We start from the raw sequence: 72089 nt of genomic DNA on the forward strand, positions 1-72089 counted from the left end.
TGAATGGTTTCAAGAAAACCAAAAACTTAGAGGAAGGCGAGTTCTGTTTCAAATGGGGTGATGGGAGCCTGGTGGCTGTGGGATCCGTGACGCTGTCTTTTGAAGATCGCACTTTAAACTTGAATAATGTTTATTTTGTTCCTACCTTTGGGAAGAACTTAATATCCGTTGCTCGTCTTCTTGAGCAAGATTATTGTTTAAAGTTCATTAAGAATGGAATTCGTATTTCGTTTCCTGATAATTCTTTTGTCACTGATGTATGTATGAAGAATGCTCTTTTCTACATCTATCCCACTCAACCTTCTCGTTTAGACACCGAAATTGATAATGATCTAATTAGGGAGCCAAAGAGGATCAAACTTTCTGAATCCTTCGATCTAACAAAATCAACATACCTCTGGCACTTGAGACTTGGTCATATCAGTCTAGATAGGATTAAGAGACTTGTGAGGGACGGTCCACTCCAAGACTCTGCAATAGGTTCACTACCTACTTGTGAATCCTGCATAGAAGGAAAATAGACTAAGCGACCTTTCTCCGATAAGGGTCGAAGAGCCACTGAGTTGCTGGAACTAGTACATTCTGATGTATGTGGTCCGCTCAACCAACAGGCACGTGGAGGATACGAATACTTCGTTACCTTCACCGATGATTACTCACGATATGGGTTTGTCTATTTGCTCAAACACAAATCCGAGACCTTTAACGTATTTAAGGTCTTTAGGGCTTTAGTGGAAAAGCAAACTGGCAAAGTGATCAAAACCCTTCGATCTGATCGAGGTGGTGAGTATATGTCTGGAGAGTTCGATGACTTTCTTAAAGAAGAGGGTATCGCTTCTCAGCTTACCGCACCAGGCACACCTCAACAAAACGGAGTGTCAGAGAGAAGGAACCGAACTCTAATGCAGATGGTTAGATCAATGATGAGTTACTCATCACTCCTTCCTTCCTTTTGGGGATATGCCCTCGAAACAGCCGCTTACATTCTGAACCAAGTTCCGTCCAAAACGGTTCCTGGTACTCCTTATGAACGATGGACTAGCCGCAAAGTGAATCTTGGCGGCATCCGAATTTGGGGTTGCCCTGCACACGTGCTGAGGCAAAAGACTAGCAAGTTGGCTAGTAGGTCAGAATTGTGCCTGTTTGTAGGATATCCGAAGGAAACCAAAGGTTTTACTTTCTATAGTCCCGAGGACGATAAGACTTTCGTTAGCACGAATGCTCGTTTCCTTGAGGAGGACTTTGTGAAATATGCAAAACCTAGAAGCAAAATCGTGCTTGAAGAAAAGTTGGGTGAGGAAGCTTCTACCTCATCTGTAAGAACTGTTCTTACCCCAACTGAAACACAACCTAACTCATCAGAATCTCGTCAAGTAGTACTTAGACGTAGTGGGAGGGCTACTCAAAAGCCTGACAGGTACATGTCTTATGGAGACTCTCTTGTAGCCGTCTCTGACATGGATGATCCTGTTTCCTATAGCCAAGCGATGGCTTGTTCTGAATCAAACCTTTGGCTTGACGCCATGAAAGTTGAAATGCACTCGATGTATGTCAACAATGTCTGGAAACTTGTAGACCTTCCTGAAGGGATTAAACCCGTAGGGTGTAAGTGGATATACAAGAAGAAAAGGGGTCCTGATGGGAACGTCGAGACGTTCAAAGCACGACTTGTCGCAAAGGGTTATACCCAACAAGAAGGGATTGACTATGAAGAAACCTTCTGGCCAGTCGCAATGCTTAAATCCATCTGTATACTCCTATCCATAGCTGCAGCTCTCGACTATGAGATCTGGCAAATGGATGTCAAGACAGCCTTTCTGAATGGCAATCTTGACGAGCGCATTTACATGGCTCAACCAGACGGTTTCGTGGACAAAGGACAAGAGACCAAGGTTTGTAAGTTGCTTAAATCCATTTATGGACTAAAGCAAGCATCTAGGTCATGGAATATTAGATTCGATGAAACTGTAAAGAGCTTTGGCTTTGAACAGTCAATAGATGAGCCTTGTGTTTACAAGTTAATACACGAAGGCAAAGTTGTGTTTCTGGTACTATATGTCGATGATATAATACTCATTGGTAATGACGTGGGTAAGTTATCTGAGGTTAAGGTCTGGCTGGCAAAGCAATTCGATATGAAGGATCTAGGAGAAGCCGCGTACATTCTGGGGATCCAAATATTTCGAGATAGGAAAAACCGGACCCTGTCGCTCTCTCAAGCATCTTATATTGATAAGGTAATGGATCGCTTCTCGATGCAAGACTCCAAGAAGGGCCAAACACCCTTTAGGCATGGAGTTTCACTCTCTAAGGACCAGTCTCCCAAGACTGCACAAGAGATTGAAGACATGAGGAAAATTCCTTACGCCTCTGCCGTAGGAAGCCTTATGTATGCTATGCTTTGCACTAGACCTGACATCTGTTTCGCCTTTGGCGTAGTTATCCGTTTCCAATCCAACCCTGGACCCGAGCACTGGATTGCTGTTAAGCATGTTCTTAAGTATCTTCGAAGAACTAGGAACTTGATGCTTACATACTCAGGTACTGACCTGACTATGACGGGATATACTGACTCCGATTTTCAAGCGGATAAGGATTCCAGGAAATCCACTTCGGGATCTGTGTTCATCCTTAATGGTGGAGCTGTTGTGTGGAGAAGTATTAAGCAATCTTGCATTGCTGACTCCACAATGGAAGCAGAATATGTGGCTGCTTGTGAAGCATCCAAAGAGGCTGTATGGCTTTGAAAATTCCTTAAGTATTTGGAAGTTGTTCCAAACGTCGACGAGCCCATGACCCTTTATTGTGATAATAGTGGGGCTGTTGCTGACTTAAAGGAACCTCGAAGCCATAAGCGCTCTAAGCATATTGAGAGGAAATACCATTTGATTCGAGAGATCGCGCAACGCGGAGACGTGAAGGTGAAGTAGATCTCTGGCAGATCTATTCACCAAGGCCCTAGCAAACATGGTCTTCGACCAACTTCGAGAGGGATTAGGCATGTAGGACTACTCACATCTTCTTTGAGTCAAGTGGGAGTTTGTTGTCAATGGTGCCCACAAGAAGAGTAGTAGTGTCTATTTATGTACATTTGATGTCATATAGTCTTACGAAGACTCTTGCTTGTAATTGCCTATTCATTTAATAATAAAGTTGAAACGTTCATTCATTCTTTCTTTGTTTGAAGCTTTATGATAAAACCTTAGTCTTTTAGTCCATAAACAAACTTAACAACTTACGAAGAGACAAATGTAGATTTTCATGAACAAACTCTTCGTAGTTTGCTTAAAACGATATATTCGCAATCTTAGGGTCAAAGGACTATTGACCTCAGTACGATTGTTAGAAGAATCTATGATGTCTGGTTATGAGGCATTGAGAGTTGGAGACTCTATAGTTCTTCTAGGTATCTTCCGAAGGTACTGAATTGACCAGTGCACTTCTAGAGACAAGATAAGAACAAACCATTTAACCTCTTATGTCTCGAAGTCACTATGTATGAATTGCATCATGCTTACCTTAATCCTAAAACGAGATATGTCATTTCACACCTTAGTATTCTCATTTGAGAAAGTCAGAGTTCGGACTCACTATGTGATTCCGAACAGGGCCTATTGGTGAAGTACTAAGTTGTGAGTATGTCATGAGTAACTTTGTGAAGTTCTCATAGATATGGAATTCATGTACAAGATTGCTGAAATGCAATGCATGTCACCTCATGCTTTGTTCCTTGGAGTGTGAATAAATGAACTGGCCAGTGTCCAAATTGAGTCCTGACTCTTTTGGATGAAACAATGTGACTAGTTAGCTCCTCGTCAATACATTGTTTCTAACTTATTCACAAGCGACAAAGGAGTTGAGGAAATAACAGCTAGAAGGGTAAAATGGTAATTTAGTAAATCCCGACTAGTTGATGACATTCATGAAGGGTAAACATAGATAATATTTAGTGGATCCGCTCATTATAATTAGGTCGAATTCTTGAGTAGAAAATAAATTCATTTGAACCGAGAGATTTTCAGTGTCAGCTCTTTGGTGGAGTCAGTTGGCATTAAGCTAAACTTGGAAAAGATTTGTGAACTTTTGAGTCCAAGTGTTTAGCTCAAGCTTTGTTCATTTGGGTCCATGAGGTCACTGTCACGAATCACATCGATAGGAATAGTTAAACTGGAAGCTAAGTCAAAACAAGAACGAAAATAGTTAAAAGGGTATTTTTGTCTTTTGAGACAAAGGATGAAATGAATGTCAATAAATTTTTTGACAAGTTCATTTGATGACTTAATGTCACTCGGCCATGACTTGATCATTGGGCCTCGTGAATTAATTTCATTTCATAAGAATTTTATTGAAAATTCTAAATGGGCCTTTTCTTATGTTGTCATGAACAAGTGAAGAAAATTCTAGAAGCCTTTTCTAGACTTAATGGGCGCCCAAATACCCAAGAGAAAGAGAGTTCCTTTTGTGCATTAATGTATGAAGATACTTGCCAAAAGAAAAAGAGGAAACAAATTTCCTCTAAGAGGCATAAGGGATTTCGGCCAAACAAGCTTAGAGAGAGCAAGGAATAAAAGAGGGAACAAATCCAAGGTGTCATTAAGGCACATGTTGGCCGTGTGACTTGGATGGGAATGGGCAATAAATATTGCTCATAAAGGCTTGGAAAATAAGAGGAAACTACTTCTTTCCAAGGCCAACCCTTCTCCTATAAATAGGACCCTCATTCCTCTCATTCTATTAATCCAAGTTTAAGAGATTTGAGAGACTCTCTCTCTAGAACTTGTGGCCGAAACTCCTCTCTCTCTCTCTAGTTTATTTTCGATTATTCTTGTTTTGGCACCTAGGTCCTCACTCGACCTAGTGTTTAGCTCTGCGACTTCAAAACTTGTTCTTAAGTCGTAGTGTTTAAAAGTGCCCACTCACTGATTCCTTTTATTTCGAGTGATTTAGTGATAGAAACTATCGTGGTTGCTCGAGGTGCCGAGGAAAGAAAGAGAGACGTGCTGCGAGGGGAGACGAGCGTTGCAAACTTTCCAAAAGCTTCTTCAAGGTTCAAGCTTCAAGAAAGGTTAGTAAACTCATAGCTCATATTGATTTTTAATTACATGTACTTGCTTCTTTGTCTAGGTTAGTAAAAACTGTTTTTACTTGAAAAGAAATTTTTTAAAATTCCGCCGCTTCCCGAAGCGTTTAATCTTTTTCTTAAACCCTAGATCAATTCCAACAGTGTGAACTACAAAGGGGAAACAGAGGGGGTGCCTTTGTTTACCTCTCCGACGATCAACATTAGTAGGATTTAGGTGGATATAGAGGGTTTAGGTGTTTAGAGGCCGAGACTTGAGAGAAACGAGCGAGGTACGAGTTCGACAGCGTTTCAGTACTCAAAATTGGATTACCTGGACCGAGGGAGGGACCCTCGTATTTTTAGGCGACCAAGGGACGTTTTGAAAGTCCCTTGGCCGAGTGAGGCTGAGTCGGCCATCGGCCGAGTGAGGCTTGGTCGGCCGATGGCCGAGTGAAGTTAGGCCGCCGAGTGAGATTCACTCGGCCATTGGCCGAGTGAACGCTAGATGAGGTTCACTCGGCCATTGGCCGAGTGAATGCCAGACGCCGAGTGAACGCTGGATGAGGTTCACTCGGCCATTGGCCGAGTGAATGCCGGACGCCGAGTGAGATTCACTCGGCCATGGGCTAAGTGAACGCTGGATGAGGTTGACTCGGCCATTGGCCGAATGAATGCCGGACGCCGAGCAAAATGCCTAGGCCGAGAGAGGACTCACTCGGCCATTGGCCGAGTTAGCCGGTGGGCCGGCAGGGAACTCACTCGGCCATTGGCCGAGTGAACTTGGTGGGCCGGCTTAGGGTTCACTCGGCCATTGGCCGAGTGAGCATGATGGGCCGGCTGTGGGCTCACTCAGCCGTTGCCCGAGTGAATTGCTTGGGTCGGCCAATGGCCGAGTGAACTTGGCCGGCCATCGGCCGGGTGAGCTCGTCCGGCCGCCCGAAATGTCGATCCCATCATCGGACCTCGTCGGGCCGATAACATTAGCCCCCCAAGTTTGGCACCGGGCGTAGCTTGTGTGGTAAACTCAAGTAAATCCCGACCTTCGTCGCCTTGTTGGGCCGCCTCGTCGCTAAGTGGTAAGCTTCCTTCTCTTTAATATTATTTTATTATTTTTCGACGTCATAACTCGCTCGCACGTGCTCATGGATCCCACCAACCACCTGTCGGGGTGTGGGTCCGTTGATGACCACCTTTCTCTCCTCCTTGGGAACCAAAACGTGGATCTGGAAGACTTTGGACGCAATTTTCATCTCCTTCGACAACCTATAACGCCCCGTCCTCGTTCGTCCCGAGCAAGAACATGATAGACATGGCGGGGGTGACTTTTCTTCCATAGAAGCTTGGTTGGCCGACGGTGATGAGGACACCCGCGTCGGAGACGGCCCAAGCCGCCAGGGGGACGCCGACTCGGTGGCGCCGGGCGTCGGGGACAGCCGAGCCGACCAGCACGGGGCCGGCCTAGCTGATGGACACGCCGGGGAGGCGGCGCGTGCAGGCGGAGCCGCCCAGGAGGCTGCCGAGGAGCCAACCAGCACCGGGGGGGGCTATTTCCGGCGAAACTGGAGGCGAGGGAGACGGGCCGGCCATCGGCGGCGTCCTGCAGGCCGTCGCCGACGTCGGGGGAGCCGCGCCCGGCTGGGGCGGCGCCGTCTAGGCCGAGCCCAACCCCGGAGGAGCGCCCGCTGGGCCTTGCGCGACTAACCTGGCCGGGGCCCACGTTAGAGACGCAGAGGGGGCCGACGCTGGCGCAGAGGGGGCCGCGCCAGACCGGGGCGGCGCTGGTGCCGGGGAGGCCGGCGCTGGCGCGGAGGGGGCCGCGCCCAACCGGGGCGGTGCTGATGCTGGGGAAGCCGACGGCGCCGGAGGCCCGGGAGGCCTGGGCCTGGTCGCCCATGAGCGCGCGCGCGCTGGTGTAGGTTCGCCGGAGGCGGGCGACGCCGCTGGGCGGGGCGCCAGCACCGGAGACGAAGGGTGCCGGTCGGGCGACGCCGGCCCGGGGGCGGCGGCCGAGGCTCTGATCATCCTAGCCCTAGGGGCTGGCGGGCTAGGGCTGCGCACGGGGAGCCCATCCGGTCGCGGTCCGAGCCGCGCTGCTGGGCCGGACTCGCGCGTCATCGGGCCGGGCGCGAGCCTAGGTAGCCCTGGGGAACCGAGCGTGCGGGGAGGTGCCGCACCTGGGCTGGGCGAAGGTGGGGCCGGCCCAATGGCTGTGCTGCAGGTGGTCGGTGGCCATGGGAGCCCAAGTGGACCAGCCCCAGCTAGGTGGGGGAGCGCCGCCGGCGACGACCGGCGCTGCAGATGGGGGCGCCGGTGTAGGAGACGAGGTGCGCCGGCCGCCCATTGCCAGAGAGGAAGAGGCGGCCAACCTGGTTCCCTTGCAACCCTAGGGCCCGTTGGGCCGGGCCTAGGTGGAGGAGGCCTGGCTCTCCTCGGGTTGGATCACACGTTCGGGCCGGACACACAACCCGAGGGCCTTATAGCCGACCCATCATTCCACGGGCTTGGGCCGGCCGTTGGCGAGATTGACCCCCGGGCTCGAGCGTCCGATGCACGTCACGGGCCTACGACTGGGCCGGACGCGCTGATAGGGTCGCCTCCCGCGGTCAACACACGGGAAATGGGCACTAATGGGTCGAGTGCGCATACCACGGCTCGAGCGACCCATTCTAGTGAACATCACGAGGGACTCCCTGGGCCGAGGGCCACTCCCAACACCGAGGGCTCGGGCGAGACGTCGAGTCGCCGTGCCCTGTCGACCGGCCCAATCAGCTTGATCGCGCAGGAAGAGGAACGTGCCTCGTCATTCCCTATCGGGGAAACAGCGATTCGAGACGGCTTCAACTGCTTCGGTGTTGACTTCCCGAGTTCTCTATCGTTCGCCAGCTTCAGGGGTTTGAGAAAGCGGTTGCGCATTCCACCAGACGTATCGCTATTGCGACCGTTGCCCGATGATCTTCCGCCGTTGACGAGGCGAGTCTCCACGGGGGGCTGCGATTGCCTTTCCAGTCTGTGATCCAGGATCTCCTAGCCCGACTCAACGTCCATGCAGCCCAGATGTCTCCATCCTTCTACCGCATGGTAGCCGCCTGCCAGATGATGCTGCACCTCGCGAAGGGTCGGGCTGTGACGGCCGACGACATTAGGAACCTTATGGCCGTCTTTGACGTCACCGGGAAACCTGGTTTCTACAAGGTCCAACATCGGAAGCGGTTTCCCATTCTCTTCTCACTAAGCTGACTTCAAAACATCGTTACCCCTGGGTGTGGGTATCCGAGTCCGCCTTCGGGACAGCACCCCTCACCTTCGGTCCTATAGCCGACTTCTCTGCCGACTACGACATCGAGAGCTCCGAGCTCGCACTCGTGGTCGGAGCGGTACCAGATTCGAGGTGACAGGGGTGGCTTTTCGAATCTCCAGATCTAATGGCGAGGATCCTCAGCGTTCCGGACCCGGAGCGGAGGCCGTGGAGGATCCCGAGTCCGAGGCGGGGGGTTCGTCTGCTCCCCTACTCGACGTGGGGGGTACTAACCAAATATATGCTCCCGTGCTAGTGTTGCTTTTCGCTATCTGTGCTTATTGTTCTAACCGACTGACACCCTTTCCTTCTTCTTTGCAGATACCATGGTACGTTGGTCGCGCGCGAGAGTGCCGAGGGTAGTTCCTGCCGTTGAAGCCGAGGCCGCCGCTCGTTCTCGAGTTGAGGCTCGTCGCGGGGGATCGCCGATGCGGGCGAGGAACGAGGCGAACTCCTCAAACAAGCGACCATCTTCGACGGCCCTTCCTGGCTCGTCCTTCGACCACAAGCGCGTTCATACGTCGGCGGCGTCAGACGGCATGGATTCGATGCTCCTAGCGGAGGCGGCAGAGCTGCGAGGCCAATGCTCCCAAGGAATTCTTGAGACCCCTCCAGGGGACTTCAAGAGTCTGCTGACAACAAGTGACCTCGATCATTTCCAAAATGGAGTTCGCAACGCCCGAAAGGTATGGCCCGTCCGTTCGATCTGTGCATGACACTCGTACTTGTTATGATAATGCATGCACCATCATCCTTTGCAGATGCTCGCGTGTCAAGAACGGAGCGAACGCATCCTCCGGGATTTACTTCGTAGAATACAGATCATGAAGAGAGACATGGAGAGCGCGGCGGCCGACCACAGTGCCGCACTAGTGGGGGTTCGAACAGCCCAAGAGTTTCAGGCGCTCGAGGAAGAGTCGAGGCGGACCCGCGAGGAGTTGGCGGCCGAGAGATCACAGTGCATGGCGGCACAGACGTCTCTGGAGAAGGCGGAGCAAGCCGCCGACACTTTCTTGGGGAAGACGAAGAAACTTCAGTCGGCGCTGTCGAGCTGGGATGAGGAGTTGAAGATCGTTCATGCTCGACTGTCGACGAGCGAGATTTCTCGGGTCAAGACCGAGAGGGAGAGGGATTCTTTGCTGGCGGAGGTGCAGACCCTCACTGAGGAGAAAGAAGATGTCGTGCGATCCAAGACAGACCTGGAGGACGATTGGGACTTGGCGTTGGAGGCAGCTCGTTACGAAGCGGCCATACGAGTCCGAGACGCGACCGCGAGGGAGAACGCGTCTCGAGGGACAACCTTTTCATTTTTTAATGCCATGTTCCCTCCTTTAGATGACGAGCCACAGGTGAACGACCAGCGCCCCCAAGCCCCTGCGGAGGCCGCCCAATCGACGAACCGTCCACTTGGAGAAGAGGCTACCGACAGGTCGGGCGCCCCTCACCTCGAGGATGATGAGGAACAGTTCGACTTCGGCTCGGAGTAGCCATCTTTTGTTCTTATCTTTTGTGCACTTGTTTAGCGCTTGCGTCGTGTTTTCTTACAGATTTTCGTTATGTTTTTCTTTCGTTTGACGTTTGTCGTACTCTCGTACTTGATTCGACATTGTTTGCTTCAGTTAAAGCTTCATCATCTATTGTGCGTCTTATTTTCTCTACTTGCTATGCTTAGCGTAATCGATTTGCGCAATCCAATTAGTGCGCGTCTTACGAACTCGGCTTACTAGCGTAACCGGTTTGCACGGCTTAGTGCCGCACCTAGCGGCGAGGTTTTCCAGGGACGCTGGCTAGACCAGTTTCGTTGAGAGGGTGCAAACACTCGTCATTCATTCGTGACTCGCAGCCTATCGGCGTGTCTGAGCTGAACGACTATCGTGCCCAATTGCCGGCGCGTACGCTACCTATCGGCGTGCGTGTCGTGCACCGGAACGGGTTTGAGGTGAGCGCGATTCCCAGCGAGTGTGGTACTTGTTGGTACGCACATCGCGTAATGGGTGGGCTGCCAAGATCAACGATCCGGTGCGCGGATGTGATCAACCGACGCCGTAATGCGAGGCGTGGAATCGCGCGGGAGCGCCGCGCGGGATAAATGCAGAGTCGGAGGTCCGGAGCGCGGATCCAACTTGTCGACATTTCGCTACCTCTCGGTGCGTGAAACATCGGTTCGTGCATGCAAGGTCGGAGGTCCGGTGCGCGGATCCCACTTGCCGACACTTCGTTACCTCTCGGTGCGCGAAGTGTCGATTGGTGCGAGTGCGTCGCACGAGGGATGTGTAGGATCGGAGGTCCGGTGTGCGGATCCGATTTGTTGATGTTTTGCTACCTATCGGTGCGTTGAAACACGGAATCGTGCGAGTCCGTCGCGCGAAAAATGTAAATGTTCCTGTTATCCTCATTAGCCCCCCGAGTTTCTTGAGTACTCGTAGAGGAGACTAGAAATTATAACGCAATTGGGTAAAAGTTTCGAAGTGAGATGTAATTCAGTCATTATGTGGAAATAGTTAAACATTACATTCCCAGGCCATTGGCCGTACTTGAAATTGAAAATTGTTCGTTGCTAAAATTGAAAAGAAGACGAAAATAAATGAACGTAGGGGAAGCAGCGCCTCTATTGGTATTATTGTCGCAGGTGCTCCGCGTTCCACGGATGCGTGAACACGAGTCCTTCTAGGTTCTCGAGTTCGTACGTGCCGTTGTGGATGGCTCGGCGCACACGGTATGGGCCTTCCCAGGTGGGGCCCAGAACTCCCGCACCTTGCACCTTGGTGTTTTGGAACACCCTTCTGACGACGAGGCTTCCATCGGCGAACTTTCGCAGCTTGATCTTGGAGTTGTAGTACTTCTCGACCTTCCTCTTTTGCGCGGCAAGGCGGTTGAGTGCGTCCGCCCTCTTCTCACCTATGAGGTCTAGCTCGAGCCTGATTGCATCGTCGTTGGTGGCCTCTTCATACTCCTCGATGCGTAGGGTTGGTAGCTTGGTCTCGACAGGTACCACGGCCTCGACGCCGAACGCGAGAGTGAAAGGGGTTTTGCCGGTCGCGTTTCATGCGGTGGCTCGGTACGCCCATAAGACCATGGGAAGCTCGTCGGCCCAAGCCCCTTTTCTTTCTTCCAGCTTCTTCTTCAGGTTCTCTTTTATCGTCTTGTTGACTGCCTCGACTTGACCGTTGGCTTGTGGATGGTGGGGAGACGAGAAAGTCTTGCTAATGCCCAAATGCTCACACATGTCTCAGAGGCGTGCGTTGTCGAATTGCTTTCCGTTGTCGGTCACAATCGACGCGGGGATCCCGAAGCGGCAGACAATGTTCTTCCAGATGAAGCTCGTCGTGTTCGCCTCAGTGATCTTTGCCAGCGGTTCGGCCTCTACCCACTTCGTGAAATAGTCAATTGCCACGATCGCATACTTGTATTGCCTCGGGGCCATAGGTAGCTCTCCGATGATATCGATTCCCCACTTCACGAAGGGTCGCGGTACGATGATCGGGCATAGCGGTGCCGACGCTTGGCGCGGGATGTGGGCGAACCTTTGGCATTTGTCGCACTTTTTGGCCCACTCGTGGGAGTCCTTTTTCAAGGTTGGTCAAAAATATCCGAGCCTTAGGAGCTTCAGTGCCAAAGATTGTCCGGCGGCATGGTTTCTGCACACCCCCTCATGCACCTCGTGGAGCGCTTTCTTCGCCTCGACTTCGGTCAAGCAACGGAGAAGAGGCATGCAGTAGTCTCTCTTGAACAAGATATCTTCCCTCATTGTGTATTTCGGCGCCAAGCTTCTCAGCTTTTTGGCCTCTTCTTTGTCTTCAGGGACGGTTCCTCGCTTAAGAAATTCCACGAGCGGCGTCATCCATGAGGGGGGCGGAGTCCCTTCAACTAACCCTACGTCGCCTCTTGATATGTAAGGTCGGGTCAATACTTCAATCGGGCCGCTGCCCTTGTTCTCCTTGTCTTCCTTGTCTTCTTCGACAACTCGATGTGGTCGTTCTCCTTGTCTTCCTTGTCTTCCTTGTTCTCACCATCTTTGTCTCCCTCATCAGTTGAGGGTGCACTTGTAAACTCGGCTATGAAGTTGGCAAGGGCTTGGCCTTTGATGGCGGTTCTCGGTTGGAACTCGACCCCGTACTCGTCCAACTCCTAGGACCATATGGCCATTCGAGAGGAGGTCCCTTTTTGAAGGGCCTTCTCGATGGGATGTCCCGTGCGTACCACGATGGGGTGCGCTTGGAAGTAGGGTCCGAGTTTTCCCGCGCTCATGACGAGGGCGAGGGACAACCTCTCGATTTCCGGGTATCGGGTCTTGGCGTCGAGGAGCGCCTTGCTGACGTAATAGACAGGCCATTGCACCTTGTCTTCTTCGCGTATGAGAACCGCGCTCACGGCCCTGTCGGAAAGCGCGAGGTAGATGTACAAGGTTTCGCCATTCTTTGGTTTTGCGAGGAACAGGGGGGAGGTGAAATAAGCTTTCATTTCGCGGAACGCTTCCTCGTACTCCTCCGTCCATACGAAACCGTCGGCCTTTTTCAGTGCCTTGAAAAACGGTTGGCACCTATCGGTGGCTTTGGAAACGAATCGCGTCAGGGCGGCGATCCTTCCCGTCAAACTCTTAACTTCTTTCACTTTTTGCGGCGACCTCATCTCTAAGATCGCCCTAATCTTCTCAGGGTTAGCCTCGATCCCGCGGCGGCTAACCATGTAGCCCAAGAATTTTCCGGACTCAACCCCAAAGGCGCACTTGTTGGGGTTTAGCTTAATCTTGTAGCGTCGCAGGATCGTTAACATCTCTCTTAGGTCTCGAACGTGGTCGTGGGCCGTGAGGCTTTTGACGAGCATATCGTCCACGTAGACCTCCATAGTTTTGCCAATTTGATTGGCGAACATTCGGTTCACCAACCTTTGATACGTCGCTCCCGCGTTTTTGAGGCCAAAGGGCATGACCTTGTAATAGTAGAGTCCGCGGTTCGTAACAAAGGTGGTCTTGATCTGATCCGGCTCGTGCATGCGGATCTGATTGTAGCCCGAGTAAGCGTCCATGAAACTCAACAACTCGTGGCCCGCCGTGGTGTCCACGAGTTGCTCGATCCTCGGGAGAGGGAAGCTATCCTTCGGGCAGGCTTTGTTGAGATCTTTGTAGTCGATACAGATCCGCCACTTCCCGTTTGGTTTCTTGACCATCACCACATTGGACACCCACTTGGGGAGCTCCGCCTCCCTGATGAAGTCGGCGGCGAGAAGTTTGTCAACCTCTTCACCAATGGCTTGGTACCTCTCTCCGCTGAACATCCGTCGCGGTTGGTCAGGCTTGGCATCGTCCAACACGACGGGAACGAGGTCGTCCGGTGTCTCCACCTTTCGACGCTCGACATCGTCCCTTTGGTCCAGTTCTCCGAAGGTGCCTCCTTCCTCTAACTTGCACGGGAACTTGTCCCCGAGCTGGAAGATGGTGCTAACCATCATTCCTTTCCACTTTCCGTCCACGCCTTGGATGTAGCACATCCTTGCTATTGATTGGTCTCCCATCATTATGGCGATCCCCTTCTCGGTCGGGAACTTCATCATCAGATGGTAAGTGAACGTAATGGCCTTCAACCGATTGAGGGTAGGGCGGCCAATTATGATGTTGTAAGCAGAGGGTTGGTGCACGACCAGGAACGACACGATGTGGGTGACCTCGAGCCCCCCCGGTGTCCCGAAGGTGACCGGGAGGTCGATGGTTCCCTCCGTCATGACCCTCTCCCCGGAGAAGCCGAAGAGTGGAGTCGAGATCGGGGTCGGTCTCATCCCGGATAGCTTAATCCTGTCCAGCGCCGACTTGAAGATTATATCGGCGGATCTTCCATTGTCGATTAGGATTCTCTGGACGAGGTTGTTGGCGACCGGGGCCGAGACGACTATTGCGTCGTTATGTGGGTGGAGGACTCGCGCCGCCTCTTGGCCAGTGAAGAACATAGACTCGAATGGGGCCGGAGGAGGAGCCTCGTACGTATGGTTGATGTAGTGCGCTATTTCTGTTGGAATTGATCTAGGGTTTAAGAAAAAGATTAAACGCTTCGAGAAGCGGCGGAATTTTAAAAATATTTCTTTTCAAGTAAAAACAGTTTTTACTAACCTAGACAAAGAAGCAAGTACATGTAATTAAAAATCAATATGAGCTAAGAGTTTACTAACCTTTATTGAAGCTTGAACTTTGAAGAAGCTTTTGGAAAGTTTGAAACGCTCGTCTCCCCTTGCAGCACGTCTCTCTTCCTTTCCTCGGCACCTCGAGCAACCACGAAAGTTTCTATCACTAAATCACTTGAAATAAAGGAATTAGTGAGTGGGCACTTTTAAACACTACGACTTAAGAACAAGTCTTGAAGTCGCAGAGCTAAACACTAGGTCGAGTGAGGACCTAGGTGCCAAGACAAGAAAAAATCGAAAATAAACTAGAGAGAGAGAGAGGATTTTCGGCCACAAGTTCTAGAGAGAGAGTCTCTCAAATCTCTTAAACTTGGATGAATGAAATGTGAGGAAATGAGGCTCCTATTTATAGGAGAGCTCTCACCTTCAATAAGGTAGTTTCCTCTTCTATAGAATATCACATATTCATGAGCCAATTTCCTCTTATTCCCTTTGAGACACTCGGCCAACACAAGGCTTCTAGAAGCCTTGATTTGTTTCCTATTTTGTTCAAGGCTTGCCTTTTCTCTCAACATGGCCGATTCCCTTATGCATGCATATGCAAATTTGTTTCCTCTTTTTCTTTTGGCAAGTATCTAAATACATTTATGCACAAAATAAACTCTCCTATTTCTCTATAGGGTAGGCGCCCAACATGTCTGTAGAAGGAGCTTCTAGAAGCTTCTTCATTTATTCATGAGAACATGAAAAAGGCCCATTAAGAATTTTCAATAAAACTCTTATGAAATGAAATTAATTCACGAGGCCCAATGATCAAGTCATGGCCGAGTGACATTAAGTCATCAAATGAACTTGTCAAAAAATTTATTGACATTCATTTCATCCTTTGTCTCAAAAGACAAAAATACCCTTTTAACTATTTTCGTTCTTGTTTTGACTTAGCTTCCAGTTTAACTATTCCTATCGATGTGATTCGTGACAGTGACCTCATGGACCCAAATGAACAAAGCTTGAGCTAAAAACTTGGACTCAAAAGTTTACAAACCTTTTCGAAGTTTAGCTTAATGCCAACTGACTCCACTAAAGAGTTGACACTGAAAATCTCTCGGTTCAAATGAATTTATTTTCTACTCAAGAATTCGACCTAATTATGATGAGCGGATCCACTGAATATTATCTATGTTTACCCTTCATGAATGTCATCAGCTAGTCGGGATTTACTAAATTACCATTTTACCCTTCTAGCTGTTATTTCCTCAACTCCTTTGTCGCTTGTGAATAAGTTAGAAACAATGTATTGACGAGGAGCTAACAAGTCACATTGTTTCATCCAAAAGAGTCAGGACTCAATTTGGACACTGGCCAGTTCATTTATTCACACTCCAAGGAACAAACCATGAGGTGACATACATTGCATTTCAGCAATCTTGTACATGAATTCCATATCTATGAGAACTTCACAAAGTTACTCATGACATACTCACAACTTAGTACTTCACCAATAGGCCCTGTTCGGAATCACATAGTGAGTCCGAACTCTGACTTTCTCAAATGAGAATACTAAGCTGTGAAATGGCATGTCTCATTTCAGGATTAAGGTAAGCATGATGCAATTCATACATAGTGACTTCGAGACATAAGAGGTTAAATGGTTTGTTCTTATCTTGTCTCTAGAAGTGAACTTGTCAATTCACTACCTTCGGAAGATACCTAGAAGAACTATAGAGTCTCCAACTCTCAATGCCTCATAACCAGACATCATAGATTCTTCTAACAATCGTACTGAGGTCAATAGTCCTTTGACCCTAAGATTGTGAATATATCGTTTTAAGCAAACTACGAAGAGTTTGTTCATGCAAATCTACATTTGTCTCTTCGTAAGTTGTTTAGTTTGTTTATGGACTAAAAGACTAAGGTTTTATCATAAAGCCTTAAACAAAGAAAGAATGAATGAACGTTTCAACTTTATCAATGAATGAATAGGGAATTACAAGCAAGAGTCTTCATGAGACTTTAATACATCAAATGTACAAAATAAAGATTACAACTCTTCTTGTGGGCACCATTGACAACAAACTCCCACTTGACTCAAAGAAGATGTGTGTAGTCTTTCATGCCTAATCCCTCACGATGTTGGTCGAAGACCTTGTTCGCTAGGGCCTTGGTGAATGGATCTGCGAGGTTGTCCACCGTTGAGATCTTCTTCACTTCCACTTCTCCGCGCTGCACGATCTCTCGAATCAAATGTTATTTCCTCTCAATATGCTTAGAGCACTTATGGCTTCTAGGTTCCTTTGAGTTAGCGACAGCCCCACTATTATCACAATAGAGGGTCATGGTCTCGTCGACGTTTGGAACAACTTCCAAATACTTAAGGAATTTTCTAAGCCATACAGCCTCTTTCGATGCTTCACAAGCAGCCACATATTCTGCTTCCATTGTGGAGTCAGCAATGCAAGATTGCTTAATACTTCTCCACACAACAGCTCCACCATTAAGGATGAACACAGATCCCGAAGTGGATTTCCTGGAATCCTTATCCGCTTGAAAATCGGAGTCGGTATATCCCGTCATAGTCATGTCAGTACCTGAGTATGTAAGCATCAAGTTCCTAGTTCTTCGAATATACTTAAGAACATGCTTAACAGCAATCCAGTGCTCGGGTCCAGGGTTGGATTGGAAACGGCTAACTACGCCAACGGCGAAACATATATCAGGTCTAGTGCAAAGCATGGCATACATGAGGCTTCCTACGGCAGAGGCGTAAGGAATTTTCCTCATGTCTTCAATCTCTTGTGCAGTCTTGGGAGACTGGTCCTTAGAGAGTGAAACTCCATGCCTAAAGGGTGTTTGGCCCTTCTTGGAGTCTTGCATCGAGAGAGCGACATGGTCCAGTTTTTCCTATCTCGAAAGATTTGGATCCCCAGAATGTACGCGGCTTCTACTAGATCCTTCATATCGAATTACTTTGCCAGCCAGACCTTAACCTCAGATAACTTACCCACGTCATTACCAATGAGTAGTATATCATCGACATATAGTACCAGAAACACAACTTTGCCTTCGTGTATTAACTTGTAAACACAAGGCTCATCTATTAACTGTTCAAAGCCGAAGCTCTTCACAGTTTCATCGAATCTAATATTCCATGACCTAGATGCTAGCTTTAGTCCATAAATGGATTTAAGCAACTCACAAACCTTGGTCTCTTGACCTTTATCCACTAAACCGTCTGGTTGAGCCATGTAAATGCGCTCGTCAAGATTGCCATTCAGAAAGGCTGTCTTGACATCCATTTGCCAGATCTCATAGTCGAGAGCTGCAGCTATGGATAGGAGTATGCGGATGGATTTAAGCATCGAGACTGGCGAGAAGGTTTCTTCATAGTCAATCCCTTCTTGTTGGGTATAACCCTTCGCCACAAGTTGTGCTTTGAACGTCTCAACGTTCCCATCAGGACCCCTTTTCTTCTTGTATATCCACTTACACCGTACGGGTTTAATCCCTTCAGGAAGGTCTACAAGTTTCCAGACATTGTTGACGTACATCGAGTGCATTTCAACTTTCATGGCATCAAGCCAAAGGGTTGACTCAGAAAAAGCCATCGCTTGGCTATAGGAAACAGGATCATCCATGTCAGAGACGGCTACAAGAGAGTCTCCATAAGACATGTACCTGTCAGGCTTTTGAGTAGCCCTCCCACTACGTCTAAGTACTACTTGACAAGATTCTGATGAGTTAGGTTGTGTTTCTGTTGGGGTAAGAACAGTTCTTACAGATGAGGTAGAAGCTTCCTCACCCAACTTTTCTTCAAGCACAATTTTGCTTCTAGGTTTTGCATCCTTCATAAAGTCCTCCTAAAGGAAACGAGCATTCGTGCTAACGAAAGTCTTATCGTCCTCGGGACTATAGAAAGTAAAATCTTTGGTTTCCATTGGATTTCCCACAAACAGGCACAATTCTGACCTACTAGCCAACTTGCTAGTCTTTTGCCTCAGCACGTGTGCAGGGCAACCCCAAATTCGGATGCGGCCAAGATTCACTTTACAGCTAGTCCATCGTTCATAAGGATTACCAGGAACCGTTTTGGACGGAACTTGGTTCAGAATGTAAGCGGCTGTTTGGAGGGCATATTCCCAAAAGGAAAGCGGGAGTGATGAGTAACTCATCATTGATCTAACCATCTCCATAAGAGTTCGTTTTCTTCTCTCTGACACTCCATTTTGTTGACGTGTGCCAGGTGCGGTAAGCTGAGAAGCGATACCTTCTTCTTTAAGAAAGTCATCGAACTCTCCAGACATATACTCACCACTTCGATCGGATCGAAGGGTTTTGATCACTTTGCCAGTTTGCTTTTCCACTAAAGCCCTAAAGACCTTAAATACGTTAAAGGTCTCGGATTTGTGTTTGAGCAAATAGACAAACCCATATCGTGAGTAATCATCGGTGAAGGTAACGAAGTATTCGTATCCCCCACGTGCCTGTTGGCTGAGCGGACCACATACATTTGAATGTATCAGTTCCAGCAACTCTGTGGCTCTTCGACCCTTATCAGAGAAAGGTGGCTTAGTCATTTTTCCTTCTATGCAGGATTCACAAGTAGGTAGTGAACCTATTGCAGAGGCTTGGAGTGGACCGTCCCTCACAAGTCTCTTAATCCTATCTAGACTGATTTGACCAAGTCTTAAGTGCCATACGTATGTTGATTTTGTTAGATCGGAGGATTCAGAAAGTTTGATCCTCTTTGGCTCCCTAATTAGATCATTATCTATTTCGGTGTCTAAAAGAGAAGGTTTAGTGGGATAGATGTGAGCATTCTTCATACATGCATCAGTGACAAAAGAATTATCAGGAAACGAAATACGAATTCCATTCTTAATGAACTTTAATCAATAATCTTGCTCCAGAAGACGAGCAACGCATATTAAGTTCTTCCCAAAGGTAGGAACAAAATAAACATTATTCAAGTTTAAAGTGCGGTCTTCAAAAGACAGCGTCACGGATCCCACAGCCTTCGCGGACACCAGGCTCCCATCACCCCATTTGAAACAGAACTCGCCTTTCTCTAAGCTTTTGGTTTTCTTGAAACCATTTAAGGAACAACAAATATGGTTAGTAGCAGCGGAGTCAAGAATCCACGTTGATACATTATCAGCTACTAAGCATGCTTCGGTAACTAGTACAATACTATGTTCCTTTGCTTTGAGATTTGCAGGACAGTTCTTTTTATCGGCTTTGTGAGGTCTCTTCTCAGTTCCAGAGGCGGAGGCTTTGTGCTCAGTAGCATGTGCCTCTCCTTGATTCCTCTTTCTCTTAGTGAGACCTACAGCAGTGTGAAGTTCCTCCATAAGCTTGGTAACAGTGTACTCTAGCTTGTTAATGGAGTAGTTCATCTTGGAGGTATCAAGAGATGCGGGGAGAGTTTCTAAGATCACATCTATGACATTCTTCCCATCAATCTCAGATCCTAGGATTTCCATTTTACTCAGATAACTAATGATCAATATCATAAGGTCTCCAATAGGAGTCCTAGCCTTCATGCGACAGTTCATAAATTGTCGGACTGCTTTTGGCCTTGCTTGACGCCTTTGCCCTCCAAACATCTCATGGAGATTGTAGAACATTTCGGCGGCAGTCTCGATGTCGCGATGTTGCTCTTTCAGCATATTGTTCATAGATGCCAAGATATAGCACCTCACAATCTCATCGGATCGAAGCCAGGCCGCTACGGCGTCATTATCCTCTTGAGTTGAATCATCATTCGTCAGAGGAGGACACGGGGTGGTGAGTACCCATTTGTGCTTGTTAATGGTAGGTGTTATGTCGAGGTTATGTTTCGAATCTACGTAGTTTTCGTTTTCGAGTTTGTTCAAGGAAAGAATGAACGAGAGAAGGTTGAGAGACATGTTGCTTATATAAGTTGAAACAAGTTTATGATTAGTCTTTGGTTTAGGATTTAAGTTTTATTAAGACTTTTATAAAATCTAAAGGTGTTATAAACCAAACGATAATTTACTCCCTCAAGAGAAGGCCGCAAAAAATCTCCTTTTATAAGTAAATGGCACATCATTAATGCTAAGCCAAGATGTCAATACATCTATTTTGACTAACCACCTTGTAAATTGGTTTGATCACTCACATCCTTTCACAGGGCCTCGAGGGAGGATTACTAGGGATTGAGTATAAGTGTGCAACCAACCACTTAGTCCAAAAGATCAACTTTGAAAAACAATCCCCCAAGGGGAGGCCTTGCCATCATCGTCTCACTCTCGGACGTAGCTCATTGAGCAATGATCGAAGCAATAACGCCTTGGAGTACTCCCATTTAAGTGAGGGTCGCAAGAGCGGCTCTTAGTCCCACGTTAATTGCTTCTTTCATTAGTGTTGGGGATCGTGGGTTACAAACAACGAATATAACCCTCCCACTTAGTTTTTGGAGTTGGTTCATCGACTCTTATAAGTTCGGAAACAAATTTCCTAGTTAGAGAGCGACAGAGCGGACAACTAGAAGAGAATCCTAGATCGACATGTTCAGAGCAGTATTAGTGCATAAAGGCACAAGGTACATACTCGATCTTTTCCTATTTTCTATTTCGGGAAAGTGCGTGAGGGAAGTGTGAACTTCAACTCACTCGAACACTTGAAAGTTTGAGATTACACATCTTTTTATTTTTCGGCTTGTCTACAAGGAGACCTCCCACTCAAAATTTCAAGAGCATATAGATTTTGAACATATGTGATATAGATATAGTTTTGAAAACATTTTGAAAACTTATTTGATTTGGATGACAAAATATTTTCAAGTTTGAAAGTGAAAACGGTTTTTCAAAATTCAAACTAGTTTTGTAAAAATTCAATTTCAATTAAACTTTCAAAAATCAAAACATTTTAATCTTACACATCATGTTTATAATCATATGAAAAACATTTTTTCTCAAGAAAGTTTTCTCATTAGAGTTCTATAACTCATGGTAGTAGGGTTTGAAAATCCGGATTTCTAAAAAACTGGAGTTTCAGACAGCCGCGCACCTCGGAGTAAAATCGCCATATCTGGCGGCTCCTATGTCATTTTGAGCCGAAACCGGTGGCATTGGACAGAGGACAGATAGAGCTTTAATTTGATTCAAGAATCATTAAATTTCGATTTTGGAGCAGAGAGTTATGCCACTTTTAATGCGGGTTTACTCTAGCTCGAAGAAAAAAGAAATAAATTAAAGCTTGGTCCTATTTAGGGGCGAAAAAGAATCAAGTGTAACGGAACGTTTTAAGATGTTGTTTAAAGCCTTTATTTGTGTTTTATTAGCAGGGTAATAACATAGAATAAAATAAATAACAACAAGCATAAAACGAGTGATTTAGTGATAGAAACTTTCGTGGTTGCTCGAGTTGCCGAGGAAGGAAGAGAGACGTGCTGCGAAGGGAGACGAACGTTGCAACTTTTCCAAAAGCTTCTCAACGTTCAAGCTTCCAAAAGGTTAGTAATCTTTAATGCTCATAATAGTTTTTATTTACATGTTCTTGCTCTTTTTCTAGGTTAGTAAAAACGTTTTACTTGTTAAAAGAAAATTTTTAAAATTCCGCCGCTTACCGAAGCGTTAAACTTTTTCTTAAACCCTAGATCAATTCCAACAAATGGTATCAGAGCTATGGTCAAAGATATGCATGTACATGTATTTAAAAATATGAGCTTGAAAATCGTTTTCGAAAGTTTACTAATTTTGTGACAAGTTAGATTTGTTATCTTAGATTTTTTTTTAATTTATTGCTCTTGTCTTTAAATTAGATTTCGAGAGGACGAACGGCGGCTTGGCCGGACCATTGTGCCCGGCGCGGCAACAAGCGCGGTCACACTCCTGAGGACGCGCCCCCTCGGTTTCGAGAGGCGGCCGGACACGGCCCTTCGCCGGGGAGAAAGCGGCCTTGGGGGACGATGTGGCCGACAGCCGAAGCGCCCGCCGGACAATCCGGCAAAGAGCGGCCTCGCCCCGCTAGACGCCGAGTGCGGACCTTAGAGAGCGCCTGACGGCGCAGAGAAACTCCCGAGGGGAGGATCTCCGCCAAAGGCTCAACTCTCGGAGGGACGCGCTCCCCGCCACAACTCTTGGCCGACCTCAGGCCAATGTCGGGGACCAAGCGTCCAACGAGCGCCAACAGGCGACTCCCGCGGTCCCGGCGGTCAACCAAACTAACGGGCTTGACATGGTCACGATGATTCAAAGCCTCCAGAATCAAATCATAGAAATGAGGGAATCGGGGAGGCAAAGGCCTTATGGAGGTATTGAGGAGTCATACTCTCCCTTCGCCGCTCAAATCCTCGCGCAACCTTGCGTGGGGAACTTCAAACTGCCGTCCATTCCCCTCTACGATGGGCGGATGAACCCCATGTTGGAATCGATCTAGGGTTTGAGAAAATAATTAACGCTTCGTTAAGCGGCGGAATTTTAAAAATTTTCTTTTACAAGTAAAACAGTTTTTACTAACCTAGACAAGTGCAAGTACATGTAATTAAACACCAATATGAGTTATGAAGTTCACCAACCTTTCTTGAAGCTTGAACCTTGTAGACGCTTTTGGAAAGTTGCAACGCTCATCTCCCCTCGCAGCACGTCTCTCTTTCTTTCCTCGGCACCTCGAGCAACCACGAAAGTTTCTATCACTAAATCACTCGAAAAGAAGGAATCAGTGAGTGGGCACTTTTAAACACTACGACTTAAGAACGAGTCTCGAAGTCGCAGAGCTAAACACTAGGTCGAGTGAGGACCTAGGTGCCAAGACAAGAAATAATCGAAAATAAACTAGAGAGAGAGAGAGAGGATTTTCGGCCAAAGTTCTAGAGAGAGAGTCTCTCAAATCTCTTAAACTTCGATGAATGAATTGTGAGAAAAAGGGGCTCCTATTTATAGGAGAGGTCTCACCTTCTATAAGGTAGTTTCCTCTTCTATAGAATATCACATATTCATGAGCCAATTACCTCTTTTCCCACTTGAGATGCTCGGCCAAGGATGCCTTCTAGAAGGCTTGGATTTGTTTCCATTTTTGTTCCTTGCCTTGCCTTGTTCTCTCTTGGCCGATTACCCTAAAGCATCCTCATGCAAATTTGTTTCCTCTTTTTCTTTTGGCAAGTATCTTGATACATTTATGCACAAAATATTCTCTCTTGGTTGGGTATGTTGGGCGCCTATGTCCTTCAAGAATGGGCTTCTAGAAGCTTTTCCATTTGTTCATGACAACATGAAAAAGGCCCAATAAGAATATTCAATAAAATTCTTATGAAATGAAATTAATTCACAAGGCCCAATGATCAAGTCATGGCCGAGTGAAACATGTCATAAAATGACCTTGTCAAAAATTTATTGACATTCATTTCATCGTTTGTCTCAAAAGACAAAAATACCCTTTTCACTATTTTCGTTCTTGTTTTGACTTAGCTTCCAGTTTAACTATTCCTATCGATGTGATTCGTGACAGTGACCTCATGGACCCAAATGAACAAAGCTTTAGCTAAACACTTGGACTCAAAAGTTCACAAACCTTTTCCAAGTTTAGCTTAATGCCAACTGACTCCACTAAAGAGCTGACACTGAAAATCTCTCGGTTCAAATGAATTTATTTTCTACTCAAGAATTCACCTAATTATAATGAGCGGATCCACTGAATATTATCTATGCTACCCTTCATGAATGTCATCAGCTAGTCGGGATTTACTAAATTACCATTTTACCCTTCTAGCTGTTATTTCCTCAACTCCTTTGTCGCTTGTGAATAAGTTAGAAACAATGTATTGACGAGGAGCTAACAAGTCACATTGTTTCATCCAAAAGAGTCAGGACTCAATTTGGACACTGGCCAGTTCATTTATTCACACTCCAAGGAACACAGCATGAGGTGACATACACTGCATTTCAGCAATCTTGTACATGAATTCCATATCTATGAGAACTTCACAAAGTTACTCATGACAGACTCACAACTTAGTACTTCACCAATAGGCCTTGTTCGGAATCACATAGTGAGTCCGAACTTTGACTTTCTCAAATGAGAATACTAAGGTGTGAAATGGCATGTCTCATTTCAGGATTAAGGTAAGCATGATGCAATTCATACATAGTGACTTCGAGACATAAGAGGTTAAATGGTTTGTTCTTATATTGTCTCTAGAAGTGCACTGGTCAATTCAGTACCTTCGGAAGATACCTAGAAGAACTATAGAGTCCCCAACTCTCAATGCCTCATAACCAGACATCATAGATTCTTCTAACAATCATACTGAGGTCAATAGTCCTTTGACCCTAAGATTGCGAATATATCGTTTTAAGCAAACTACGAAGAGTTTGTTCATGCAAATCTACATTTGTCTCTTCATAAGTTGTTAAGTTTGTTTATGGACTAAAAGACTAAGGTTTTATCATAAAGCTTCAAACAAAGAAAGAATGAATGAACGTTTCAACTTTATTAATATTGAATAAGCAATTACAAGCAAGAGTCTTCGTAAGACTATATGACATCAAATGTACATAAATAGATACTACTACTCTTCTTGTGGGCACCATTGACAACAAACTCCCACTTGACTCAAAGAAGATGTGAGTAGTCCTACATGCCTAATCCCTCTCGAAGTTGGTCGAAGACCATGTTCGCTAGGGCCTTGGTGAATGGATCTGCCAGAGATCTACTTCACCTCCACGTCTCCGCGTTGCGCGATCTCTCGAATCAAATGGTATTTCCTCTCAATATGTTTAGAGTGCTTATGGCTTCGAGGTTCCTTTGAGTTAGCGACAGCCCTACTATTATCACAATAAAGGGTCATGGGCTCGTCGACGTTTGGAACAACTTCCAAATACTTAAGGAACTTTCTAAGCCATACAGCCTCTTTGGATGCTTCACAAGCAGCCACATATTCTGCTTCCATTGTGGAGTCAGCAATGCAAGATTGCTTAATACTTCTCCACACAACAGCTCCACCATTAAGGATGAACACAGATCCCGAAGTGGATTTCCTGGAATCCTTATCCGCTAGAAAATCGGAGTCGGTATATCCCGTCATAGTCAGGTCAGTACCTGAGTATGTAAGCATCAAGTTCCTAGTTCTTCGAAGATACTTAAGAACATGCTTAATAGCAATCCAGTGCTCGGGTCCAGGGTTGGATTGGAAACGACTAACTACGCCAACGGCGAAACATATATCAGGTCTTGTGCAAAGAATAGCATACATGAGGCTTCCTACGGCAGAGGCGTAAGGAATTTTCCTCATGTCTTCAATCTCTTATGCAGTCTTGGGAGACTGGTCCTTAGAGAGTGAAACTCCATGCCTAAAGGGTGTTGACCCCTCTTGCAGTCTTGCATCGATAAGCGATCCATCACCTTATCAATATAAGATGCTTGAGAGAGCGACAGGGTCCGGTTTTTCCTATCTCGAAAGATTTGGATTCCTAGAATGTACGCGGCTTCTCCTAGATCCTTCATATCGAATTGCTTTGCCAGCCAGACCTTAACCTCAGATAACTTACCCACGTCATTACCAATGAGTAGTATATCATCGACATATAGTACCAGAAACACAACTTTGCCTTCGTGTATTAACTTGTAAACACAAGGCTCATCTATTGACTGTTCAAAGCCGAAGCTCTTTACAGTTTCATCGAATCTAATATTCCATGACCTAGATGCTTGCTTTAGTCCATAAATGGATTTAAGCAACTCACAAACCTTGGTCTCTTGACCTTTATCCACGAAACCGTCTGGTTGAGCCATGTAAATGCGCTCGTCAAGATTGCCATTCAGAAAGGCTGTCTTGACATCCATTTGCCAGATCTCATAGTCGAGAGCAGCAGCTATGGATAGGAGTATGCGGATGGATTTAAGCATTGCGACTGGCGAGAAGGTTTCTTCATAGTCAATCCCTTCTTGTTGGGTATAACCCTTTGCCACAAGTCGTGCTTTGAACGTCTCGACGTTTCCATCAGGACCCCTTTTCTTCTTGTATATCCACTTACACCCTTCGGGTTTAATCCCTTCAGGAAGGTCTACAAGTTTCCAGACTTTGTTGACATACATCGAGTGCATTTCAACTTTCATGGCGTCAAGCCAAAGGTTTGGTTCAGAACAAGCCATCGCTTGGCTATAGGAAACAGGGTCATCCATGTCGGAGACGGCTACAAGAGAGTCTCCATAAGACATGTACCTGTCAGGCTTTTGAGTAGCCCTCCCACTACGTCTAAGTACTACTTGACGAGATTCTGATTAGTTAGGTTGTGTTTCAGTTGGGGTAAGAACAGTTCTTACAGATGAGGTAGAAGCTTCCTCACCCAACTTTTCTTCAAGCACAATTTTGCTTCTAGGTTTCGCATCCTTCATAAAGTCCTCCTCAAGGAAACGAGCATTCGTGCTAACGAAAGTTTTATCGTCCTCGGGACTATAGAAAGTAAAACCTTTGGTTTCCTTCGGATATCCTACAAACAGGCACAATTCTAACCTACTAGCCAACTTGCTAGTCTTTTGCCTCAGCACGTGTGCAGGGCAACCCCAAATTCGGATTCGGCCAAGATTCACTTTACGGCCAGTCCATCGTTCATAAGGAGTACCAGGAACCGTTTTGGACGGAACTTGGTTCAGAATGTAGGCGGCTGTTTCGAGGGCATATCCCCAAAAGGAAAGCGGGAGTGATGAGTAACTCATCATTGATCTAACCATCTCCATAAGAGTTCGTTTTCTTCTCTCTGACACTCCGTTTTGTTGAGGTGTGCCAGGTGCGGTAAGCTGAGAAGCGATACCTTCTTCTTTAAGAAAGTCATCGAACTCTCCAGACATATACTCACCACCTCGATCAGATCGAAAGGTTTTGATCACTTTGCCAGTTTGCTTTTCCACTAAAGCCCTAAAGACCTTAAATACGTTAAAGGTCTCGGATTTGTGTTTAAGCAAATAGACAAACCCATATCTTGAGTAATCATCAGTGAAGGTAACGAAGTATTCGTATCCTCCACGTGCCTGTTGGTTGAGCGGACCACATACATCAGAATGTATTAGTTCCAGCAACTCAGTGGCTCTTCGACCCTTATCGGAGAAAGGTCGCTTAGTCATTTTTCCTTCTATGCAGGATTCACAAGTAGGTAGTGAACCTATTGTAGAGGCTTGGAGTGGACCATCCCTCACAAGTCTCTTAATCCTATCTAGACTGATATGACCAAGTCTTAAGTGCCAGAGGTATGTTGATTTTGTTAGATCGGAGGATTCAGAAAGTTTGATCCTCTTTGGCTCCCTAATTAGATCGTTATCTATTTCGGTGTCTAAAAGAGAAGGTTGAGTTGGATAGATGTAGAAAAGAGCATTCTTCACACATGCATCAGTGACAAAAGAATTATCAGGAAACGAAATACGAATTCCATTCTTAATGAACTTTAAACAATAATCTTGCTCAAGAAGACGAGCAACGGATATTAAGTTCTTCCCAAAGGTAGGAACAAAATAAACATTATTCAAGTTTAAAGTGCGGTCTTCAAAAGACAGCGTCACGGATCCCACAGCCTTCGCGGACACCAGGCTCCCATCACCCCATTTGAAACAGAACTCGCCTTCCTCTAAGCTTTTGGTTTTCTTGAAACCATTGAAGGAACAACAAATATGGTTAGTAGCAGCGGAGTCAATAATCCACGATGATACATTATCAGCTACTATGCATGCTTCGGTAACTAGTACAATACTATGTTCCTTTGCTTTGAGATAGGCGGGACAGTTCTTTTTATCGGCCTTGTAAGGTCTCTTTACAGTTCCAGAGGTGGAGGCTTTTTGCTCAGTAGCATGTGCCTCTCCTTGATTCCTCTTTCTCTTAGTGAGACCTACAGCAGTGTGAAGTTCCTCCATAAGCTTGGTAACAGTGTACTCTAGCTTGTTAATGGAATAGTTCATCATGGAGGTATCAAGAGATGCGGGGAGAGTTTCTAAGATCACATCTATGACATTCTTCCCATCAATCTCAGATCCTAGAATTTCCATTTTACTCAGATGACTAATGATCAATATCATAAAGTCTCCAACAGGAGTCCTAGCCTTCATGCGACAGTTCATAAACTGTCGGACTGCTTGTTGCCTTGTTTCACGCCTTTGCCATCCAAACATCTCAAGGAGATTGTAGAGCATGTCAGCGGCAGTCTCGATGTCACGATGTTGCTCTTTCAGCATATTGTTCATAGATGCCAAGATATAGCACCTCACAATCTCATCGGATCGAAGCCAGGCCGCTAAGGCGTCATTGTCCTCTTGAGTTGAATCATCATTCGTCAGAGGAGGACACGGGGTGGTGAGTACCCATTTGTGCTTGTTAACGGTAGGTATTATGTCGAGGTTACGTTTCGAATCTACGTAGTTTTCGTTTTCGAGTTTGTTCGAGGAAAGAATGAAAGAGAGAGAGTTGGGAGACATATTGCCTATATAAGTTGAAACAAGTTTATGATTAGTCTATGGTTTAGGATTTAAGTTTCATTAAGACTTTTGTAAAATCCAAAGGTGTTATAAACCAAACGATAATTTACTCCCTCAAGAGAAGGCCGCAAAAAATCTCCATTTATAAGTAAATGACACATCATTAACGCTAAGCCAAGATGTCAATACATCTATTTTGACTAGCCACCTTGTAAATTGGTTTGATCACTCACATCCTTTCGCAGAGCCTCAAGGGAGGATACTAGGGATTGAGCCTAAGCGTGCAACCAACCACTTAGTCCAAAAGATCAGCTTTGAAAAACAATCCCCCAAGGGGAGGCCTTGCCATCATTGCATCACTCTCGGACGTAGCTCATTGAGCAATGATCGAAGCAATAACGCCTTGGAGTACTCACATTTAAGTGAGGGTCGCAAGAGCGGCTCTTAGTCCCACGTTATTGCATCTTTCACTAGTGTTGGGGATCGCGGGTTACAAACAACGAATATAACCCTCCCACTTAGTTTTTGGAGTTGGTTCATCGACTCTTATAAGTTCGGAAACAAATTTCCTAGTTAGAGAGCGACAGAGCGGACAACTAGAAGAGAATCCTAGATCGACATGTTCAGAGCAGTATTAGTGCATAAAGGCACAAGGTACATACTCGATCTTTTCCTATTTTCTATTTCGGGAAAGTGCGTGAGGGAAGTGTGAACGTCAACTCACTCGAACACTTGAAAGTTTGAGATTACACATCTTTTTATTTTTCGGCTTGTCTACAAGGAGACCTCCCACTCAAAATTTCAAGAGCATATAGATTTTGAACATATGTGATATAGATATAGTTTTGAAAACATTTTGAAAACTTATTTGATTTGGATGACAAAATATTTTCAAGTTTGAAAGTGAAAACGGTTTTTCAAAATTCAAACTAGTCTTGTAAAAATTCAATTTCAATTAAACTTTCAAAAATCAAAACATTTTAATCTTACACATCATGTTTATAATCATATGAAAAACATTTTTTCTCAAGAAAGTTTTCTCATTAGAGTTCTATAACTCATGGTAGTGGGGTTTGAAAATCCGGATTTCTAAAAAACTGGAGTTTCAGACAGCCGCGCACCTCGGAGTAAAATCGCCATATCTGGCGGCTCCTATGTCCTTTTGAGCCGAAACTGGTGGCATTGGACAGAGGACAGATAGAGCTTTAATTTGATTTAAGAATCATTAAATTTCGATTTTGGAGCAGAGAGTTATGCCACTTTTAATGCGGGTTTACTCTAGCTCGAAGAAAAAAGAAATAAATTAAAGCTTGGTCCTATTTAGGGGCGAAAAAGAATCAAGTGTAACGGAACGTTTTAAGATGTTGTTTAAAGCCTTTATTTGTGTTTTATTAGCAGGGTAATAACATAGAATAAAATAAATAACAACAAGCATAAAACGAATACGGTAAATAAAAGAAACTAGAAAGACAAAGTAACTAGTCACAAAATTTACCGAAATTTCTCAAACCTTTAAAACACGTTTTTCAATATAAAAAATTAAAAACTTTTAGAACTGATTCTAATGTGTTTTAAAAACATCCCAAACTCATAGAAAATCAACATGCATTTTAATTTAAAGACATGAGCAATAAATTAAAAAAAAATCTAAGATAACAATTCTAACTTGTCACAAAATTAGTAAACTTTCGAAAACGATTTTCAAGCTCATAATTTTAAAAACATGTACATGCTAATCTTTGACCATGGCTCTGATACCATTTGTTGGAATCGATCTAGGGTTTGAGAAAATAATTAACGCTTCGTTAAGCGGCGGAATTTTAAAAATTTTCTTTTACAAGTAAAACAGGTTTTACTAACCTAGACAAGTGCAAGTACATGTAATTAAAAACCAATATGAGTTATGAAGTTCACCAACCTTTCTTGAAGCTTGAACCTTGTAGAAGCTTTTGGAAAGTTGCAACGCTCGTCTCCCCTCGCAGCACGTCTATCTTTCTTTCCTCGGCACCTCGAGCAACCACGAAAGTTTCTATCACTAAATCACTCGAAAAGAAGGAATCAGTGAGTGGGCACTTTTAAACACTACGACTTAAGAACGAGTCTCGAAGTCGCAGAGCTAAACACTAGGTCGAGTGAGGACCTAGGTGCCAAGACAAGAAATAATCGAAAATAAACTAGAGAGAGAGAGAGAGGATTTTCGGCCAAAGTTCTAGAGAGAGAGTCTCTCAAATCTCTTAAACTTGGATGAATGAATTGTGAGAAAAAGGGGCTCCTATTTATAGGAGAGGTCTCACCTTCTATAAGGTAGTTTCCTCTTCTATAGAATATCACATATTCATAAGCCAATTACCTCTTTTCCCACTTGAGATGCTCGGCCAAGGATGCCTTCTAGAAGGCTTGGATTTGTTTCCATTTTTGTTCCTTGCCTTGCTTTGTTCTCTCTTGGCCGATTACCCTAAAGCATCCTCATGCAAATTTGTTTCCTCTTTTTCTTTTGGCAAGTATCTTGATACATTTATGCACAAAATATTATCTCTTGGTTGGGTATGTTGGGCGCCTATGTCCTTCTAGAATGGGCTTCTAGAAGCTTTTCCATTTGTCCATGACAACATGAAAAAGGCCCAATAAGAATTTTCAATAAAATTCTTATGAAATGAAATTAATTCACAAGGCCCAATGATCAAGTCATGGCCGAGTGAAACATGTCATAAAATGACCTTGTCAAAAATTTATTGACATTCATTTCATCGTTTGTCTCAAAAGACAAAAATACCCTTTTCACTATTTTCGTTCTTGTTTTGACTTAGCTTCCAGTTTAACTATTCCTATCGATGTGATTCGTGACAATGACCTCATGGACCCAAATGAACAAAGCTTTAGCTAAACACTTGGACTCAAAAGTTCACAAACCTTTTCCAAGTTTAGCTTAATGCCAACTGACTCCACTAAAGAGCTGACACTGAAAATCTCTCGGTTCAAATGAATTTATTTTCTACTCAAGAATTCACCTAATTATAATGAGCGGATCCACTGAATATTATCTATGCTACCCTTCATGAATGTCATCAGCTAGTCGGGATTTACTAAATTACCATTTTACCCTTCTAGCTGTTATTTCCTCAACTCCTTTGTCGCTTGTGAATAAGTTAGAAACAATGTATTGATGAGGAGCTAACAAGTCACATTGTTTCATCCAAAAGAGTCAGGACTCAATTTGGACACTGGCCAGTTCATTTATTCACACTCCAAGGAACAAAGCATGAGGTGACATACATTGCATTTCAGCAATCTTGTACATGAATTCCATATCTATGAGAACTTCACAAAGTTACTCATGACAGACTCACAACTTAGTACTTCACCAATACGCCTTGTTCGGAATCACATAGTGAGTCCGAACTTTGACTTTCTCAAATGAGAATACGAAGGTGTGAAATGGCATGTCTCATTTCAGGATTAAGGTAAGCATGATGCAATTCATACATAGTGACTTCGAGACATAAGAGGTTAAATGGTTTGTTCTTATATTGTCTCTAGAAGTGCACTGGTCAATTCAGTACCTTCGGAAGATACCTAGAAGAACTATAGAGTCCCCAACTCTCAATGCCTCATAACCAGACATCATAGATTCTTCTAACAATCATACTGAGGTCAATAGTCCTTTGACCCTAAGATTGCGAATATATCGTTTTAAGCAAACTACGAAGAGTTTGTTCATGCAAATCTACATTTGTCTCTTCATAAGTTGTTAAGTTTGTTTATGGACTAAAAGACTAAGGTTTTATCATAAAGCTTCAAACAAAGAAAGAATGAATGAACGTTTCAACTTTATTAATAATGAATAAGCAATTACAAGCAAGAGTCTTCGTAAGACTATATGACATCAAATGTACATAAATAGATACTACTACTCTTCTTGTGGGCACCATTGACAACACCCCAACTTCCACATCCAACACTACGAGACCTAGATGACAATGCAAGGACAGTCGGACGTGACCCTCTGCCAGGCCTTCAGCCTAACCCTTACGGGGTCGGGCTTTGAGTGGTTCCGAAGCTTGAGACCGGGAAGCATCCCGTTCTTTCGGGCCTTGCGATAGGCTTTCCTATCACGATTCGCCACTCTTGTGGCCCAAAAAAAATCAAAGACCCACCTCCTCTCCATCCGTCAAGGGATAGACGAGACGTTCAGACAATACCTCGCTCGCTTCACCGAGGAATCTCACAAGGTCGAGGGGTTCGCCGACAAGGATGCCATCACGGCAATCACTGAGGTAGTTTGCACGAGCGACTTCCTCAAGTCTATTGTTGGAAAAGTCCCGCGAGACATGGCGGAGCTAATGTCGAGAGCCCGCACCTACATGGCGATCGAGGACTACCTCGACGGCCGAGATGGCCGGAAGTCAGGGGGGCAGAATAGTCGCCGCCGCGACGATCAAGACGAAGATCGTCCCGACCCTTGAAAGATGAGGAACAAGGGAGACCAGGCCCCTAACGGTCACTCCCTCGCTGGGCCCAGACCCCCGCACGTCGATAGCTTCCGAAAGTTTTCGGCGTTTACCCCTCTGCACACTTCACGAGAGCGGATCCTAGCCTTGCACCGCGACGAACTAGGAAGCCCCGCTCTACTCACAAAGGATCTCACGAAGCGGAACCGAGGCAGGTTCTGTGAATTCCACCAAGACCATGGGCACCTGACGTCCGAGTGTTACCAGCTCAAGCGCCAGATCGAAGCCCTCATTCAGGATGGGAGGTTAAAAGAATACGTCCTTAGAATGATCGGGACAGCCCGCGGCAAGAAAGAAAAGGTCCGGCCACGGTAACAGTTTCGGACCAGGCAGCAACCAAAGAACCATGGCGCTCGCAGCTGCACGTCGTGGGCTCGATCATGGGCGGCCCGGAGTTCGGAGACTCGAGCATGCAAAGGAAGAAGTACGTGTGAGGAGTCTCCCAAGGGAAGATAGCGCACTACATCAACCACACGTACGAGGCTCCTCCCCCGGCCCCATTCGAGTCCATGTTGGCGGTGCGAGTTCTCCACCCGCACCACGACGCGATACTCGTCTCGGCCCCGGTCGCCAACAACCTCGTTTGGAGAATCCTAATCGACAATGGAAGCTCCGCCGATATAATCTTCAACTCGGAGTTTGACAGGATGAAGCTATCCGGGATGAGGCCGACCCCGATCTCGACCCCACTCTTCGGCTTCTCCGGGGAGGGGGTCATAACGGAGGAAACCATAGACCTCCCGGTCACCTTCGGGACACCGGGGGGGCTCGAGGTCACCCACATTGTGTCATTCCTGGTCGTGGATCAGCCCTCAGCATACAATATCATCATCGGCCGCCCGACCCTCAATCGGTTGAAGGCCATTACGTCAACCTACCACTTGATGATGAAGTTCCCGACTGATAAGGGAATTGCCGTAATGTTGGGAGACCAATCGATGGCAAGGATGTGCTACATCCTAGGCGTGGACGGGAAAGGAAAGGGAAAGATGGTCAACACCATCTTCCAGCTCGGAGACAAGGTCGAGCCGCGACTACCAGTAGAAGCTTGCTCCCATTTTCTTTATGCCTGATTGTTGTCGTTTTATTTCCGGTTTTAAGGCAATTTCAAATTTCAAATAAGGCCAATGGCCGGGGAATGTAATTTTTGACTATTTTGACATGGTAATCAGATTACATTTCGCATCGAAACCTTTATCCTGTTGCATTATAATTTCTAGTCTCCTCTACGAGTACACAAGAAACTCGGGGGGCTAACGGGGAGCAATGTTAGATCAAAACAACTCAAAAACAAAACAAAAAACAAAAAACAAGAGTGTAACGAGGCCTCAAGTGGCCGATGGTTAGGCCGGAGGTCCCAAAGAGAAACAATATCCGCCCATGAGTCGACTAACCAGTCCTCGTCTCGACTTCGCGCATAACTCCTTGAGTCGACTTCACTCCTCGAGTCGAGTTCCTGAGTCCACGAGTCGACTAACTGCTCCTCGTGCCGACTCTACATCACTCCTCGAGTTGAGTTCACTCCTCGAGTTGAGTTCCGAGTCCACGAGTCGACTAACCACTCCTCATGCCCACTCCACATCACTCCTCGAGTTGAGTTCACTCCTCGAGTTGAGTTCACTCCTCGAGTTGAGTTCCGAGTCCACGAGTCGACTAACCACTCCTCGTGCCGACTCCACATGACTTCTCGAGTTGAGTTCACTCCTCGAGTCGAGTACCAGGTCCACGAGTCGACTAACTGCTCCTCGTGTCAACTCTACAATTGAGTTCATTCCTCGAGTCGAATACCGAGTCCACGAGTGGGCTGATAAGCCCTCGTGCCGACTCTTCACGACTCCTCGAGTTGAGATCACTCCTCGAGTCGGATACCGAGTCCACGAGTCGACTAACCACTCCTTGTGCCGACTCCACATGACTCCTCGAGTTGAGCTCGCTCCTCGAGACGAGTTCCGAGTCCACGAGTCGACTGATAAGTCCTCGTGCTGACTCTGCACATGACTCTTCGAGTTGAGGTCAATCCTCGAGATGAGTCTCGAGCCCGCGAGTCGACTTACGAGTCCTCGTGTTAGACCTGCACGACCTCTTGGCTCACGAATCAACGATAGACTCACAAGTCTCGATGACAACTCTCCACGCTCTCCTAGAAGCGACAGGAAAAATCATCCCTAACGATGTGCTTAAGTCGCCCCTAACGGCGCACCGAAATTCGCTCTACGACGCTCTCATGAGAGAAAGAATGGGCCTATTGAGTCCCCAAAACGTAACACGCGCGCCATGGCATCACGGTCACAAGGGCACAAGACTCGACCCCAGAGACTCAACCCGAAAAACGCGACAAGTGCACTAGGTTGCCACACTCGTCGGGGGATCAAGTCTGCACCTAACCCCACCTATCACGCGACATGAGCGCCCAAGGGTGCCACGCTCATAAGATGGCATGGTCATGCAAATGTGGCACCACGCTCGCCGCCCAGCTCGTGTGCGCCAATGGGCAACGAGTCACAAATGGGTTCCAAAGGCCTATGCCCGCCGGACGTAACTAGTCTAGCCAGCGTCCAGGGAAAGCATGGTCGCACAAATGTGGCACCACGCTCGCCGCCTAGCTCGCTCACCAATGGGCAACGAGTCACAAATGGGTTTCAAAGGCCTGCGCCCGCCGGACGTAACTGGTCTAGCCAGCGTCCACGGAAAGCATGGTCGCACAAATGTGGCACCAAGCTTGCCGCCCAGCTCGTGCGCCAATGGGCAACGAGTCGCGAATGGGTTTCAAAGGCCTGCGCCTGCCGGACGTAACTGGTCTAGCCAGCGTCCACGGAAAACCCAATCACACAAATGTGACGCCAAGGCCCCCTGAGGCCCAACTCGTGAAAATCGATCACGCCTTCATTGGTGGGTCGAGAAAATAAGCCGCGCACAATAAAGCCGTGCAAATCGATCACGCCTTCACTAGTAGGTCGAGAAAATAAGCCGCCCACAATGAAGTCGTGCAAATCGATCACGCCTTCATTGGTGGGTCGAGAAAATAAGCCGCGCACAATAAAGCCATGTGAATTGATCACACCTTCATTGGTAGGTCGAGAAAATAAGCCACGCACCATCAAGATGCACAAATCGATTACGCCCTCATCAGCAAATCGAGAAAATGAGACTCCCACCGAGAAAACCGTGTGAGTAGACTACGATAGTATGTCGAGAACATAAGACACGCGAAACGAAAGACATCGAAAGCCCTCCCTCACAACGCACAAAGGCCGTCCTTCGTGACGCACAAAAGCCATCCTTCATGACGCACAAAAGCCGTCCCTCGCGACGCATAAAAGCCATCCCTCGCGACGCATCAAAAGCCCTTTTGTGGCACACTCGCAAACCCGAGAGCGTTCATCCCACGTCCGCACGTTAGCGTAAGTACTGAGTTTCCACTAGACCGAAAACTCGGGGGGCTAATGTTATCGGCCCGTCTCGGACCGACGAGGACAAAGGAGTCCCTTCGACCCGCGCGACCGGCGGGAGGCCTCGGACGGCGAAATCCTTGCCTCGGCCGTTGGCCGACCCAAACCAATGGCCGGCCCAAGGCTCAACCAACCCATGGCCGGCCCAAGGCTCAGCCGGCCATGGCCGGCCCAAGGCCCAGCCAACCCATGGCCGGCCCAAGGTTCAGCCAGCCAATGGCCGGCCCAAGGGTCAGGCTCAGCCGGCCATGGCCGACCCAAGGGCCAGCCGGCCAGGCAGGTTCACTCGGCCAATGGCCGAGTGAAACCTTCAACCGGCCAGGCTGTTCACTCGGCCAATGGCCGAGTGAAATCATCAGCCGGCCAGGCTGTTCACTCGGCGAATGGCCGAGTGAAACCTTCAGCCGGCCAGGCTGTTCACTCGGCCAATGGCCGAGTGAAATCTTCAGCCGGCCAGGCTGTTCACTCGGTAAATGGCCGAGTGAAATCTTCAGCCGGCCAGGTGGCCGAGTGAAACTTTCAGCCGGCGAGGCTGTTCACTCGGCCAATGGCCGAGCGAAACTTTCAGCCGGCGAGGCTGTTCACTCGGCTAATGGCCGAGTGAAATCTTTAGCCGGCCAGGCTGTTCACTCGGCCATTGGCCGAGTCAGCTCCACATGTTCAGTCGGCCGTTGGCCGGCCCAAGCTTTCAGTCGGCCAATGGCCGACCCAAAATGTTCACTCGGCCAAGGGGTTCCCCAAACACCCCTTGGCCGCCTATAAATACAAGGGTCCCTCCCTTGACCCAGGTAATCCGAATTTGAGTACTGAAACGCTGTCGAACTCGTACCTCGCTCGTTTCTCTCAAGTCTCGGCCTCTAAACACCTAAACCCTCTACAATCTACCTCAACCCTACTAATGTTGAGCGTCGGAGAGGTAAATAGAGGCAACCCCTCTGTTTCCCCTTTGTAGTTCACGCACTCTTTGCTGAGACAAGGTGAGCTTCATCTACATCTAAGGGACGACTTGGGATACAGCGTCCGACACGCTCGAGTCAAAGTGAGACCACTTGGTCTGGCCTTGGGTCTAACCACTTTGGGCTCCTAAATAGTTGTCCGAAAAACAGCGACAACAACGGGCACGGTTCCCAATCTGTCTTCATCGATGCGAGATCCAAGGCGAGCAAGTGCATCAGCCTCCGAATTCTGTTCTCTCGGGATTTGGTGGATCTCGAACCAAGAGAAAGCATCGAGTTTAGAGTTTGTCATAGCCAGGTATGCAACCATGTTAGGTTCCTTGGCAGTGTAATCCCCTTTAACCTGGTTCACGATCAACTGCGAGTCGCAGTGTATTCACAGGTTATGAGAGCCAAGCTTCTGAGCTAGCTCTATCCCCACAACAACGCCTCATATTCGGCTTCATTGTTGGAGGCCTGGAAGCCGTAGTGGAGGGCGTATCGTAACTTCTCCCCCGTCGGGGTTAATCAAGACTATTCCGGTGCCAGCCCCCCGAGCATTAGATGCTCCGTCCACGTACAACTCCCAGATGGGACCCGTCGGGTTAACCTTTCTTTTCTGAGTTAGTGCGTCCTCGTTTAAGTCATTTTTTGTACTTCCCATATCGGGAGTATAGGAGAATTCTGCCACAAAGTCGGCTAAGGCCTGCCCCTTTATAGCCGTTATTGGGTGGAACTCAATCCCGTACTCGCTCAATTCTTGGGACCAGATTGCCATGCGAGTCAACGTTCCCTTTTGAAGAGCTTTACCGATCGGGTGCTCGGTTCGCACCGCGATTGGGTGAGCTTGGAAATACGGTCGTAGCTTCTTAGTTGCCGTTACGAGAGCCAGAGAAACTTTCTCTATCTCGGTGTAGCGCGTTTTTGCGTCGAGTAAGGCTTTGCTCACGTAGTAGACCGGCCATTGGACCTTGTCTTCTTCGCGGACAAGAACATCACTTACAGCTCTTTCAGAGACGGCGAGATATACGTATAGCATCTCGCCCTCTCTTAGTTTAGAGAGGAATGGTGGGGACCCAAAATAAGCCTTCATTTCCTGGAAGGCATTTTCACATTCGTCCGTCCACTCAAAGCCATTCGTCTTCTTTAGAGCTTTGAAGAACGGTTGACACTTGTCGGTGGCTTTAGACACGAAGCGTGTCAGAGCGGCTACCCGAACGGTCAGGCTCTGAACCTCTTTGACTCGTCTTGGAGACTTCATTTGAAGGAGTGCCCTGATTTTTTCGGGGTTTGCCTCTATCCCTCATAGGCCAACGATGTATCCGAGGAATTTCCCGGATTCAACCCCGAACACGCATTTGTTGGGATTGAGTTTCATTTTGTATCGGTGGAGGATCGTGAACATCTCCCTTAGGTCGCGTACGTGATTGGTTGCCAGTAGGCTTTTGACGAGCATGTCGTCCACGTATACTTCCATTGTCTTGCCGATTTGATCTGCGAAGATCCGATTTACCAAGCGCTGATACGTTGCTCCCGCGTTCTTAAGGCCGAAAGGCATGACCTTATAACAGTAGAGACCTCGATCGGTGACAAAGGTTGTCTTAATGTGATCGGGCTCGTGCATTCGAATTTGGTTGTAGCCCAAATAGGCGTCAATGAAGCTGAGAAGTTCATGGCCGGCCGTGGCGTCCACTAGTTGTTCGATACGCGGGAGTGGAAAGCAGTCCTTAGGGCAGGCTTTGTTAAGATCTTTGTAGTCTATACAAATTCGCCACTTCCCATTAGGCTTTTTCACCATTACCACGTTGGCGACCCACTTGGGGTACTTACCCTCTCGGATGAAGTTTGCGGCGAGGAGTTTCTCGACCTCTTCATTTATGGCCAGGTATCATTCTGGGTTGAACGTTCATCTAGCCTGCACCTTTTCGGCGACCTTTGGGTCGTCGTTCAATCGGTGAACTATAACTTCGGGATCAATTCCAGGCATGTCCGCATGAGTCCATGCGAAAACATCCTTGAACTCTCGGAGAAAGGCAGTGAGCTGAGTTTTGATGGCGAGTGGAAGCCAGATGCCGACCTTTACAACCTGATCAGGCTTATATTCGTCCAGGACAATCGGCACAAGATCATCAGAGGTTTCCACTTTGAGTCTTTCGATTTCATCCTGGGGGTCAAGTTCTCCGAACTTCCTTGCGTCCCTTTGGTCGCATGGGTAATCGTCTCCCAGTTGGAAGATTGTGTTGACCATTTTTCCCGCGGTTTTACCATCAACTCCTTGCACGTAGCATATTCTGGCTTGGGATTGGTCTCAGGCCATAATGTCAATTCCCTCTTCGGCGGGGAATTTCACCAGTAGGTGATACGTGGAAATGATTGCCCTTAGCCGGTTCAACGTGGGTCGCCCAATGATTAAGTTATAGGGTGACTCATGATCGACAACTAGGAATGGGACCATGTGAACGGCCTCAATGGCTCCAGGGGTCCCGAAGGTGACCGGCAAATCGATGATGCCCTCGGTCATAACCTCTTGAGTCGGGCGCAGCCCCCCGAGCTTCATGCGCTCTAGGGTGGACTTGAAAATTATGTCGGCAGCGCTACCGTTGTCGATGAGAACCCTTTTCACCAAGTTATTGGCCACTTGGGCTTTGAGCACAATTGCGTCATTGTGTGGATGCACAACTCGGTTGACCTCTTCATTGGTGAAATACATCATCTCGTGAGGCACAGACGGAGGTTCTTCATACGTAAAGTTGACGTGCACAGCAGCGTCTTCCTGAGCCACGACCCTTAGGAATTTCTTCCGTTGTCGGGTTGAATCTCCATCTTGTGGACCTCCCAATATGGTGGTCACGACATGGAGCTGTGGATTGGCGTTGGCAGTAGCCGCGGTTCGGTCGGCAAGAGCGGGTGTTCCTCCTCCTTGACCAGACTGCGGTCTGTTCGTGGTGTTCCCGCAGCGCTAATCATGCGTAACACGAACTCTTTCAGCTCACCCCGTTGGATCAAAGCCTCTATTTGCCTTTTAAGGTTGTAGCATTCCGAGGTCAAATGACCGTATTCTCGATGGAACTCACAATATCTTGATCGATCTCGAGTTATGAGATCCTTTTTCATTGGAGCCGGGGTTGTGAACTTGTCACGTGCCAGAGCCAGAATCCGTTCCGGCGCCGTGTTCAACGGTGTGAACGACGAGTACCCTTTGAAGTTTTCCGCAAGTCGCGGCTTCTGAGGTACATGGGGTTGGTTATTGGAAACCTGATTTCCCTTGTTTCGTCTTTTACGAGGTTCGCCTTGCTCGTGCCTAGGTTCTTCTCGATGACGAGAGCCTTGATTGTTGCTCTTACGACCGTCGAGGTAATCTTCGACTCCCATGAAGGTCTTAGCCCGAGTCATCAACTCGGCCATGGTAGAAGGGACACGGCCGATGACTGACTTGAGGAAGTCACTTGTGCGCAAGCCTTCTATGATAGCGGCAATCACGTCACCGTCGTCAAAGCGGTCGACCTTGTTTGACTCTTCAGTGAATCGGGCGAGGTATCGTCTAAGAGATTCGCCACTCTCTTGCCTGATTGACCACAGGTACATCTTGGTCTTCTTTTGGACCATAGACGTAGCGAACCGTGCTAGGAACATGTCCTTCAGGTCTTTGAACGAGTGGATGCTTCCTGGCCTTAAGTTCTTGAACCACTCAAAGCCGGGTCCGACAAGGGTCAAACTAAAAGCTTGGCACATGGCGCCAGGAGAGACACCCTGCATTGTCATCCAGGTTTCATAGTGCTCGATGTGGTAAGCAGGATCTACTTTTCCATCATAGGGAGTGAGGTTCGGGAGTTTGAAATTCCCCATGCAAACCTCGGCCAATATCTGAGCCGTTAAGGGCGAGGAGTTCTCCTCAACGACTCCATAGGTGCTTCCACCTATTACGTATTCTCGGAGATCTCGTACCTCATTCCGAAGATTGTGGATCATAGTGACCACATCGAGACCGGTCGTTGGAGTAACCCCCTGTTCGGGAGTAGTCACCTGTCGCCTTTCGTTAGACCCCTGACATGTGCGGTGGTTCCCGTTAGTTGGGGCTGCCAGTGGGATGTTGGGTCTCGAGCTTAGTAGCTCTCTCAGATCATTGCCACGCCCAATGCGTTGTGCACTGAGGTGGTCCCTAAGGTCAGGGCTGGTCGTACGGGGGCGCAGGCTTCGTCTGCGACGTCGCGCTCTCTGCTTACCCTGTCTCTCCGCAACATTCTCCCTTTGACCTAGTCGGTCGAGGGCCGAACGTCGTGAATTTCCCTCTTGAGAAGCAGCCGGCGCGTCGCCTGTTCGGGGTAGGGGATTCGAAGGACCGGTTTCAAACACGGCGGGGAGTCCCCCATCCTTCGTGAGAGAACTCTCGATATCCTCCGAATTGCCCGTTCCCTCGTAATCAGGGTCACGGTCGCGGCTTTCCTCGTTGAGGTTCTCAAGATCCCCATTGGGGATTATTGTGTCATGCGCAGGTTGTTTCGCAGCCAGTCGGCTGTGGTACCTTGCGTTCTTTGCCTTCAGTCGGCGGACATTCTCCTCCAACTTCATGATGCGGTTGTCCCTGCTATACGGAGATGGAGATGGTGAATGGGTCGAGCTCTCTTCATGGAGTGACTCCTCGTCACCATGCGCTCGGGAGCGCAAGAAGTATTTTTTGGTCCCAGTGACGTTATCGGGGTTGTTAACGCCCTCAGAACGTACGGTTGGTTGACTACTCATCTTTTCTCAAGTTCGAGAAAGTTGAGTTTACAGAAGAAAAGAAGAAGATGAACAGAAGGGATTTCAGGCTAAACAAGTCGGAAAGTCCCCTCCTTCTAGCGCCAAAATGTCGTCGCACGAAAATGAACAACTATTGAATACCTCGGGCGGTTCGATCCAAGGCCGGACCAAGTGATCGCACCCTGGCCAAAAGTGTGAACTCGAAAGTCTTGAGCTAGGTTTTCTCCGGTTAACCCGCCTCTCGGAAGAGGAAAGGGGTGAGGAGGAGTGGTGACCGTGCCTTGGGTGTCGGCTGCCTACGTACCCGTGTGTGGGATCAGGTCAGAATGTAGTTCAGGTGTGTAAGATGTAGTATGAGGCGTGGAGCCTTGGCGGAGAAGCGTGCTCAATGAAGGAGATGAGGCGCGGAGGAGTCCTCGGCGGCGTCTCAGAACTTCGGAGATCGCGTGCGCGTCTGGCGTGTTAGACGCGCAGGGGGACTCTAGTCGAGAACCCCTAGGACGTGCTTGAGCACCGGGAGGCGTTCGGTCAGAGGGAGCGACGTCCGGGAAGTCCCCTTGAGTGCTTCGGAACCTCTGAGAATGAGAGAGACTTGCGAGAATGCTTCAGGCTAGATATGGCATCAAAAGAAGCAGAGGAGAGTGAGAAATCGAGCGTATCGATAGGAGATGAAGGGATGGATTCCCCCTCTGTGAGAGGGAGTTTATATAGGTGTTCGGGGACGCTAAGAGGGTCCTTCGTCACCAATGTGGGACTCGGGGCGCGCACCTTTCCAAGAGGAGGCGCACAAGGAGCAGCGGTGCACTACGCGGGGCGCGCGGCGCACAACCCGTGGCGCGGCCCTGTCCGGGCGCGGCGCGCAGGCTGCATTGCTCAGCGCGCGGCGCGGCCCTGTCCGGGCGCGGTGCGCTGGGCCTTGTCTTCGCGGGCTTTTCGCGACCGTCTTCTTTCCGGGACCGTTGAACTATTTTGTTGGCTTCGTATTTCGGGTTTATGACACAAATGTCTCTATTGGACGGACAGGATCCGAGTCGAGGCTCGGCTCGAGGAGCGAGGCTCGACACGAGGAGACTGACTCAAGGCTCAACTCGAGGAGCGAAGCTCGACTCCAGGAGACTGACTCAAGGCTCAACCTCAGGAGCGAGGCTCGACTCGAGGAGACTGAATAAGTCTCAACTCGAGGGGCGAGGCTCGACTCGAGGAGCCGACTCAAGTCTCGACTCGAGGGGCTAGGCTCGAATCAAGGAGTCGAGATTTTGGGCGAGGGCTTGAAGGATTGCCGCTCTTCAGGACCTCCGGCCTGACCGTCGGCCCTTTGAGCGACGCATCTTCTTAGTGTCTCGGTGTTTTCCGAAAATGACCGACAACAACCCCCACACCTCTGAAGAAGGATCCTTACACAAGATAGGAAACTCAAGAAATATGTCGTCAGAATGATTAGAACGGTCGCCGCAGCTGGAGAACACCCGCGCCATGAGAAGAAAGGCCCGGTGACGGTCATCATCACCAACCGCGTGGCAAACAACGATCATGAAAGGTCATGAATGCATGTTTTGGGTGTTTTCCGTCAATTCTGAGCCTCTGTCTCGAACGCTAGATCTGCCTAAGGTGGGCCCGGTCGGGAGAACACTGCCCGAGTGACCGGGCCGACCGATTACACAGAGAGCATGACCGGGTGGCCAAGCATTGGCCCAGTCGGCCATTCAGTAACTCGGCAGGCCAGTCTCGAGGCAGCGGGTCCGCTCGGCCAAGGCCCGACTAGATAGTCCCAGGGCAGCAAGCCCGTTCGGCCAAGGCTCGGCCGGCCAGTCCCGGGGTAGAAGACCAACTGTTGCCCGCTCGGCCAAGGCCCGGCCGGACAATCTTAGGGAAGCAAGCCTATTCGGCCGAGGCCCGTTTGGCCAAGGCCCGCTCGATTGTCTCCCATTTGGCCACGGCCCACTTGGCCGTCTCCAGTCAAGCCACGGTCCGCTCGGCCATCTCCCATCTGGCCAAGGTGCGCTCAACAGTCTCACGTATGGCCACCGCCCTCTCGGCCATTTCTCGTCCGGCCAAGGCCTGGTTGACTATCCCCAAAATTCTTCAAACACGACGCTTCATCTATAAATAGAGACCCCCTATCTACTCCAATGGTAATTTGAATTTGAGTTCCGAAATACTGTCGAACCTCGGAGTCACTCATTTCACTTATCTTTGCCCTCGAAAACCTCTATACTCTACCTCAATCCCACTAATATTGTCCGTCGGAGAGGTAAACAAAGGCACCCCCTTTGCTTTTCCTTTGTAGTTCATCGTTTCTTTTTCTTTCATGATCAACAAAGGACAAAAGAGACCAACCACAACTAAGGATGAAATCGGGAACACTAGTTCAAGACGCTCAAGGTCGAATGCGACTAGTTGGTCTAGTCCTTGGTCGAACCATTTGAAGCTTGTAAATAGTTTTCTGAAAACGAGGGACAAAATTTTTACGCTAGAAGGAGGGGACTTCCTAGCCTTGAAACCTCGTTCCCTCTACCACACATTTCTTCAACTTTTCAACGATCTTGCTCTCGAGAGATGAGCAAGGCACCTACCGCCTCCGCAGCATGCCGTCATAGCAACCACAACGTCCGAGCAGCTAGATCAAGGTATGAGTTCTGCCAACTCCCTCATAGGGAATTGGGACGACAGTCCTAAGGTGATGAACAGACTCATGGTTCTCCTACCCCTCACGTCGACGGCGATAGCCTCGTGGAGGAGATGAATAAACGCCTAGCCGAATTGCTAGCACGACTTGGAGTAAATAGGGCTTTCATCGCTAGCCTCTTAGGTTACGATGTCGAGGGCAAGGACTCTTGAGATGATGACTACATCGAAGATGACAGAGTCATGGAGATCGAAACAAGCCAGTCTTATACCCGATCGCCAACTATGGGTGCAAACAAGGAAATGCGCGCCCCCTCGAGAGGTCAACCTCGAGCGTCCATGTCAAGGCATCAAGGTTCGAGTAATGTTCAAGGGTGAATAATCTTAAGGTCCCGAGAGGGACGCTGTATGTTCATCATCCACGTTCAACCCCCTCGGGAAGAAGATGACCCCCTCGAACGACATGCCCGCGCTGAGAGTTGTAGGAACAACCAATGGAGACTTGAGTATCATCTCAATTCTCAAATGGAACCCCATGGGGAAGACTTGAGAGAAAGACTCAACACCCGACATGGAACTGTTGGCATTGGTACCCACAAGAACAGTAGTAGTTATAACTTATATACATTTGATGTAATAAAGTCTCACGAAGACTCTTGCTTGTAACTGCTTAATAATTAATAAAGAGTTGAAACTTTCATTCATTCTTCCTTCTTTATTTGAAGCTTTATGATAAACCTTAGTCTTTAGTCCTTAAACAAACCTAACAACAAATGAAGAGTCAATTATAGATTTGCATTAACAAATTCTTCATGGGTTGCTTAAAACAGTATATTCACAATCTAAGGATCAAAGGACTATTGATCACAATATGATTATTAGGAGAACCTATGATGTCTGGTTATGAGACATAGAGAGTTGGAGACTCTATAGTTCTTCTAGGTATCTTCCGAAGATACTAAATTGACCAGCGTACTTCTAGAGACAATATAAGAATAAACAATTTAACCTCTTATGTCTTAAAGTCACTATGTATGAATTCCATCATGCTTATCTCAATCCTGAAATGAGACATGTCATTTCATAGCTTACATACTCTCATTTGAGAAAGTTAGAGTTCTAGATTCACTATGTGATATAGAAAAGACCTAGTGATGAAGTACTAAGTTATGTAGATATCATGAACAACTTTGTGAAGATCTCATAGATATGGAATTCATGTACAAGATTGCTGAAATGCAATGTATATCACGTCATGCTTTGTTTCTTGGAATGTAAATAAATGAACTGGCCAGTGTCCGAATTGATTTATGACTCTTTTAGATGAATCAATACATTGTTTCTAACTTATTCACAAGTGACAAAGGAGTTGAGGAAATAACAACTAGAACGGTAAAATGGTAATTTTATAAATCTCATCTAGTTGATGATATTCATGAAGGGTAAACATAGATAATATTCAATGGATCTACTAATTAAAATTAAGTAGAATTCTTGAGTAAAAAATATATTTATTTGAACCGAGAGATTTTCAGTGGCAACTCTTTAGTGGATTCAGTTGACATTAAGCTAGAACTTGGAAAAGGTTGGTGAACTTTTGTGTCCCAGTATGCGCTCAAGCTTTGTTCAATTAGATCCATGAGGTCACTACCACAAGTCATTAGAGTAGGATTTGTAAAACTAGTCGCTAAGTCAAAACAAGTTCAAGTGTTGAACTAGACGAATTTTACGAAAATTGTCTAAAGGGTAATATTGTCCATAAGGACAAAAAAATAAGATTTTGGACATTGGTATTTGGGCCTTGACGATTGAATCTTGTTTTATGGAATTTTATGTGAAAGTTCTACATGGGTTTTTCTTGTATTGTCATGAACAAATAAAGAAACACCTAGAAGTTTGTTTTAGACTCAAAAAACCGTGGCCATCAAATAAAAAAAAGGGAATTAATTTGGTGCATTGATGCATGAAGATACTTGCCAAAAAGAAAAAGAGGAAACAAATTTATTGCACATAGCTATGATAGTGGATGGCAAAAAAAAATGGAAATAATTTCCAACTTTTGTATTATGATAGGAATGGGAAAGAAAGATTGTGCTCATGAATATGTGATATTCAATAGAAAAGAGGAAACTACCTCTTCAAGTCAATCCCTCCTCCTATAAATACCTGACCTCATTCACAATGTTGAGGACACAAGTTTTTGATATTGAGAGCTTCTCTCTCTAGTTTGGTCGCTCATCCCCCCCCCCCCCCCCCCCCCCCTCTTTCTTTCTTCTTGCTCATTTGTTTTGGCACCTAGGTCTGTTGGCATTGGTGTCCACAAGAAGAGTAGTAGTCATTACTTATATACATTTTATGTAATAAAGTCTCACGAGCCCATGACACTTTATTGTGATTATAGTGGGGCTATCGCTAACTCAAAGGAACCTCGAAGCAATAAGCGCTCTAAACATATTGAGAGGAAATACCATTTCATTCGAGAGATCGTGCAGTGCAGAGACATGGTGATGAAGAAGATATCGACGGTGGATAACCTGGCAGATCCATTTACCAAAGCTTTATCCAACAAGGTTTTCGACTAGCATCGGGAGGGATAAGGTATGAAGGACTACTCACATCTTCTTTGAGTCAAGTGGGAGTGTGTTTGTATTGGTGGCCACAAGAAGAGTAGTAGTCATTACTTATATACATTTGATGTAATAAAGTCTCACGAAGACTCTTGCTTGTAATTATTGAATAATTAATAAAATTTGAAACATTCATTCATTCTTCCAACTGTTTGAGGCTTTATGATAAACCACTCCTTAAGCAATCCTAACAACAAATGAAGAGTGAGATATAGATTTGCATGAACAAACTCTTCATGGTTTGCTTCAAACAACATATTCACAATCTAAGGATCAAAGGACTATTGATCTCACTATGATTGTTAGGAGAATCTATGATGTCTGGTTATGAGACATAGAGAGTTGGAGACTCTATAGTGTTGGAATTGATCTAGGGTTAAGAAAAGATTTAACGCTTCGAGCAAGCGGCGGAATTTAACCTAGTGAAAGAGCAAGTACATATGAATTAAAACTAGTAATTGGCATTATCTATGATTACCCTTCATGAATATCATCAGCTAGTCGGGATTTATAAAACTACCATTTTACCCTGTTGGAATTGAGTTAGGGTTTAAGAAAAAGTTTAACGCTTCGGGTAAGGGGCGGAATTTTAAAAATTTTCTTTTGACAAGTAAAACGATTTTACTAACCTAGAAAAAGAGCAAGTACATGTAAATAAAAACTACTATGAGCATAAATAATTTATCAACCTTTTTAGAAGCTTGAACGTTGATGAGCCTTAGGAAGGTTGAAAACGTTCGTCTCCCTCGCAGCACGTCTCTCTTCTTTCCTCGCCAACTCGAGCAACCACGAAAGTTTCTATCACTATAATCACTCGAGAAAAATAGGAATTAGTATGTGGGCACTTTTAAACACTATGACTTAATAACTGTTGTCAATGGTGCGCACAAGAAGAGTTGTAGTCTTTATTTTGTACATTTGATGTAATAAAGTCTCATGAAGACTCTTGCTTGTAATTGCCTATCTATTCATTAATAAAGTTGAAACGTTCATTCATTCTTTCTTTGTTTGAAGCTTTATGATAAAACCTTAGTCTTTTAGTCCATAAACAAACTTAACAACTTACGAAGAGACAAATGTAGATTTGCATGAACAAACTCTTCGTAGTTTGCTTAAAACGATATATTCGCAATCTTAGGGTCAAAGAACTATTGACCTCAGTATGATTGTTAGAAGAATCTACGATGTCTGGTTATGAGGCATTGAGAGTTGGAGACTCTATAGTTCTTCTAGGTATCTTCCGAAGGTACTGAATTGACCAGTGCACTTCTAGAGACAAGATAAGAACAAACCATTTAACCTCTTATGTCTCGAAGTCACTATGTATGAATTGCATCATGCTTACCTTAATCCTGAAATGAGACATCCCATTTCACACCTTAGTATTCTCATTTGAGAAAGTCAAAGTTCGGGCTCACTATGTGATTCCGAACAAGGCCTATTGGTGAAGTACTAAGTTGTGAGTCTGTCATGAGTAACTTTGTGAAGTTCTCATAGATATGGAATTCATGTACAAGATTGTTGAAATGCAATGTATGTCACCTCATGCTTTGTTCCTTGGAGTGTGAATAAATGAACTGGCCAGTGTCCAAATTGAGTCCTGACTCTTTTGGATGAAACAATGTGACTTGTTAGCTCCTCGTCAATACACTGTTTCTAACTTATTCACAAGCGACAAAGGAGTTGAGGAAATAACAGCTAGAAGGGTAAAATGGTAATTTAGTAAATCCCGAGTGGCTGATGACATTCATGAAGGGTAAACATAGATAATATTCAGTGGATCCGCTCATCATAATTAGGTCGAATTCTTGAGTAGAAAATAAATTCATTTGAACCGAGAGATTCTCAGTGTCAGCTCTTTAGTGGAGTCAGTTGGCATTAAGCTAAACTTGGAAAAGGTTTGTGAACTTTTGAGTCCAAGTGTTTAGCTCAAGCTTTGTTCATTTGGGTCCATGAGGTCACTGTCGCGAATCACATCGATAGTAATAGTTAAACTGGAAGCTAAGTCAAAACAAGAACGAAAATAGTTAAAAGGGTATTTTTGTCTTTTGAGACAAAGGATGAAATGAATGTCAATAAATTTTTTGACAAGGTCATTTGATGACAAATGAAACTTAAAACACTCAGCCATTAATAGTTTATTGGGCCTTGAGGATTAATTTCATTTCATAGAATTTTACTTGAAAATTCTTAATGGGCTTTTCTTATGTTGTCATGAACAAATGAAGAAACATCTAGAAGCTCCTTCTAGAAGCTCAAATTTCGTCCAACCCAAGGAAAATAAGGCTGAATTTCGTTCATGCCATAGTGGGAAAGAGAGTTTATTTTGTGCATTGATGTATGAAGATACTTGCCAAAAGAAAAAGAGGAAACAAATTTCCTTAAGAAGGAAAGTGCATTTTCGGCCAACTAAGAGGAAATCAAATGAGGAAACAAATCCTAAGCCTTCATGAGGCATGTTGGACGTGCAAGGCAATAGGAAAAGAGGAAACTACCTTTTGAAGGTAATCCTCCTCCTATAAATAGGAGCCTCATTCCTCACATTTCATTCATCCAAGTTTAAGAGATTTGAGAGACTGTCTCTCTAGAACTTGGCCGAAAATCCTCTCTCTCTCTCTCTAGTTTATTTTCGATTTTGTTTTGGCACCTAGGTCCTCATTTGACCTAGAGTTTAGCTCTGCGACTTCAAGACTCGTTCTTAAGTCGTAGCGTTTAAAAGTGCCCACTCACTGATTCCGTCTTTTCGAGTGATTTAGTGATAGAAACTTTCGTGGTTGCTCGAGGTGTCGAGGAAAGAAAGAGAGACGTGCTGCGAGGGGAGACGAGCGTTGCAAACTTTCCACAAGCTTCTTCAAAGTTCAAGCTTCAAGAAAGGTTAGTAAACTTCTAGCTCATATTGGGTTTTAATTACATGTACTTGCACTTGTCTAGGTTAGTAAAAACTGTTTTACTTGTAAAAGAAAATTTTTAAAATTCCGCCGCTTACCGAAGCGTTAATTATTTTCTCAAACCCTAGATCGATTCCAACATATTCTATAGAAGAGGAAAGTACCTTATTGAAGGTAAAACCTCTCCTATAAATAGGAGCCCCATTCCTCACATTTCATTCATCCTATGTTTAAGAGATTGAGAGACTCTCTCTCTAGAACTTGGCCGAAAATCCTCTCTCTCTCTCTAGTTTATTTTCGATTTTTTCTTGTCTTGGCACCTAGGTCCTCACTCGACCTAGTGTTTAGCTCTGTGACTTCGAGACTCGTTCTTAAGTCGTAGTGTTTAAAAGTGCCCACTCACTGATTCCTTCTTTTCGAGTGATTTAGTGATAGAAACTTTCGTGGTTGCTCGAGGTGCCGAGGAAAGAAAGAGAGACGTGCTGCGAGGGGAGACGAGCGTTGCAAACTTTCCACAAGCTTCTTCAAAGTTCAAGCTTCAAGAAAGGTTAGTAAACTTCTAGCTCATATCAGTTTTTAATTACATGTACTTGCACTTGTCTAGGTTAGTAAAAACCGTTTTTACTTGTGAAAGAAAATTTTTAAAATTCCGCCGCTTCCCGAAGCGTTAATTATTTTCTTAAACCCTAGATCGATTCCAACAATAACAAGTCTTAAAGTCAAAGAGCTAAACTCGCTAGGTCGAATGAGGACCTAGGTGCCAAAACAAAAACGAAAAGAACTTAGAGAGAGAAGGAGAGAGGGGCGGCGAAGCTAGAGAGAGAACCTCTCAATCTCTAAAACTTGGGATGAATCAAATGAGAAGAATAAGGCCCCTATTTATAGGAGAGGCTTTACCTTCAATAAGCTAGTTTCCTCTTCTATAGAACATCACATATTCATGAGCAAATATTGCCTTATTCACTCATGAGTCACACGGCCAAGGCAGCCTTCTAGAAAGCTTGGATTTTTTTCCTCTTTTATTCCCTTGCCTTGCATTTGACTCACTTGACCGATTCTCTCTTGCTATGCATAGGAAATTTGTTTCCTTTTTTTTTCTTTTGGCAAGTATCTTGATACATTCATGCACAAAACAATTTCCCTTTCTCTCTTTATATTGGGCGCCCAAGGCTTCTCTAGAAGGAGCTTCTAGAAGCTTCTTCATTTGTTCATGACAACATGAGAAAAGCTCATTAAGAATTTTCAATAAAATTCTTATGAAATGAAATTAATCCACAAGGCCCAATTAAACTAATTTGGCCGAGTGACATTAAGTCATCAAATAACCTTGTCAAAAAATTTATCGACATTCATTTCATCCTATGTCCAAAAGGACAAAAATACCCTTTTGACAATTTTCGTAAAACTTGTCTCGTTCTTGTTTTGACTTAGCTTCTAGTTTAACTATTCCTATTCGATGTGATTTGTGACAGTGACCTCATGGACCCAAATGAATAAAACTTGAGCTAAACACTTGGACTGAAAAGTTCACAAACCTTTTCCAAGTTCAGCTTAATGTAAACTGACTCCACTAAAGAGTTGACACTGAAAATCTCTTGGTTGAAATGAATTTATTTTCTACTCAAGAATTCAACCAAATTATGATGAGCGGATCCACTGAATATTATCTGTGTTTAACCTTCATGAATATCATCAGCTAGCCGGGATTTACAAAATTACCATTTTACCCTTCTAGCTGTTATTGTCGGTCCGTCTCGAACCGACGAGGGCAAAGGCGTCACTTCGACCCGCGCGACAGGCGCAAGGCCTAGGACGACGAAACCTTGCCTCGGCCACGTGCCAGCCCAAACCAATGGCCGGCCCAAGGTTGACTTAGCCAATGACCGGGCCAATGCTCATCCAGCCAATGGCCAACCCAAGGGTAAGCCGGCCAGTGGCCGGCCGAAGGTTCAACACCTTCACTCGAGTTGAGCTTCAAGTCCACGAGTCCACTGCTAAGCCCTCGTGCTGAATCTTCACATGACTCCTCGAGTTAAGTTCACTCCTCGAGTTGAACTTCGAGTCCACGAGTCGACTGCTAAGCCCTCGTGCTGACTCTTCACATGACTCCTCGAGTCGAGTTCAGTCCTCGAGTTGAACTCCAAGTCCACGAGTCAACTGCTAAGCCCTCGTGCTGAATCTTCACATGACTACTCGACTTGAGCTTCGAGTCCACGAGTCGACTGCTAAGTCCTCGTGCCAAATCTTCACATGACTCCTTGAGTTGAGTTCACTCCTCGAGTTGAGCGTCGAGTCCACGAGTCGACTGCTAAGTCCTCGTGTTGACTCTTCACATGACTTCTCGAGTTGACTTCACTCCTCGAGTTAAGCTTTGAGTCCACGAGTGGATTGCTAAGCCCTCGTGCTGACTCTTCACATGACTCCTCGACTTGAGTTCACTCCTCGAGTTGAGCTTCGAGTCCACGTGTCGAATGCTAAGCCCTCGTGCTGACTCTTCACATGACTCCTCAAGTTGAGTTCACTTCTCGAGTTGAGCTCGAAGTCCACGAGTCAACTGCTAAGCCCTCGTGCTGAATCTTCACATGACTCCTCGAGTTGAGCTTCGAGTCCATGAGTCGACTGCTAAGTCCTCGTGATGACTCTTCACATGACTCCTCGAATTGAGCGTCGAGTCCACGAGTCGACTGCTAAGTCCTCGTGTTGACTCTTCACATGACCCCTTGAGTTGAGTTCACTCCTCGAGTTGAGCTTTGAGTCCACGAGTCGACTGTTAGGTCCTTGTGTTGACTCTTCACATGACTCCTCGACTTGAGTTTACTTCTCGAGTTTAGCTTTGAGTCCACGAGTCGACTGCTAAGCCCTCGTGCTGACTCTTCACATGACTCCTCGAGTTTAGTTCACTCCTCGAGTTGAGCTTCGAGTCCACGAGTCGACTGCTAAGTCCTCGTGCTGACTCTTCACATGACTCCTTGAGTTGAGTTCACTCCTCGAGCTGAACTTCGAGTACATGACTCGACTGTTAGGTCCTCGTGTTGACTCTTCACATGACTCCTCGAGTTGAGTTCACTCCTCGAGTTGAGCTTCGAGTTCACGAGTCGACTGCTAAGCCCTCGTGCTGACTCTTCACATGACTCCTCGAGTAGAGTTCACTCCTTGAGATGAGCTTCGAGTCCACGAGTCGACTGCTAAGTCCTCGTTCTGACTCTTCACATGACCCCTCGAGTTGAGTTCACTCCTCGAGTTGAGCTTCGAGTCCACGAGTCGACTGCTAAGCCCTCGTACTGACTCTTCACATGACTCCTCGAGTTGAGTTCACTCCTCGAGTTGAGCTCCAAGTCCACGAGTCAACAGCTAAGCCCTCGTGCTGAATCTTAACATGACTACTCGAGTTGAGTTTCGAGTCCACGAGTCGACTACTAAGTCCTCGTACTAACTCTTCACATGACTCCTCGAGTTGAGTTCACTCCTCGAGTTGAGCGTCGAGTCCACGAGTCGACTGCTAAGTCCTCGTGCTGACTCTTCACATGACCCCTCGAGTTGGGTTCACTCCTCGAGTTGAGCTTCGACTCCACTAGTCGACTGCTAAGCCCTCGTGCTGACTCTTCACATTACTCCTCGAGTTGAGTTCACTCCTCACGTTGAGGTTCGAGTCCACGAGTCGACTGCTGAGTCCTCCTGTTGACTCTTCACATGACTTCTCGAGTTGAGTTCACTCATCGAGTTGAGCTTTGAGTCCACGATTCGATTGCTAAGCCCTCGTGCTGACTCTTCACATGACTCCTCGACTTGAGTTCACTCCTCAAGTTGAGCTTCGAGTCCACGTGTCGACTACTAAGCCCTCGTGCTGACTCTTCACATGACTCTTCTAGTTGAGTTCACTCCTCAAGTTGAGCGTCGAGTCCACGAGTCGTTTGCTAAGTCCTCGTGCTGACTCATCACATGACCCCTCGGGTTGAGTGCACTCGTCGAGTTGAGCTTCGAGTCCACGAGTCGACTGTTAGGTCGTCGTGTTGACTCTTCGCATGACCCCTCGAGTTGAGATCACTCCTCGAGTTGAACTTCGAGTCCACGAGTCGACTGCTAAGCCCTCGTGCTGAATCTTCACATGACTCGTCGATTTGAGTTCACTCCTCGAGTTGAGCTTCAAGTCCACGAGTCCACTGCTAAGCCCTCGTGCTGAATCTTCACATGACTCCTCGAGTTAAGTTCACTCCTCGAGTTGAGCTTCAAGTCCACGAGTCGACTGCTAAGCCCTCGTGCTGACTCTTCACATGACTCCTCGAATTGAGTTCAGTCCTTGAGTTGAGCTCCAAGTCCACGAGTCAACTGCTAAGCCCTCGTGCTGAATCTTCACATGACTACTCGAGTTGAGCTTCGAGTCCACGAGTCGACTGCTAAGTCCTCGTGCTAAATCTTCACATGACTCCTTGAGTTGAGTTCACTCCTCGAGTTGAGCGTCGAGTCCACGAGTCGACTGCTAAGTCCTCGTGTTGACTCTTCACATGACTTCTCGAGTTGAGTTCACTCCTCGAGTTAAGCTTTGAGTCCACGAGTGGATTGCTAAGCCCTCGTGCTGACTCTTCACATGACTCCTCGACTTGAGTTCACTCCTCGAGTTGAGCTTCGAGTCCACGTGTCGACTGCTAAGCCCTCGTGCTGACTCTTCACATGACTCCTCGAGTTGAGTTCACTTCTCGACTTGAGCTCGAAGTCCACGAGTCAACTGCTAAGCCCTCGTGCTGAATCTTCACATGACTCCTCGAGTTGAGCTTCGAGTCCATGAGTCGACTGCTAAGTCCTCGTGATGACTCTTCACATAACTCCTCGAATTGAGCGTCGAGTCCACGAGTCGACTGCTAAGTCCTCGTGTTGACTCTTAACATGACCCCTTGAGTTGAGTTCACTCCTCGAGTTGAGCTTTGAGTCCACGAGTCGACTGTTAGGTCCTCGTGTTGACTCTTCACATGACTCCTCGAGTTGAGTTTACTTCTCGAGTTTAGCTTTGAGTCCACGAGTCGACTGCTAAGCCCTCGTGCTGACTCTTCACATGACTCCTCGAGTTTAGTTCACTCCTCGAGTTGAGCTTCGAGTCCACGAGTCGACTGCTAAGTCCTCGTGCTGACTCTTCACATGACTCCTGGAGTTGAGTTCACTCCTCGAGCTGAGCTTCGAGTCCACGAGTCGACTGTTAGGTCCTCCTGTTGACTCTTCACATGACTCCTCCAGTTGAGTTCACTCCTCGAGTTGAGGTTCGAGTCCACGAGTCGACTGCTAAGCCCTCGTGCTGACTCTTCACATGACTCCTCGAGTTGAGTTCACTCCTTGAGATGAGCTTCGAGTCCACGAGTCGACTGTTAAGTCCTCGTTCTGACTCTTCACATGACCCCTTGAGTTGAGTGCAGTCCTCGAGTTGAGCTTCGAGTCCACGAGTCGACTGTTAGATCGTCGTGTTGACTCTTCGCATGACCCCTCGAGTTGAGATAACTCCTCGAGTTGAGCTTCGAGTCCACGAGTCGACTGCTAAGCCCTCGTGCTGAATCTTCACATGACTCGTCGAGTTGAGTTCACTCCTCGAGTTGAGCTTCAAGTCCACGAGTCCACTGCTAAGCCCTCGTGCTGAATCTTCACATGACTCCTCGAGTTAAGTTCACTCCTCGAGTTGAGCTTCGAGTCCACGAGTCGACTGCTAAGCCCTCGTGCTGACTCTTCACATGACTCCTCGAATTGAGTTCAGTCCTTGAGTTGAGCTCCAAGTCCACGAGTCAACTGCTAAGCCCTCGTGCTGAATCTTCACATGACTACTCGAGTTGAGCTTCGAGTCCACGAGTCGACTGCTAAGTCCTCGTGCTAAATCTTCACATGACTCCTTGAGTTGAGTTCACTCCTCGAGTTGAGCGTCGAGTCCACGAGTCGACTGCTAAGTCCTCGTGTTGACTCTTCACATGACTTCTCGAGTTGAGTTCACTCCTCGAGTTAAGCTTTGAGTCCACGAGTGGATTGCTAAGCCCTCGTGCTGACTCTTCACATGACTCCTCGACTTGAGTTCACTCCTCGAGTTGAGCTTCGAGTCCACGTGTCGACTGCTAAGCCCTCGTGCTGACTCTTCACATGACTCATCGAGTTGAGTTCACTCCTCGAGTTGAGCTTCAAGTCCACGAGTCGACTGCTAAGCCCTCGTGCTGAATCTTCACATGACTCCTCGAGTTAAGTTCACTCCTCGAGTTGAGCTTCGAGTCCATGAGTCGACTGTTATGCCCTCGTGCTGACTCTTCACATGACTCCTCGAATTGAGTTCAGTCCTTGAGTTGAGCTCCAAGTCCACGAGTCAACTGCTAAGCCCTCGTGCTGAATCTTCACATGACTACTCGAGTTGAGCTTCGAGTCCACGAGTCGACTGCTAAGTCCTCGTGCTAAATCTTCACATGACTCCTTGAGTTGAGTTCACTCCTCGAGTTGAGCGTCGAGTCCACGAGTCGACTGCTAAGTCCTCGTGTTGACTCTTCACATGACTTCTCGAGTTGAGCTCACTCCTCGAGTTAAGCTTTGAGTCCACGAGTGGATTGCTAAGCCCTCGTGCTGACTCTTCACATGACTCCTCGACTTGAGTTCACTCTTCGAGTTGAGCTTCGAGTCCACGTGTCGACTGCTAAGCCCTCGTGCTGACTCTTCACATGACTCCTCGAGTTGAGTTCACTTCTCGACTTGAGCTCGAAGTCCACGAGTCAACTGCTAAGCCCTCGTGCTGAATCTTCACATGACTCCTCGAGTTGAGCTTCGAGTCCATGAGTCGACTGCTAAGTCCTCGTGATGACTCTTCACATGACTCCTCGAATTGAGAGTCGAGTCCACGAGTCGACTGCTAAGTCCTCGTGTTGACTCTTAACATGACCCCTTGAGTTGAGTGCACTCCTCGAGTTGAGCTTTGAGTCCACGAGTCGACTGTTAGGTCCTCGTGTTGACTCTTCACATGACTCCTCGAGTTGAGTTTACTTCTCGAGTTTAGCTTTGAGTCCACGAGTCGACTGCTAAGCCCTCGTGCTGACTCTTCACATGACTCCTCGAGTTTAGTTCACTCCTCGAGTTGAGCTTCGAGTCCACGAGTCGACTGCTAAGTCCTCGTGCTGACTCTTCACATGACTCCTTGAGTTGAGTTCACTCTTCGAGCTGAGCTTCGAGTCCACGAGTCGACTGTTAGGTCCTCCTGTTGACTCTTCACATGACTCCTCCAGTTGAGTTCACTCCTCGAGTTGAGGTTCGAGTCCACGAGTCGACTGCTAAGCCCTCGTGCTGACTCTTCACATGACTCCTCGAGTTGAGTTCACTCCTTGAGATGAGCTTCGAGTCCACGAGTCGACTGTTAAGTCCTCGTTCTGACTCTTCACATGACCCCTCGAGTTGAGTTCACTCCTCGAGTTGAGCTTCGAGTCCACGAGTCGACTGCTAAGCCCTCGTACTGACTCTTCACATGACTCCTCGAGTTGAGTTCACTCCTCTAGTTGAACTCCAAGTCCACGAGTCAACTGCTAAGCTGTCGTGCTGAATCTTAACATGACTACTCGAGTTGAGCTTCGAGTCCACGAGTCGACTGCTAAGTCCTCGTGCTAACTCTTCACATGACTCCTCGAGTTGAGTTCACTCCTCGAGTTGAGCGTCGAGTCCATGAGTCGACTGCTAAGTCCTCGTGCTGACTCTTCACATGACCCCTCGAGTTGGGTTCACTCCTCGAGTTGAGCTTCGACTCCACTAGTCGACTGCTAAGCCCTCGTGCTGACTCTTCACATTACTCCTCTAGTTGAGTTCACTCCTCACGTATAGGTTCGAGTCCACGAGTCGACTGCTAACTCCTCCTGTTGACTCTTCACATGACTTCTCGAGTTGAGTTCACTCATCAAGTTGAGCTTTGAGTCCACGATTCGATTGCTAAGCCCTCGTGCTGACTCTTCACATGACTCCTCGACTTGAGTTCACTCCTCAAGTTGAGCTTCGAGTCCACGTGTCGACTACTAAGCCCTCGTGCTGACTCTTCACATGACTCTTCGAGTTGAGTTCACTCCTCAAGTTGAGCTTCGAGTCCACGAGTCGTTTGCTAAGTCCTCGTGCTGACTCATCACATGACCCCTCGGGTTGAGTGCACTCCTCGAGTTGAGCTTCGAGTCCACGAGTCGACTGTTAGGTCGTCGTGTTGACTCTTCGCATGACCCCTCGAGTTGAGATAACTCCTCGAGTTGAGCTTCGAGTCCACGAGTCGACTGCTAAGCCCTCGTGCTGAATCTCCACATGACTCGTCGAGTTGAGTTCACTCCTCGAGTTGAGCTTCAAGTCCACGAGTCCACTGCTAAGCCCTCGTGCTGAATCTTCACATGACTCCTCGAGTTAAGTTCACTCCTCAAGTTGAGCTTCGAGTCCACGAGTCGACTGCTAAGCCCTTGTGCTGACTCTTCACATGACTCCTCGAGTTGAGCTTCGAGTCCACGAGTCGACTGCTAAGCCCTCGTGGTGACTCTTCAGATGACTCCTCGAGTTGAGTTCACTCCTCGAGTTGAGCTCCAAGTCCACAAGTCAACTGCTAAGCCCTCGTGCTAAATCTTCACATGACTCCTTGAGTTGAGTTCACTCCTCGAGTTGAGCATCGAGTCCACGAGTCGACTGCTAAGTCCTCGTGTTGACTCTTCACATGACCCCTTGAGTTGAGTTCACTCCTCGAGATGAGCTTCGAGTCCACGAGTCGACTGTTAGGTCCTCGTGTTGACTCTTCACATGACTCCTCGAGTTGAGTTCACTCCTCGAGTTGAGCTTTGAGTCCACGAGTCGACTGGTAATCCCCTGTGTTGACTCTTCACATGACTCCTTGAGTTGAGTTCACTGCTCGAGTTGAGCTTCGAGTCCACGAGTCGACTGCTATGTTCTCGTGCTGACTTTTCACATGACTCCTCGAGTTGAGCGTCGAGTCCACGTGTCGACAGCTAAGTCCTCGTGCTGACTCTTCACATGACCCATCGAGTTGAGTTCATTCCTCGAGTTGAGCTTCGACTCCACGAGTCGACTGCTAAGCCCTCGTGCTGACTCTTCACATGACTCCTCGAGTTGAGTTCACTCCTCAAGTTGAGCTTCGAGTCCACGAGTCGACTGCTTAGTCCTCGTGTTGACTCTTCACATGACTTCTCGAGTTGAGTTCACTCCTCGAGTTGAGCTTTGAGTCCACGAGTGGATTGCTAAGCCCTCGTGCTGACTCTTCACATGACTCCACGACTTGAGTTCACTCCTCGAGTTGAGTTTCGAGTCCACGTGTCGACTGCTAAGCCCTCGTGCTGACTCTTCACATGACTCCTTGAGTGGAGTTCACTCCTCAAGTTGAGCTTCGAGTCCACGAGTCGACTGCTAAGTCCTCGTTTTGACTCTTCACATGACCCCTTGAGTTGAGGTCACTCCTCGAGATGAGCTTCGAGTCCACGGGTCGACTGTTAGGTCCTCGTGTTGACTCTTCACATGACTCCTCGAGTTGAGTTCACTCCTCGAGTTAAGCTTTGAGTCCCGAGTCGACTGGTAATCCCCTGTTTTGACTCTTCACATGACTCCACGAGTTGAGTTCACTCCTCGAGTTGAGCTTCGAGTCCACGAGTCGAATGCTAAGTTCTCGTGCTGACTTTTCACATGACTCCTCGAGTTGAGTTCACTCCTCGAGTTGAGCGTCGAGTCCACGAGTCGACTGCTAAGTCCTCGTGCTGACTCTTCACATAACCCATCGAGTTGAGGTCATTCCTCGAGTTGAGCTTCGACTCCACGAGTCGACTGCTAACCCCTCGTGCTGACTCTTCACATACTCCTCGAGTTGAGTTCACTCCTCAAGTTGAGCTTCGAGTCCACGAGTCGACTGCTAAGTCCTCGTGTTGACTCTTCACATGACTTCTCGAGTTGAGTTCACTCCTCGAGTTGGGCTTTGAGTCCACGAGTGGATTGCTAAGCCCTCGTGCTGACTCTTCACATGACTCCTCGACTTGAGTTCACTCCTCGAGTTGAGCTTCGAGTCCACGAGTCGACTGCTAAGTCCTCGTGCTGAATCTTCACATGACTCCTTGAGTTGAGTTCACTCCTTGAGTTGAGCGTCGAGTCCACGAGTCGACTGCTAAGTCCTCATGTTGACTCTTCACATGACCCCTTGAGTTGAGTTCACTCCTCGAGATGAGCTTCGAGTCCACGAGTCGACTGATAGGTCCTCGTGTTGACTCTTCACATGACTCCTCGAGTTGAGCTTTGAGTCCACGAGTCGACTGGTAATCCCCTGTGTTGACTCTTCACATAACTCCTCGAGTTGATTTCACTCCTCGAGTTGAGCTTCGAGTCCACGAGTCGACTGCTAAGTACTCGTGCTGACTTTTCACATGACTCCTCGAGTTGAGCATCGAGTCCACGAGTCGACTGCTAAGCCCTCGTGCTGACTCTTCACATGACTCCTCGAGTTTAGTTCACTCCTCGAGTTGAGCTTCGAGTCCACGAGTCGACTGCTAAGTCCTCGTGCTGACTCTTCACATGACTCCTTGAGTTGAGTTCACTCCTCGAGCTGAGCTTCGAGTCCACGAGTCGACTGTTAGGTCCTCCTGTTGACTCTTCACATGACTCCTCCAGTTGAGTTCACTCCTCGAGTTGAGGTTCGAGTCCACGAGTCGACTGCTAAGCCCTCGTGCTGACTCTTCACATGACTCCTCGAGTTGAGTTCACTCCTTGAGATGAGCTTCGAGTCCACGAGTCGACTGTTAAGTCCTCGTTCTGACTCTTCACATGACCCCTCGAGTTGAGTTCACTCCTCGAGTTGAGCTTCGAGTCCACGAGTCGACTGCTAAGCCCTCGTACTGACTCTTCACATGACTCCTCGAGTTGAGTTCACTCCTCTAGTTGAACTCCAAGTCCACGAGTCAACTGCTAAGCTGTCGTGCTGAATCTTAACATGACTACTCGAGTTGAGCTTCGAGTCCACGAGTCGACTGCTAAGTCCTCGTGCTAACTCTTCACATGACTCCTCGAGTTGAGTTCACTCCTCGAGTTGAGCGTCGAGTCCATGAGTCGACTGCTAAGTCCTCGTGCTGACTCTTCACATGACCCCTCGAGTTGGGTTCACTCCTCGAGTTGAGCTTCGACTCCACTAGTCGACTGCTAAGCCCTCGTGCTGACTCTTCACATTACTCCTCTAGTTGAGTTCACTCCTCACGTATAGGTTCGAGTCCACGAGTCGACTGCTAACTCCTCCTGTTGACTCTTCACATGACTTCTCGAGTTGAGTTCACTCATCAAGTTGAGCTTTGAGTCCACAATTCGATTGCTAAGCCCTCGTGCTGACTCTTCACATGACTCCTCGACTTGAGTTCACTCCTCAAGTTGAGCTTCGAGTCCACGTGTCGACTACTAAGCCCTCGTGCTGACTCTTCACATGACTCTTCGAGTTGAGTTCACTCCTCAAGTTGAGCTTCGAGTCCACGAGTCGTTTGCTAAGTCCTCGTGCTGACTCATCACATGACCCCTCGGGTTGAGTGCACTCCTCGAGTTGAGCTTCGAGTCCACGAGTCGACTGTTAGGTCGTCGTGTTGACTCTTCGCATGACCCCTCGAGTTGAGATAACTCCTCGAGTTGAGCTTTGAGTCCACGAGTCGACTGCTAAGCCCTCGTGCTGAATCTCCACATGACTCGTCGAGTTGAGTTCACTCCTCGAGTTGAGCTTCAAGTCCACGAGTCCACTGCTAAGCCCTCGTGCTGAATCTTCACATGACTCCTCGAGTTAAGTTCACTCCTCAAGTTGAGCTTCGAGTCCACGAGTCGACTGCTAAGCCCTCGTGCTGACTCTTCACATGACTCCTCGAGTTGAGCTTCGAGTCCACGAGTCGACTGCTAAGCCCTCGTGGTGACTCTTCAGATGACTCCTCGAGTTGAGTTCACTCCTCGAGTTGAGCTCCAAGTCCACAAGTCAACTGCTAAGCCCTCGTGCTAAATCTTCACATGACTCCTTGAGTTGAGTTCACTCCTCGAGTTGAGCATCGAGTCCACGAGTCGACTGCTAAGTCCTCGTGTTGACTCTTCACATGACCCCTTGAGTTGAGTTCACTCCTCGAGATGAGCTTCGAGTCCACGAGTCGACTGTTAGGTCCTCGTGTTGACTCTTCACATGACTCCTCGAGTTGAGTTCACTCCTCGAGTTGAGCTTTGAGTCCACGAGTCGACTGGTAATCCCCTGTGTTGACTCTTCACATGACTCCTTGAGTTGAGTTCACTGCTCGAGTTGAGCTTCGAGTCCACGAGTCGACTGCTAAGTTCTCGTGCTGACTTTTCACATGACTCCTCGAGTTGAGCGTCGAGTCCACGTGTCGACAGCTAAGTCCTCGTGCTGACTCTTCACATGACCCATCGAGTTGAGTTCATTCCTCGAGTTGAGCTTCGACTCCACGAGTCGACTGCTAAGCCCTCGTGCTGACTCTTCACATGACTCCTCGAGTTGAGTTCACTCCTCAAGTTGAGCTTCGAGTCCACGAGTCGACTGCTTAGTCCTCGTGTTGACTCTTCACATGACTTCTCGAGTTGAGTTCACTCCTCGAGTTGAGCTTTGAGTCCACAAGTGGATTGCTAAGCCCTCGTGCTGACTCTTCACATGACTCCACGACTTGAGTTCACTCCTCGAGTTGAGTTTCGAGTCCACGTGTCGACTGCTAAGCCCTCGTGCTGACTCTTCACATGACTCCTTGAGTGGAGTTCACTCCTCAAGTTGAGCTTCGAGTCCACGAGTCGACTGCTAAGTCCTCGTTTTGACTCTTCACATGACCCCTTGAGTTGAGGTCACTCCTCGAGATGAGCTTCGAGTCCACGGGTCGACTGATAGGTCCTCGTGTTGACTCTTCACATGACTCCTCGAGTTGAGTTCACTCCTCGAGTTAAGCTTTGAGTCCCGAGTCGACTGGTAATCCCCTGTTTTGACTCTTCACATGACTCCACAAGTTGAGTTCACTCCTCGAGTTGAGCTTCGAGTCCACGAGTCGAATGCTAAGTTCTCGTGCTGACTTTTCACATGACTCCTCGAGTTGAGTTCACTCCTCGAGTTGAGCGTCGAGTCCACGAGTCGACTGCTAAGTCCTCGTGCTGACTCTTCACATAACCCATCGAGTTGAGGTCATTCCTCGAGTTGAGCTTCGACTCCACGAGTCGACTGCTAACCCCTCGTGCTGACTCTTCACATACTCCTCGAGTTGAGTTCACTCCTCAAGTTGAGCTTCGAGTCCACGAGTCGACTGCTAAGTCCTCGTGTTGACTCTTCACATGACTTCTCGAGTTGAGTTCACTCCTCGAGTTGGGCTTTGAGTCCACGAGTGGATTGCTAAGCCCTCGTGCTGACTCTTCACATGACTCCTCGACTTGAGTTCACTCCTCGAGTTGAGCTTCGAGTCCACGAGTCGACTGCTAAGTCCTCGTGCTGAATCTTCACATGACTCCTTGAGTTGAGTTCACTCCTTGAGTTGAGCGTCGAGTCCACGAGTCGACTGCTAAGTCCTCATGTTGACTCTTCACATGACCCCTTGAGTTGAGTTCACTCCTCGAGATGAGCTTCGAGTCCACGAGTCGACTGATAGGTCCTCGTGTTGACTCTTCACATGACTCCTCGAGTTGAGCTTTGAGTCCACGAGTCGACTGGTAATCCCCTGTGTTGACTCTTCACATAACTCCTCGAGTTGATTTCACTCCTCGAGTTGAGCTTCGAGTCCACGAGTCGACTGCTAAGTACTCGTGCTGACTTTTCACATGACTCCTCGAGTTGAGCATCGAGTCCACGAGTCGACTGCTAAGCCCTCGTGCTGACTCTTCACATGACTCCTCGAGTTTAGTTCACTCCTCGAGTTGAGCTTCGAGTCCACGAGTCGACTGCTAAGTCCTCGTGCTGACTCTTCACATGACTCCTTGAGTTGAGTTCACTCCTCGAGCTGAGCTTCGAGTCCACGAGTCGACTGTTAGGTCCTCCTGTTGACTCTTCACATGACTCCTCCAGTTGAGTTCACTCCTCGAGTTGAGGTTCGAGTCCACGAGTCGACTGCTAAGCCCTCGTGCTGACTCTTCACATGACTCCTCGAGTTGAGTTCACTCCTTGAGATGAGCTTCGAGTCCACGAGTCGACTGTTAAGTCCTCGTTCTGACTCTTCACATGACCCCTCGAGTTGAGTTCACTCCTCGAGTTGAGCTTCGAGTCCACGAGTCGACTGCTAAGCCCTCGTACTGACTCTTCACATGACTCCTCGAGTTGAGTTCACTCCTCTAGTTGAACTCCAAGTCCACGAGTCAACTGCTAAGCTGTCGTGCTGAATCTTAACATGACTACTCGAGTTGAGCTTCGAGTCCACGAGTCGACTGCTAAGTCCTCGTGCTAACTCTTCACATGACTCCTCGAGTTGAGTTCACTCCTCGAGTTGAGCGTCGAGTCCATGAGTCGACTGCTAAGTCCTCGTGCTGACTCTTCACATGACCCCTCGAGTTGGGTTCACTCCTCGAGTTGAGCTTCGACTCCACTAGTCGACTGCTAAGCCCTCGTGCTGACTCTTCACATTACTCCTCTAGTTGAGTTCACTCCTCACGTATAGGTTCGAGTCCACGAGTCGACTGCTAACTCCTCCTGTTGACTCTTCACATGACTTCTCGAGTTGAGTTCACTCATCAAGTTGAGCTTTGAGTCCACGATTCGATTGCTAAGCCCTCGTGCTGACTCTTCACATGACTCCTCGACTTGAGTTCACTCCTCAAGTTGAGCTTCGAGTCCACGTGTCGACTACTAAGCCCTCGTGCTGACTCTTCACATGACTCTTCGAGTTGAGTTCACTCCTCAAGTTGAGCTTCGAGTCCACGAGTCGTTTGCTAAGTCCTCGTGCTGACTCATCACATGACCCCTCGGGTTGAGTGCACTCCTCGAGTTGAGCTTCGAGTCCACGAGTCGACTGTTAGGTCGTCGTGTTGACTCTTCGCATGACCCCTCGAGTTGAGATAACTCCTCGAGTTGAGCTTCGAGTCCACGAGTCGACTGCTAAGCCCTCGTGCTGAATCTCCACATGACTCGTCGAGTTGAGTTCACTCCTCGAGTTGAGCTTCAAGTCCACGAGTCCACTGCTAAGCCCTCGTGCTGAATCTTCACATGACTCCTCGAGTTAAGTTCACTCCTCAAGTTGAGCTTCGAGTCCACGAGTCGACTGCTAAGCCCTCGTGCTGACTCTTCACATGACTCCTCGAGTTGAGCTTCGAGTCCACGAGTCGACTGCTAAGCCCTCGTGGTGACTCTTCAGATGACTCCTCGAGTTGAGTTCACTCCTCGAGTTGAGCTCCAAGTCCACAAGTCAACTGCTAAGCCCTCGTGCTAAATCTTCACATGACTCCTTGAGTTGAGTTCACTCCTCGAGTTGAGCATCGAGTCCACGAGTCGACTGCTAAGTCCTCGTGTTGACTCTTCACATGACCCCTTGAGTTGAGTTCACTCCTCGAGATGAGCTTCGAGTCCACGAGTCGACTGTTAGGTCCTCGTGTTGACTCTTCACATGACTCCTCGAGTTGAGTTCACTCCTCGAGTTGAGCTTTGAGTCAACGAGTCGACTGGTAATCCCCTGTGTTGACTCTTCACATGACTCCTTGAGTTGAGTTCACTGCTCGAGTTGAGCTTCGAGTCCACGAGTCGACTGCTAAGTTCTCGTGCTGACTTTTCACATGACTCCTCGAGTTGAGCGTCGAGTCCACGTGTCGACAGCTAAGTCCTCGTGCTGACTCTTCACATGACCCATCGAGTTGAGTTCATTCCTCGAGTTGAGCTTCGACTCCACGAGTCGACTGCTAAGCCCTCGTGCTGACTCTTCACATGACTCCTCGAGTTGAGTTCACTCCTCAAGTTGAGCTTCGAGTCCACGAGTCGACTGCTTAGTCCTCGTGTTGACTCTTCACATGACTTCTCGAGTTGAGTTCACTCCTCGAGTTGAGCTTTGAGTCCACGAGTGGATTGCTAAGCCCTCGTGCTGACTCTTCACATGACTCCACGACTTGAGTTCACTCCTCGAGTTGAGTTTCGAGTCCACGTGTCGACTGCTAAGCCCTCGTGCTGACTCTTCACATGACTCCTTGAGTGGAGTTCACTCCTCAAGTTGAGCTTCGAGTCCACGAGTCGACTGCTAAGTCCTCGTTTTGACTCTTCACATGACCCCTTGAGTTGAGGTCACTCCTCGAGATGAGCTTCGAGTCCACGGGTCGACTGATAGGTCCTCGTGTTGACTCTTCACATGACTCCTCGAGTTGAGTTCACTCCTCGAGTTAAGCTTTGAGTCCCGAGTCGACTGGTAATACCCTGTTTTGACTCTTCACATGACTCCACAAGTTGAGTTCACTCCTCGAGTTGAGCTTCGAGTCCACGAGTCGAATGCTAAGTTCTCGTGCTGACTTTTCACATGACTCCTCGAGTTGAGTTCACTCCTCGAGTTGAGCGTCGAGTCCACGAGTCGACTGCTAAGTCCTCGTGCTGACTCTTCACATAACCCATCGAGTTGAGGTCATTCCTCGAGTTGAGCTTCGACTCCACGAGTCGACTGCTAACCCCTCGTGCTGACTCTTCACATACTCCTCGAGTTGAGTTCACTCCTCAAGTTGAGCTTCGAGTCCACGAGTCGACTGCTAAGTCCTCGTGTTGACTCTTCACATGACTTCTCGAGTTGAGTTCACTCCTCGAGTTGGGCTTTGAGTCCACGAGTGGATTGCTAAGCCCTCGTGCTGACTCTTCACATGACTCCTCGACTTGAGTTCACTCCTCGAGTTGAGCTTCGAGTCCACGAGTCGACTGCTAAGTCCTCGTGCTGAATCTTCACATGACTCCTTGAGTTGAGTTCACTCCTTGAGTTGAGCGTCGAGTCCACGAGTCGACTGCTAAGTCCTCGTGTTGACTCTTCACATGACCCCTTGAGTTGAGTTCACTCCTCGAGATGAGCTTCGAGTCCACGAGTCGACTGTTAGGTCCTCGTGTTGACTCTTCACATGACTCCTCGAGTTGAGCTTTGAGTCCACGAGTCGACTGGTAATCCCCTGTGTTGACTCTTCACATAACTCCTCGAGTTGATTTCACTCCTCGAGTTGAGCTTCGAGTCCACGAGTCGACTGCTAAGTACTCGTGCTGACTTTTCACATGACTCCTCGAGTTGAGCATCGAGTCCACGAGTCGACTGCTAAGTCCTCGTGCTGACTCTTCACATGACCCATCGAGTTGAGTTCATTCCTCGAGTTGATCTTCGACTCCACGAGTCGACTGCTAAGCCCTCGTGCTGACTCTTCACATGACTCCTCGAGTTGAGTTCACTCCTCAAGTTGAGCTTCGAGTCCACGAGTCGACTGCTAAGTCCTCGTGTTGACTCCTCACATGACTTCTCGAGTTGAGTTCACTCCTCGAATTGAGCTTTGAGTCCACGAGTGGATTGCTAAGCCCTCGTGCTGACTCTTCACATGACTCCTCGACTTGAGTTCACTCCTCGAGTTGAGCTTCGAGTCCGCGTGTTGACTACTAAGCCCTCGTGCTGACTCTTCACATGAGTCCTCTTGTTGAGCTCGAAGTCCACGAGTCAACTGCTAAGCCCTCGTCCTGACTCTTCACATGACTCCTCGAGTTTAGTTCACTCCTCGAGTTGAGCTTCGAGTCCACGAGTCGACTGCTAAGTCCTCGTGCTGACTCTTCACATGACTCCTTGAGTTGAGTTCACTCCTCGAGCTGAGCTTCGAGTCCACGAGTCGACTGTTAGGTCCTCCTGTTGACTCTTCACATGACTCCTCCAGTTGAGTTCACTCCTCGAGTTGAGGTTCGAGTCCACGAGTCGACTGCTAAGCCCTCGTGCTGACTCTTCACATGACTCCTCGAGTTGAGTTCACTCCTTGAGATGAGCTTCGAGTCCACGAGTCGACTGTTAAGTCCTCGTTCTGACTCTTCACATGACCCCTCGAGTTGAGTTCACTCCTCGAGTTGAGCTTCGAGTCCACGAGTCGACTGCTAAGCCCTTGTACTGACTCTTCACATGACTCCTCGAGTTGAGTTCACTCCTCTAGTTGAACTCCAAGTCCACGAGTCAACTGCTAAGCCGTCGTGCTGAATCTTAACATGACTACTCGAGTTGAGCTTCGAGTCCACGAGTCGACTGCTAAGTCCTCGTGCTAACTCTTCACATGACTCCTCGAGTTGAGTTCACTCCTCGAGTTGAGCGTCGAGTCCATGAGTCGACTGCTAAGTCCTCGTGCTGACTCTTCACATGACCCCTCGAGTTGGGTTCACTCCTCGAGTTGAGCTTCGACTCCACTAGTCGACTGCTAAGCCCTCGTGCTGACTCTTCACATTACTCCTCTAGTTGAGTTCACTCCTCACGTATAGGTTCGAGTCCACGAGTCGACTGCTAACTCCTCCTGTTGACTCTTCACATGACTTCTCGAGTTGAGTTCACTCATCAAGTTGAGCTTTGAGTCCACGATTCGATTGCTAAGCCCTCGTGCTGACTCTTCACATGACTCCTCGACTTGAGTTCACTCCTCAAGTTGAGCTTCGAGTCCACGTGTCGACTACTAAGCCCTCGTGCTGACTCTTCACATGACTCTTCGAGTTGAGTTCACTCCTCAAGTTGAGCTTCGAGTCCACGAGTCGTTTGCTAAGTCCTCGTGCTGACTCATCACATGACCCCTCGGGTTGAGTGCACTCCTCGAGTTGAGCTTCGAGTCCACGAGTCGACTGTTAGGTCGTCGTGTTGACTCTTCGCATGACCCCTCGAGTTGAGATAACTCCTCGAGTTGAGCTTCGAGTCCACGAGTCGACTGCTAAGCCCTCGTGCTGAATCTCCACATGACTCGTCGAGTTGAGTTCACTCCTCGAGTTGAGCTTCAAGTCCACGAGTCCACTGCTAAGCCCTCGTGCTGAATCTTCACATGACTCCTCGAGTTAAGTTCACTCCTCAAGTTGAGCTTCGAGTCCACGAGTCGACTGCTAAGCCCTCGTGCTGACTCTTCACATGACTCCTCGAGTTGAGCTTCGAGTCCACGAGTCGACTGCTAAGCCCTCGTGGTGACTCTTCAGATGACTCCTCGAGTTGAGTTCACTCCTCGAGTTGAGCTCCAAGTCCACAAGTCAACTGTTAAGCCCTCGTGCTAAATCTTCACATGACTCCTTGAGTTGAGTTCACTCCTCGAGTTGAGCATCGAGTCCACGAGTCGACTGCTAAGTCCTCGTGTTGACTCTTCACATGACCCCTTGAGTTGAGTTCACTCCTCGAGATGAGCTTCGAGTCCACGAGTCGACTGTTAGGTCCTCGTGTTGAGTCTTCACATGACTCCTCGAGTTGAGTTCACTCCTCGAGTTGAGCTTTGAGTCCACGAGTCGACTGGTAATCCCCTGTGTTGACTCTTCACATGACTCCTTGAGTTGAGTTCACTCCTCGAGTTGAGCTTCGAGTCCACGAGTCGACTGCTAAGTTCTCGTGCTGACTTTTCACATGACTCCTCGAGTTGAACGTCGAGTCCACGTGTCGACAGCTAAGTCCTCGTGCTGACTCTTCACATGACCCATCGAGTTGAGTTCATTCCTCGAGTTGAGCTTCGACTCCACGAGTCGCCTGCTAAGCCCTCGTGCTGACTCTTCACATGACTCCTCGAGTTGAGTTCACTCCTCAAGTTGAGCTTCGAGTCCACGAGTCGACTGCTTAGTCCTCGTGTTGACTCTTCACATGACTTCTCGAGTTAAGTTCACTCCTCGAGTTGAGCTTTGAGTCCACGAGTGGATTGCTAAGCCCTCGTGCTGACTCTTCACATGACTCCACGACTTGAGTTCACTCCTCGAGTTGAGTTTCGAGTCCACGTGTCGACTGCTAAGCCCTCGTGCTGACTCTTCACATGACTCCTTGAGTTGAGTTCACTCCTCAAGTTGAGCTTCGAGTCCACGAGTCGACTGCTAAGTCCTCGTTTTGACTCTTCACATGACCCCTTGAGTTGAGGTCACTCCTCGAGATGAGCTTCGAGTCCACGGGTCGACTGTTAGGTCCTCGTGTTGACTCTTCACATGACTCCTCGAGTTGAGTTCACTCCTCGAGTTAAGCTTTGAGTCCCGAGTCGACTGGTAATCCCCTGTGTTGACTCTTCACATGACTCCACGAGTTGAGTTCACTCCTCGAGTTGAGCTTCGAGTCCACGAGTCGACTGCTAAGTTCTCGTGCTGACTTTTCACATGACTCCTCGAGTTGAGTTCACTCCTCGAGTTGAGCGTCGAGTCCACGAGTCGACTGCTAAGTCCTCGTGCTGACTCTTCACATAACCCATCGAGTTGAGGTCATTCCTCGAGTTGAGCTTCGACTCCACGAGTCGACTGCTAACCCCTCGTGCTGACTCTTCACATACTCCTCGAGTTGAGTTCACTCCTCAAGTTGAGCTTCGAGTCCACGAGTCGACTGCTAAGTCCTCGTGTTGACTCTTCACATGACTTCTCGAGTTGAGTTCACTCCTCGAGTTGGGCTTTGAGTCCACGAGTGGATTGCTAAGCCCTCGTGCTGACTCTTCACATGACTCCTCGACTTGAGTTCACTCCTCGAGTTGAGCTTCGAGTCCACGAGTCGACTGCTAAGTCCTCGTGCTGAATCTTCACATGACTCCTTGAGTTGAGTTCACTCCTTGAGTTGAGCGTCGAGTCCACGAGTCGACTGCTAAGTCCTCGTGTTGACTCTTCACATGACCCCTTGAGTTGAGTTCACTCCTCGAGATGAGCTTCGAGTCCACGAGTCGACTGTTAGGTCCTCGTGTTAACTCTTCACATGACTCCTCGAGTTGAGCTTTGAGTCCACGAGTCGACTGGTAATCCCCTTTGTTGACTCTTCACATAACTCCTCGAGTTGATTTCACTCCTCGAGTTGAGCTTCGAGTCCACGAGTCGACTGCTAAGTACTCGTGCTGACTTTTCACATGACTCCTCGAGTTGAGCATCGAGTCCACGAGTCGACTGCTAGGTCCTCGTGCTGACTCTTCACATGACCCATCGAGTTGAGTTCATTCCTCGAGTTGAGCTTCGACTCCACGAGTCGACTGCTAAGCCCTCGTGCTGACTCTTCACATGACTCCTCGAGTTGAGTTCACTCCTCAAGTTGAGCTTCGAGTCCACGAGTCGACTGCTAAGTCCTCGTGTTGACTCCTCACATGACTTCTCGAGTTGAGTTCACTCCTCGAATTGAGCTTTGAGTCCACGAGTGGATTGCTAAGCCCTCGTGCTGACTCTTCACATGACTCCTCGACTTGAGTTCACTCCTCGAGTTGAGCTTCGAGTCCGCGTGTTGACTACTAAGCCCTCGTGCTGACTCTTCACATGAGTCCTCTTGTTGAGCTCGAAGTCCACGAGTCAACTGCTAAGCCCTCGTGATGAATCTTCACATGACTCCTCG

The sequence above is a fragment of the Urtica dioica genome, chromosome 5 (genome assembly GCF_054948205.1).
Source record: "Urtica dioica subsp. dioica isolate 48M chromosome 5, U.dioica_male_clone48M_v1_H2, whole genome shotgun sequence".
Taxonomy (NCBI): Eukaryota; Viridiplantae; Streptophyta; class Magnoliopsida; order Rosales; family Urticaceae; genus Urtica; species Urtica dioica.